General features: G+C 42.8%; 4 non-coding genes across 4 annotated transcripts; 2 read left to right on the plus strand and 2 right to left on the minus strand.

Moving 5' to 3' along the window:
• Window positions 1-16,868: 16,868 nt before the first annotated feature.
• trnal-caa (transfer RNA leucine (anticodon CAA)) lies at window positions 16,869-16,979 on the minus strand. Its single transcript has 2 exons — window positions 16,942-16,979; window positions 16,869-16,914 (listed from the first exon to the last, which is right to left on the minus strand). It is a non-coding gene; the product is annotated as a tRNA-Leu (tRNA).
• Window positions 16,980-19,452: 2,473 nt separating this feature from the next.
• Window positions 19,453-19,525, minus strand: trnak-cuu (transfer RNA lysine (anticodon CUU)). Its single transcript has one exon. It is a non-coding gene; the product is annotated as a tRNA-Lys (tRNA).
• A 15,704-nt stretch (window positions 19,526-35,229) lies between these two features.
• trnak-cuu (transfer RNA lysine (anticodon CUU)) lies at window positions 35,230-35,302 on the plus strand. The gene has a single exon. It is a non-coding gene; the product is annotated as a tRNA-Lys (tRNA).
• A 1,660-nt stretch (window positions 35,303-36,962) lies between these two features.
• trnal-caa (transfer RNA leucine (anticodon CAA)) lies at window positions 36,963-37,073 on the plus strand. Its single transcript has 2 exons — window positions 36,963-37,000; window positions 37,028-37,073. It is a non-coding gene; the product is annotated as a tRNA-Leu (tRNA).
• Window positions 37,074-72,089: the final 35,016 nt, after the last annotated feature.

The raw sequence follows: 72,089 nt of genomic DNA on the forward strand, positions 1-72,089 counted from the left end.
TTGTGCATGTGTTTGTCACAGTGGCCCTACTGAGCGTGTCACTCACAAACATCTCTGGGCCAGGCTTGTACACGACTGTGAGATTGTAGCCCTGTAGAGACAGCAGCATGCTCTGCAGGCGCTTCGGGGCATTCAGCAGTGGCTTGCTGAAAATGGCAACGAGGGGCTTATGATCAGTCTCTGCAGTGACACTATTGAGCCCATAGAGATACTGATGAAAGCATTGGCATGCAAATACAATGCTGAAGCATTCCTTTTCAATTTGGGCATAATTCTGCTCTGTTGGGGTGAGAGCCCTCGAGGCGAAAGCAACAGGTTGGCCTTCCTGCAACAGCACACAGCCCAGGCCATGCTGGCTAGCGTCGCTCTGAATTGTCACCGCCTTTGTCACATCGTAGTAGCGCAGCACTGGTGTTGTAGTCACCAGCTGCTTGACTTCCTTCACTGCTGCGTCGTGTTTCGGGAGCCAGTGCCACACTGTCTCTTTATCCGTGAGCCTCCTGAGTGGCTCACAGACCTCTGACAGGCGTGGTAGGAACTTGGCCAGGTACGTCACGAACCCAATGAACCGCTGCACAGCCTTCACATCTGTCGGGAGGGGCATGTCCATCACCGCCTTCACTTTCTCTGGGTCAGCTTTCAGACCCTGTGCAGAGAGGATATGCCCATGAAAGCGAACCTCTGGTACTTTAAACTGGAGCTTTCGTATGCTGAGTCGGAGTTTGACTTGCCGGCATCTGTCCATGAGAGCGAGCAGCTTTGCATCGTGGTCACGCCCTGCTTCCTCATCTGAATCCCCGCAGCCCACAATGAGGATGTCATCTGCTATAGGGTACACCCCATTGAGCCCCACCAGGAGCTCGTGCTGTTTCCGTTGGTACACCTCTGGGGCCACAGAGACGCCGAACAGGAGTTTCAGCCAGCGCTTGCGCCCCCAGGGTGTCCAAAAGGTGGTCATGTAGCTGCTCGGTTCATCCAGTCTGCACTGTAGAAAGGCGTCCCTCGCATCCACCAAGGTGAATGTCCTGGCTTTGGGGAGCTTGTAAAGTATGTCCTCCAGAGTGGGCATGATGTAGTGTGATCGCAGTAGAGCCTGGTTGAGGTGCTTTGGGTCAATGCATATTCGCAGCTTGTCTGGTTTCTTGATGATGACCATGTTGCTGATCCAGTCAGTCGGCTCTGTGACTGAGGTGATGTGGCCCTCTGCCTCGTATTTGTCCAGCTGAGCTTTTACTGCCGCCCTCATGGCGACTGGGACGTTACGGGGGCACCCTGGACTGGCTGAACTGCTGGATTTAGCTGAAAATGCACCACACCTGGTACGGATTCTACTGGCGCAGTGAAGACATTCAGGCCTGCTGGAATAGTAAACTGCATAAGTCCAAGGCGCTCACAAGTGGACCCCGAAAGTAGTGGCTGCTGGCTGGTGTTGACTATCTCAAATTCTAAGGTGTGTTTGCGGTCTTGCACAACACACTCTGTCACGAACAGGCCCATGGAGGTCATCAACTGACCGGAGTAGAGCTTGAGCTTGGTGCTGCTTGGCATGAGTTTTTCTTGAGGTGCAATTCGCAGCTTGTCTCTCAGGCTCATTACGTCACACGTGGCTCCCGAGTCTAACTGGCATTTTTGCTTAGTGCCATGCAGTATGAGGGCAGCGAACCACTTTTTTCCTTTAGGACCAACGGCCCCAATGCATTCGGTTGTGAAGAGATCATCTCCGCTGTCTGTTTCTTGGTTAAGTATTGGATTGTCCATGGAGTGAACCTGAGCAGGTGCTTCAGCCCCTTTGGTTTTCATGCAGACGCGAGCAAAGTGGTTGGGTGTGCCACAAGCTTTGCACACCTTTCCATAGGCAGGACATTGCTCTCGCCCTCTCCCATGATGGGCACCACAGTACCTGCATGCTGAGACACTGCCTGTGGCCGTGGCTGGGGTGTATTTTTTCTGCTGCTTCCAATTTGAACGGGGCGTCTTGTTTGATTGTCTAAACGCTGCGTTGACACTGTCTGTCTGTGGCTTATCTTGCTCCATGGATTTTAGGGATATGTCTGTCAGCTCTGCGGCTCTGCATAATTCCAAGGCTTTGGTCAGCGTTAGAGTTTGCTCTCTTAACAGCCGTCTCCGAGTGGCCTCATTGACAATGCCAAGTACCAATTTGTCTCTGATTAAATCGTCCCTTAGAGCCCCATTTTCACAGCTTGCTGCCTTTTCTCTCAAACGGGTAACAAAAGTGTCAATGGACTCACCCTCCTCCTGTTTGCAACAGCCAAAAACATAGCGCTCATAGATCACGTTTTTTGAGTGGTGGAAGTACTCTCCTAATTTATCCAAAACTTTCCTCACGTCGTTGCGTTCCGCTGCCGTCAACTCCAGGTTGTGCTTGTAAACATGGCGACACTCTGGGCCCATGACAGTCCTCAACGTTGCAGCCTGAACCGCTGAAGATGCCTGTGTCAGATCCACTACTAAACTGTAATCTTCGAATTCAGCTCTGAAGATGTCCCAGTTTGTGCTACAGTCTCCACTGAGCTTCATTGGCTGGGGAGGCGGGATCGGGTAGTATGCCATCTTGACCGCAACGTTAAGCAAGCTAGGCCGCCACGAAAGCTAATCTGCCCGGTAATGCTAGCGAGACTTTGCTAAGCTACTAAAACAAAAAAAACGGCACATGCATAGCTGACGAACTTACGGCTTATGTGCACTGTCGGTTAGCTGTCAATTTGTCGTAAGTATTAACAGCTAAGCCACTTCTGACACCATGTTTCATGAACGAGGACACAGTGGTGTTGGTATACTTGACTATTCGTGTTGTAAACAGCAGAGCGCAAATTACAGTGGGTAAACATACACCAGGAGAACCACAGATGCAGTACCACATAACAAAGACAGATGGCAGCAGCAACACATAAATAAAGGCATGTGGCAGCACACGTCCTGCAACACTTTCAGTCATTCATGTGTTCATGACACGAGTTCAACACTATCATATGACAAGCTGACGAGCTATTTCCACATTCAGTTAATAATACAACATCTTACTAAAACCCTTTCGTGACGTCTTTATTGGTTTTAGGCGATAACATTACGTGGTTGGGGTTGGGGAGAATGGTCATGGTTAGGGCTAAAATACGACCGTCACCTTCATTGATATCATTTTGCTGTTTGGCTTGAATTAACGTAAACACAGAATACTGTGATTGAAACTGTGCCCACTCCTGCTTGGGCTTTGAAAATATATTCACAAGCTTTGGGTTATAAATCCAAACTATTTGGTTTGGGATAGAAGGCAATAATGGTCAAACTAAATCACAATTACGAGTGCTACACTTGAGTTTGGGAGTATCCATCAAAAGTGGCATCTCACATATGTGGTCAACTAATGTTAAGAATTTAAGGATGCTTGATGGCTTGACTACTGTCCATTTCCGGACACATGACACGAAAAGCGCTCTCCTTAACTTAAGCAGACAAACTTCTTGCTCCTACAACCATGCACACACTGGGGCTGCACCTGATTGGACATGCGCGTTCTTTTGGTCACAATCCTGCAGGGTGACCCCAATTTACATCCGAGTACCGTCAACTTCACGTTCACAATGAGAGGCTAATGTGGCTTTTTTAGGTACAGCTTTGGCTTGTCTAAAACTAAAATGATTGAAATAAAATTAATATTGTGCTAAAGTTCCATCACGCAGTCACGCTTTTGCGTTGGGGATGGACAGAAAGCCACGGGTGGGAGGTTAACTTCAAACACATATACGACCAATAATTCTTTAAGAAAAGAAAAAAAAACATGGAAATAAATGTGGAGTTAACCATTCCAGTGGGCAGCCAGTTTTGTGAAGCATTTAGTTTAAACATGATGGAAAGTTCATGCTGGATTTGATTCTTTCAGTATATTTGAGTATTTTTCTATTATACACGTAGGCTTGTTAATAAGCTCGGAAACTGTAAACACTGTGAAGCGATTTTACAACCTGATGTAAAAATAAAAAAAAACATTTAAGACAAATACTGGACGAGAAATTGATAAGTAAAAAAAAAAAAACAAGAAGGGAGGAGTTTCGCATTCAGATTTGGGAGGTTTCCGTAGAAAATGAATGGACTACGTGACTCCCAAGTAGTCCATTTGCGGGACCCAACGCAAAGCAGTGCGGCGCGGGACACATTTTGAAACACCATTGCAGGCGCGGGCAGGAGGGGGAGTGCCCAGTGCGGGAGCAGTGATAAGCTGCAGTCCCGCTAACTAAAAACGTGTTTAATATAAAAGCTATAATTATCTCCTGCTGCTGAAAACAACTGAGAAAAATAAAGGCATATAACATATGTACAATGTATAATATTCACGGTAGATTTTGGTAGGTATGTTGGGTAGGCTTATTGCTGTAAAGCCTCAGCTGCTTGTGCCATCTAATCACCTCATCACCTCTCTGCCTCGGGGAAGAGAGTGCAGCCCGCAGCTGTGAGGATGGAGTCGGACCGAGAGCTGCCGGAGCCGGGTCCCTCGAGAAAGAAACGCTGTGTCAGCGAGGAAAAAAGGCGGTTTCAACATAAGTGGACAAACGCGTACTTTGTCGTTCCTCACGGGTCGGATAAAGTTATGTGCCTGATCTGCAGATTTATGCAATGCTAAAGGACTTCAACTTAAAACGCCATTATGATACAAATCATAAAACCTACGACAAATTCACCGGCGCGGAGCGCACCAGTAAACTCGAACACTGCACAGCAGTCAGTTTTCACAAATCTTGTCAAATCCGGTGACGCTGTGACACAGGCTAATTACGTGGTAGCTCACGAAATAGCCAGGCGGAGAAAGCCGTTCAGTGACGGGGAATTTGTGCGTGACTGTATAGGGCTCGGGCACGTGACGTCACTACGTGAGCGGCGGCCATACTGGAGGCTCAGAACTGCTTTGTTTACATTGTTTTCCACTGCGCGCAGACGTACTCCCGCCTGGTCTCGGAACTTTCTTCGTTGGTTCATCTATTTTACTTATTGTCTTTGCCACTATGGTCGCACGTTGCTGTGTCGTGGGTTGCAATAGCGAAAGCCGTGACAGGAATGGGGGGGAAATCGTAAATGGTTTATCTTTTTACCGGTTTCCTGCTTGGAGGCGCACCCACGGAGACCAAGTGTCCGAGATAACAAAGCGTCGTCGACTAGCATGGATCGCTGCTGTAAGACGACCAAGCATAACTTTCCACTCAATCCCGGTGTCGATGAGAGTGTGTTCTCTGCATTTTCATTCTGGTAAGTTACAGACTTTTGTGTGCTGAGGTAAAGATCCCCACCTTCACAAGAGGACACTGTCAGGTGGAAGCAAGGGATGTCTTAATGGGTTAAAAGCGGAGGACAAATTTCGTGTGTATGCACGTATACATGACAATAAATCTGATCTTAATCTTAATTTAATGTGGAAAATACAAGGAAAATTGCCCATCTCCAAATTCACATGGAAAGGGCGATTGGAACTGTCAGAAACGATACACCTTTTTGTCAGCAAAAGTACCTATCAACATAGTTTTGCCATGCGAAGGTGAAGACAAAACATTCTTTGACAAGATTGTGTCTGTATGTTGTACTCTGACCAGCATGAGCAGGAGTGTTGTGCAAAGTTGAAGTCGTCTGAAATAAATATGCTTTGAGATACAGCCAAGTGTGTGTGTGTTTCATTATTTATTTACAAGTAGAGTAACATGACAAAAGTGTAAAGTGTCATTTTAATTGAAACTGTTGCAAAGTATAAGCACTGACACCGCATACTATATACGCAATTATGTTGGAAAGGGTGAGCTTCGGCAGTAAATCTTCGTCGATTTTTAAATTAAAAATCCATTCCTTGCTCGGTTTCATAAGGGTCCAGTCCGTTTATAACGCCAATCTTCTGTATGTACCGATCTCTGGCTTCCTTATGTAATGTATCCCGGTATATCCCACATCCTTTCTTCGATTTTAACATGCTTTTCTCTCACTTTTCTCTCACTGTTTGGTCCTTGATCTCTGTCGTGCCTCAGGGTTTGTTTACGAAATTGTGCCTCCAATATGGCGACCGTATCCCAGAATGCAACTCGTGTGCCCGAGCCCTATTTTAAAAGTGGCCGACATTGTATGTCCGGAGCAGAAAGCAAAGCTCTGACATAAGTTTGTCAAATGACACAGTGGCACGACGGATCTAAGATCTGGCCAACGATCTCAAGGAGCAGCTGGGACAACGTGTGGAGAGCCTGGAAAATGGAGCCTTTTCTATCGGCTGGATGAAAGCACGGACATCTCCGATACAGCGCAATTGCTGATTTTCATCCGAACAGTCACGGAGAACTTTGAAATAGGCGAGGAGCTGAGCTCCAGGCTGACAGATGGCCATCTACATGCTGTCCTTCGTATCGCAACAACAGGGATGGAGCCGGACATCAGAGGAATCGTGGCCAACCGGAAACAGCACCACAAGTCCCATGCCGATAAAAAAAGGTATGTTGACCTAGCTTATTGATGACAGGCAATGATAGACATTATTGATGGTGATGATGACTTGTTTGGTAAGCTTTTTTTTTAAAGGTTTCTCTCTCTTTCGCCCCCTCTCTCTGTGTGTGTCTGTCTGTCTCAGAAATGCTCATGAATAAGGTCCATGATGGAAAAACAGGAAGCAAGGCATAGAGACTGACTTTTTGTTCTAAATAAGTTGTTACATACAGTATTCTGAAATGGACTGCACACAGCACTGTTATATCCCAAATTTGACTGAAGACGGCAGAAAATCCCTGGGATTTTGTGTGCATTATATTGTTTCTTATTGTTTTTTCAAGTTCTCAAGCCTGATTTATTAATTGAAATGTGTTAATTGCACATTAGTGAATTCAGACCAATAAATGTGAATTGTAGTGATACAACCTGGTCATTTTCTTTCCTTTTTTTTCCATTCGGCGGCCCTCAGTCCAGTGTTTGGTTCCTATATTGGCCCTCAGCTATCAAAACTTTGGGAACCCCTGGTCTAAAGGATCTAGGATTTATACCCTCACATCCCATTATAATAAAACCACTTCAGCAGGTGTCCCAGAGCAGTTTTTTTTCATTTTTTAAAATTCAAAACCACTGAAGTTGATAAGTCGTGTTCAGTTTTTGTAGAGTTCAAAGGGGATTTGTGTCATTGTGCATCTGGTGCAGCACAGTAGTAAACTGCACTGTGCTTTTGTTGGGCTGCTTTGTTTGTAAGAGAACTATTCTTCACTGTATCCCCGCTCATATCTCCATAGATGTTGAAGTCCTCTTTATATGGATCTTCCATTGTTTTATCTTTTAAATACAAATGTCCGATGAGTTTCATAGCTGTGTTTCCAGGTGACTGCTGGTACCAGAGCATTATCCAGTAGTCACTTTTATTGTGGCTGCAGAAAATCTGCACTGTATCACCAGGATTTGCGATGACATCAGAAGAAGACTGATGAACCTCAAGACCCAGACTAACAGCTGGAGCAAGAGCAAAAGAGAACTTTAGATCAGGATAATGCATCAGAAAAACATCCACATGATAAAGAAGGAATACTTTTTCAAATGATTACCTGGCATGCAGCAAAAAGTGAGAAGGCAGAAAATTTTCTCCTTTAACAGCACAGATGATTTGTTTAAAAGCCTTGAAAAAAACAACTTATAAAACTATGTTTCACAGAGCTTTGCAGATGTTGATACAGTCAGAAAAGTCTCAGCATCTATACTTGTGTTATACAAGTATAGTATAACACAAGTAAGAAACACCATCACTGTAACTGATGAAGTGGAAGGAGGGAGTGGCTTCACATATTCTTGCTGCTGTAGATTGCCTTCCTGGATGTATAAATCGTGCTAAAGTGAGACACCAAGTTAAAGTGTACAGAAACAGTGTTACTGAAGTGTGCTGCGAATGCATCAAACTGAAAGGCAACCACATAGCAGCTGCTTTGGGAGCCCCTTTACAAAAACACCTGCAGAAAAAAACTGGTGTGCAGTTTTTGTAGAGTTCAGAGGGGATTTGTGTCATTGTGCTTCTCGTGCTGCACAGTAGTAAACTGCACTGTAATTCACTCCTGCATCTGGGATGTGCAGAGATCCATTCTTTGCTGCGTCTCCACCCAAATCTCCAGCGAGATTGAAACCATCTTTATATTTGTCTTCCATTGTGACAGCTTTGTAGTTCAAATATCCAATGAGTTTCATTGCTGTGTCTCCAGGTGACTGTTGGTACCAGAGCATCACTCTGTAGTCAGTTTTATTGTGGCTGCAGAAAATCTGCATTTTGTCACCAGGATTTCTGATGAGATCAGAGGGAGACTGACGGACCTCAAGACCCAGACTAACAGCTGGAATCAGAAAGACAATAGAACATTTTAGATAATGATGAATGGTAAATGTCATGAATTTAGTGATTTCAGACAAATTATTGTAATGTACTTTAACCGGGCCGACAGTTGTCCATTACTGCAGTGATACATTTCTGTGGCTTATCTGTCATCAATGCCCACCCAAAAGAATTTTAAGACCCAAAGAGACAATTTACAGCATCGAGCAGTTGGTTGTACTCACATCATCGTCATCATCACTGAAGGGCATCATCTTCATTCAAAACTGAGAGATGCAATGGATGTCTGCAAGCTGTATATCAACAGTGTTGAAGTTAGTTAAAGGCTTTCACAAACTACTGAAACAGGTGTCACTCTGCACCGGTCTGGTAAGGATCCGACTGCCTCGGGTTCCGTATTCTGTACATTAAGGGGGGTTCTGTGTGATGTCACAGGGGGCTCAGCGAATAAATTAGAACATTCTGGGGTTCTAATTCTGCACTAAGAGAAAGGGTCATGGAGTAAAGAGGTTTTTAAATCAAAACAAACATTTCTGTCCAGGCTTCTCATGTGGGAAGCTGAAAATCTGCTATACTTGTACACACTCGTTCAGGTTCATAGTTCACACCAGTGAGCAGCTAACAACTACGTGAAAAAAGTGTTATATAGTGGCCATCTCCCTCTATATTCTCACCATTATCTGTTGGACAGCCCATAATAAAAGTGGTGGTTCTTTTGACTCCAGGGATTCATTTGATGTTGATCCAAAACCTTCTAAGTACATCAGTCGGGCAGAGAACTTGAAACTGTTGATGAACTTGCTTCGAGACAACAGCCGAAACATCCAGTTTGAAACGTTCTACGTCTTCAAGGTTTGCATCTAAATGTTTGATGTTCAACCACGGGGTCTCTTAAATGTTATTTCCTCTTGAGTTTGATGGCGTTAGCGCGGCTGAAAAACGTTTGGGAAAGGGCCACGTGTCGCACCGTGTAGCATCCCCTCTTCTTTTAACCTCAGTCTGTAAACACCTGGGAACTGATGAGAGCCGTTCTTGGACCCTTGACCCTAGTTTTTATTCCCATTTCACACACCGTACCAACACACCCACCTTCTGGAATTGGCATTGTAAAATGTCATTTTACAGGGTAATTATTTAAAGTGTTGGCTGCAGAGTCATCAAGCATAGTTGAAACCAGAGTGGTCTTTTTATAAGGCTCAGGTTGAAAGCATGTCCACAGCACAGGGAAATACTAATTCCTTTTTACACTGGGCCACTCGGTGGGCAACTTTATATGAGGCGAGTTGAGCATCTCCTGGATGCAGCTTGAGTAAAAAATGACTGTTGAGCACATTTTTATCTGAAAACTCAACTGGTTTGTCTTCTTTTTTTTTTTCCCTTGTCCTGTCCAGCATTATGGCAGCAGAATTGTAATCTGAATACCGTTAATGCCTGTGGCATGTATGTTGCCACCGTGGGTTCACCCAACACACACTCAGAGACCGTGTCTGATTTCCAACGTTTTATTTTCACAATAATGATGATCGAGGTTCCCAGCCAGAACGGCAGAAGACGATCGCCGGTTTCTCCGTCCTGCTCGTCTGCTACTTCTCCCGTTCTCTGGCTCTCGTTCTCGATCCTCTCCTCTCCTTCCTGCCTGGACCAGCACGCTACTGATAAGGGGAGAATGATTAGCCGACGATGTACAGTTGTGCCAATCATCTCCCCTCCCACTGTCCTCTGAGCCCTTCCCACCTCTCCTCTGCACCTGATGCACCACGCCCCCCTCCACAATGCCAAACACATTTGCTATGCCAAGGGAAGCTTTATGAATGTAAAGCTCCCCTTGATGCCCATCAACTGCTTATTCATTTATTTTTGTTACAATACTTAACATGTGATAGTGCCGAACCGGACCGGGGGACAGGGACAGAGGGAGAGCAAAGAAAAAGAAACGGAACAGAAATAGGAAGAAACAATCAGAGAAAACAATGAAAAACCAGACAACCAGCTGCTACACCTGTAAAAACAAAACTGAAGACAATCCACAGCCTTTGTGGGGAATCCAGCCTTAGAGCCACCAGGAGCACCTGGAAGCAGACAAGCAGAGAACAAACACACAAACAAACAAACAAAAGAAACAAAAAAAAAGCACAAGCAGCAGCAATCACATACAACACAACTGTGGATACAGATGACCTCAAACCACAGGACAACACAACAACTGCTTTGTGGTTTGTCTTTAGCGCTTTAACACATTGAATACCGGCGGTGTTTACGGAATTATGTCGTAGAATCCCAGCGTTCTAAATCATTTTTTGACGTTTTTTGTACAGTCACAGCATATTATGTGATAGGGCCACTGAAACATGTTCTGGCTCGTTTGAAAGCTGAGACTTTAAACTCTTTGTGGGTCAAAACTGCGTGTCTCTAGGTGCCGCCATTAGCGAGCTATCCTTAGCTAAACCAAGGCGGGTATCCACCAAAATCAACAACAAACTGAGATATCGGGGCATTTGTGAAACGTGCGCTCTTTCAGCCTGTCGGACTTTAGATACTTACATATCCGGGTCAGAGGATTTGCGTCGTGTCCTTGTGTCAAAGGAGTTTCCATGTTCATAAAACCACCAAGTAGGTGGAGGAATTCTAAGAATGTATAGATTCAGAATCCATAAAAAAAACGCAAAAACATATTTTTACCATTTGGGAGCCAACGCATGGGCAGTAAAAAAGTAGTTTTACGTGACTTGGGAGTCAATGTGTTAAGACAGAAAACACACTGCGGTGTCTCATCATCACCCACCGTTGTACAGCTGAAGCTAAAAGCAAGATACGTGTCGTTACATCTTCTTTTCTTTGCCATGGAAGGAAATTGCTTTGGAAGCACATTTGGCAATGCTTCATCCTCTGCTTTGCAATTACGTGGGAGCCCCATAAAAAACTTGTCCATGTTATGCTAGCAGTGTCATTTATTGATTGATTGATTTCTGCATTCCACCAGCGCAATTGCTCTGCGCCCCCCAGTTTGGGAACCACTACAGTAAGAACCTCCCATTTTAATCTCTGAGTATAATCAGAGGAGACCAACACTGGTTAGAATGCAGGTGCAAGGAGCTGAGAGCTATAAGAGAGATGAGAAAAGAGAAATGTGGGATCAGGAGGTTTTTGTATTGAGCAGCAGTGATATGTTACACTGTGGTAACTAGCAGCACAGAAGTAAACTGCACTGCTGTTCAGGCTGAGTCCTTCAATTGTTAATGTGCAGGTTTCTCCTTTATTTGCACCTCCTTCAATCTTCACATTCACTCCTTTCTCTATATTTCCAGTGCCTGCGAGCAAGTATCCAAGGAGCTGCAGGTGTGTGTTGGATTGCTTTTACCAGAGGATTCGGTCGTAGCTATCACTGTTGTGTGAACAGATAATTTGGGGTTTATCTTCAAGTGTTTTGTACATTTCTGCTGGATCCTGTTGGACTTTGTTACTGAGAGAGGAACCTGTTGAGAAATGATCAGCAAAAAGCATTATCAGCACTGATGAAACCAGAAAAGTGAAAGAGAGATTTATTTATTTTCTAAAATCCTGATGCAGCATTAACCTTAAACAGAAATGTCTGAATTATTTTGAGGTCGTTACCTGAAAGCAGCATGGTGATAAAAGCAATGCAAAGAAGAAAGATGAGCATTTTCTATTCACCAGATGTTTGGTTCTGTTGAAGAATTTAGTTTACTTCCCTGAATGCATCAGCAGTTATACTGATTATTTCCAGCTTCTTTCCGAGTCAACCCTCCAACAGCATCACCAAACATACATGAAATCATCAGATGGGTGGTGACACAGTTGTTCCTTCTCTCAGTTTGTAGATTAGAATGAAGGTCTGATGCTGCCACCTAATGGATATAAGTTACATATGTGGAGGCATCTGAGTTGTAATACACACATGGAAAATGCACATGAGGTTTTTGTATTGAGCAGCAGTGATATGTTACACTGTGGTAACTAGCAGCACAGAAGTAAACTGCACTGCTGTTCAGGCTGAGTCCTTCAATTGTTAATGTGCAGGTTTCTCCTTTATTTGCACCTCCTTCAATCTTCACATTCACTCCTTTCTCTACATTTACAGTGCCTGCGAGCAAGTATCCAAGGAGCTGCAGGTGTGTGTTGGATTGCTTGTACCAGAGGATTACGTTATAACTATCAACTTGGTGTGAGCAGCTCATTTCGACTGTTTGCTTCTCTTCTTTGTACAGATCAGGTGGAGTCTGGCTGACTGTCACTGAGAGAGGAACCTGTGGCTTTTAAGATTAAGATTAAGAGTCTCATGCTCTACCGACTGAGCTAGCCGGGCTATTCACATGTTATAAAACATGCCTTCAAAAAAAAGAAGAGATAAAATAAGCCTAAGTCAACTTTCTGAGATTTAGAATGACATCGGAACACATTCCTCCCTTTTCAAACTCTACCTACACCACTCGACTGGATCCCACTCAGCTGTTAGGGTTTTCCATGAGGTAATACCTCCTGGCACCAGGTGGTACATTTTTAGCACCTACTCGGTCGGGGTCGAGTTGAGTCGAGCCGAAAATGTGACATCTACAGACTGCAGGCCACTGATTCAAATTCAATTCAATTCAATTAAAAAATACTTTATTTATCCCAGAGGGAAATTAAATGTTGATGTAGCTCAATTAAATCAAGGAGTTATTATAGATGCTGATGGCTGTGGGCAGGAAAGATTTCCTGTAGTGGTCCGTTTTGCATCCAAACTGAAGAAGCCTTTGACTGAAGAGACTCTGTTTTCCGATAACAGTCTCATGGAGAGGATGTTCAGGGTTGTCCATAATTCTCTTCATTTTATGCAAAATCCTTCTTTGCATTATTGTCTCCGGAGGTTCAACAGTCGTCCCCAGAACAGAACCAGCCTTCCTTATCAGGTTGTTGAGTCTTTTTAGGTCCCTGGTTCTGATGCTGCTGCCCCAACAGATGACGCAAGAGGAAATGACGCTCTCGACAACAGACTTGTAGAAGATCTGCAACATCTTGTTGCAAACCTTGAATGACCTTACTTCCTCAAGAAGTACAATCTGCTCTGTCCTTTCTTGTAGATGGCTTCACTGTTGTGTCTCCAGTCCAGTCTGTTGTCCAGATGAACACCAAGGTATTTATATTTCTCAACCACCTCCACTTCTTCTCCCATGATGGAAACAGGGTTTGATCTGACCCTGTTTCTCCTGAAATCTACAATCATCTCCTTTGTTTTGTTAACATTCAAGATGAGATGATTGTTCCCACACCATGCCACAAAGCGGTCCACCAGCTCTCTGTACTCAGCTTCTTGTCCATCTCTGATACACCCGACAACTGCAAAGTCATCTGAATATTTCTGTAGATGACAGGAGTCTGACTTGTACTGGAAGTCTAAAGTGTACAGAGTGAAAAGGAATGGTGAGAGTACAGTCCCCTGTGGTGCTCCTGTGCTGCTGATCACCTGGTTAGACACACAATTCTTCAGTCTGACAAACTGTGGTCTGTTTGTCAGGTAGTCATTAATCCAGGTGATTGTTGAGGCCTCCACCTGAGTCTTCTGGAGTTTCAGACGAACCAGATCAGGCTGGATTATGTTAAATGCACTGGAGAAATCAAAGAACATGATCCTCACAGTGCTGCCTGCTTTGTCCAGATGACAGTGGGTTTGTTGAAGCAGGTGTATGATAGCGTCTTCAACTCCAACTCCATGGCGATAAGCAAACTGCAGGGGGTCCTGATATGTGCTGGTTTGCTTACACAGGTGGGTCAACAGGAGTCTCTCCAGGACCTTCATGATGTGGGATGTCAGGGCAACAGGTCTGTAGTCATTGATGTCTGAAGGATGAGTTTTCTTTGGTACCGGAACCAGACAGGATGTCTTCCACAACAGTGGTACCTTCTCTTGGGTCAAGCTAAGGTTGAAAAGGTGTTGCAGAATCCCACAGAGCTGCTCTGCACAGGCCTTCAGGACTCGGGGGCTGACACCATCTGGACCTGCAGCCTTGTTCCGGTTCAGTCTCCAACTGCCTCTTCACCTGACTTCTAGAAACAGAAAAGTGGGAGGGGGAGGCAAAGGGGACAGCAGCATCTCCTGATTGGGTTGAAGACAAACTAGTGGAAGCAGAAGAATCCATGACTGAGGTGGAGGTGGAGATGTTACAGGAAAGCTGTGGATCAGAGGAGGGTGGGATGTCTCTTTGGCTGGGAACAGGAGGGGAGGATGGTGAGCTTGTTCCTGAACTGAACCTGTTGAAGAATGTGTTCAGCTCATTTGCTCTGTCCAGACTTCCATCCATCCGATCCTCCCTCTGTTTGAGGCCTGTGATCTTCTTCATTCCTGACCACACATCTCTGATATTGTTCCTCTGCAGTTTACTCTCAAGCTTCTTTCTATACACCTCCTTGCTCTCTCTGATCTTGACTTTGAGCTGCTTCTGTATACTCCTCAGTAACTCCCTGTCTCGCTCCCTAAAGGCTCTTTTTTTCTTGTTCAATAGTTCCTTTAGCTCACTGGTGATCCAGGGTTTGTTTATAGGGAAGCATCTCACTGTTCTGGTGGGGATGGTGTTGTCCACACAGAAGTTTATATAGTCAGTCACACACTCAGTCATGGCATTAATGTCCTCTCCATGTGGCTTACAAAGAGAAATCCAATCGGTTGCATCAAAACAACCCTGTAAGGCTTCTTCAGCTTCCTGTGACCACTTTCTAACAGTCCTTTTTGTGACAGGTAGTCTCTGGACAAGGGGTTTATATGCTGAACAGAGAAAAACAAGGTTGTGATCTGATTTACCCAGGGGAGGTCTTGATTTGGAAATGTATGAATCCTTGACATTTGTGTAAAACAAATCCAATGTCTTGTTTTCTCTGGTAGAGCAGCTGACAAACTGTTGAAAAGTTGGCAGTGTAGCAGAGAGTGAGGCATGATTAAAATCACCAGATATTGCCACAAAAGAATTGGGGTGTTGTGTCTGTATCTGAGCAACAACGGAACTGATGACATCACATGCAGTGTCGGCAACAGCTGAGGGTGGAATGTAAACAGCCACCAAAACAACACTGGTGAACTCTCTTGGCAAATAATATGGACGAAAACTTACTGCCAATAGTTCAATGTCAGGACTGCAGAGACGACTCTTCACAGTAACATGTCCTGGGTGACACCATCTGTTGTTGACAAGCACTGCCAATCCACCCCCTTTCCTTTTCCTGCTACTCTTTAAATCTCGATCTGCTTGTACAGTCAGGAAGCCCGGCAGAGAGACGCAGGAGTCGGGGATATGATCCTGCAGCCATGTCTCAGTAAAACACATAATGCTACATTCCCGATATTCTTGCTGAGTCCTTGTCAAGGCTAGAAGTTCATCCAACTTGTTGGCTAACGATCTTACATTGCCCATGATGACGGATGGCAGAGATGGTTTGAACTTCTTCTTTCTTTCTCTCCTCTTTGCTCCTGCTCTGCATCCACGACGCCTCCTTTTCAATTCCAGTGGGATTTCTGGCTGCTCCCTGTTGTAAACCACCTTGTTGCTATGGTTATGCATCATAACAAAAGAGCAAAATATACAAAAGTATTGGGAAAAATCAATCCAGCTGCACAGCATCCAAGGCAGGAAGGAACAGTTGTCCAAAAAAATGCAATTTCTTGATTGGCCAAGGAGTGATGTCACTGGATGAGTCATGAAAGCCACTCCTTAACAAGAACCGGCAACAGCATCAGTTGGATTTTATGTATTCTGTGATCGTCGACTAGTTGGATTGCTAGACGCAAAGACATAGACAGAGCAGCAGGTATACCTTTGCCTCGATGTCCTAAATTGTTGTGTCATGTTTGTGTCACATAAAACTGACATCACAGGACTTTTGGAACTCCTTGCTATAACGACCCCACCCACATTGAGGTGGTTGTGAGTAAGTACTAGTGGAAAAGATGAGGAGAAAATATGATCCATATTGAAACGGATGAGGAGGAAGTTAGATTCTTTGATGGAGAACAATAAACATCCTCTCCACAGCATCCTGACAGGACAAAGGAGCAGCTGCAGTGAGAGGCTCATCTCTCTGCGCTGCAGGACTGAGAGGTTCAGAAGGTCCTTTGTTCCCACAGCCATAAGGCTTTATAACAGTGACTGCTGAGTTCTTATCAAATTGATTGATTGATTTTTATTTATTTCGTCATTTAGTCATTTATTATTATTTAGTTAGTAGTAGTATTATTATTGTTGTTTTATCGTTGTTAATTCAATCATTGTAAATATTTAAAAAAATTTAAAAAATAAATGTTGAGCTACTTGACGAATTTGAATTTCCCCCATTGGGGGATAAATAAAGTATTTTTCTATTCTATTTCTATTCTAAAAGAGCTTAATGTTGCAGGAGAACTGCCTCATCGCACATCAGAATTGTGTATGTTAATGGGAGGAACTGAAGGCCCGTCTTCAGAGATAAATGCCCTTTTTCACCATGGCCTGACATGGCTTTCTTCATGGCCTTCAAATATGCAAGTAAGATTTAAGCATGAAATTAATGTCAGGAGTGGGATTTGAACCCACATCTCCTTTGGGAGACCAGAAGTCCCTGTGCTAAGGAAGGAATAAAGCCTTGAGTCTGGCGCCTTAGACCGCTCGGCCATCCTGACACCATTACTTCCCTGACTGTGTAAAATACGACAAACGTGAACCAAAATGCAAAACGCTACTCCACTTGACTATATTCGACTCAGGTTTTAGGGTTTTCCATGAGGGAGTAACAGCTGGTAGCAGGTCCATTTTAGCACCTACACGGCAGGGATTCGAGTTGAGTCGAGCCGAAAATGTGACGTCTACAGACTGCAGGCCACTGATTGGCCAGGGAGTGATGTCACTGGATGAGTAATGAAAGCAAGAGAGGGCCAGAGGTCATGGGTCGTTATTCAGATTTTCCTTATTTTGTTTTAAAGTGGAAATGAAGCAGTGACATAACACAGATGGCAAAATAATCAGTGAACTAAAACGTCAAATTAACGAATTACAAAAACTCCGAAATAAAAGCCGTTATTCAGAATAAAGCACTAACAATTTTTAGTAATGTATGTGCTTTCAACCTGTGCGCCGCCATTGTTGCTATGACGTCACGAGAATGGTTGCGAAAACATTCTAATACTGTCAACATTAGATACACATAGGAAGGAACCATAATATACCGCCAAAATGAATGGAGAATGGGAGTGTGATGAATGCGACAGGCCAACAAATGGCGATAAACATCCTATAGCCTATGCTTTCGAGCCTGTGAGAGAAGAGGGAGCTGTGGTGGCAACCTACGCCGAGTCAGAGGAGTATGATGATGAGGAAGACGAACCGTGGGACCACCAAGATCGGGTTGGAAACATAGCGTGGTGTCGGCCTATGTGTGGGGCTTGCATACCAATGGACACGAATGTAGAAAGTGTCTGCTGCCAGGAGTTGAGGCTTAATCATTTAATCCAAGGCCAGTGCATCTCCCAAAACCAACACTTCAAGATGTTGTGTCTGGAGAGAGAGGTGTTGGATGTCTCGATCCTATTACTCAAAGACATCAGAGCTGACACGCTGGAGCGACCAATAAACAGCAGGTAGGCCTTATAATCCATTTTTCACAACTGATCAGCATACCGACACATCGTCTACACTACAGCTACAAAAACAACCTACACGAAGTCCCCCTCAACCAATAAGCCAGCTTAGCAGTCGGACATCTCAAAGCAGCTAGTTACTACCCTCTGCTAACACTTTGCGCATACCGGTAACTGCAATAATCGGCTAATCTTTTCGGGCAAACATACCTGTCAACAATGCATTTTAATAATGGAGTGTTATCTTGGTGCGTGCGTAACTATTCATCACCAGTGCGAGCCCAGCGGTTGTGATGAGCATCCACACTTGTTTGTTATCTCAATAACTAAGCCCCTACATGGCTAAATGAAGAGCTCTTCTCCATCTCTTTCTTCTGAATTCACTATGATGACGGGCCGATTCTAAGGTAAACATTTGCAACCCAAACAATCAACTCATGTATAGCCTTTATCCCTTATAGCTAACTGTATGACGTAAACAACACAATTCCCCGAATTCACCCATCTCCCAGAGGCGCGACAGTGAAACGCGTTTGGTCTGACTCGGAAACTTGGCCGAATAACAAATGTGTATTGTTTCATATCGTTTTTCAAGTCGGTAGAATAGCTTACCTCTCTTTCCTCTGCCTGGCCAGCGCGTTTCTGTGCTCGGTCTCTGCGCCCAAGGGCAGAGTCTCACAGCTCAGATGTTGTGGGTATGTCCGTCTCTCCAACACTGTATCCACTGAAGTCGAAAACTGATGGCACAGCATCTGGTTTTAGACGACTGGTGGGACGCCAAACAAACTGCCCATCATCCGTAAAGGATCCCTCTTTTATGTAATCACTTTCTAAGAAATGCTCACTGCAGACCCTCTGTACAGTTCCTTTAGGTGGGTGCAGGCGTTTCAGTGCTGCCAGCCATCTCTTCATCACCTCAGGTTTCTTAGGAATGACGTGAAAATGAATTTCATTCCCACTGGCTTTAGCCCTGTAATATTCATTGGAGCATCCGGGGGTGATACAAAATGACCCCCCCACCTTACGAGAAACACCTGTCATATTTATTTGTTGGTTGCCGCGATACACAATACAAGCTAACGGTAAGCTAATAGCAAGCTGTGAGCTAAACCATGCTCGTGACGTAAGCAAAGAACATTGCTGCGCCCTTGTGGCCAAAGTCGGTATTAAAATATCATTTTTCTAGCGAAACTATTTGAATTTGTGATTTACTGAATGGCCACTCATTTTTCAAAACAAATAAGCCTCTGAAAATGCTGCCATGTGCCACTGCTTCATTTCCCCTTTAAAGTGAATGATCATACTTGAGCAAAAAGGGAATACAGAAATGACATGAGCCCAAAGAAAGGTAAACATAATGCTCTTGCGCAAGTTTGAATGTTTTTGATTCATATTGTGCATTTCAGGAGGTTTGTGATCATTCAAAGAGGCACCAGTGAGGACGCTGTGATGGTGGTAACAGAGCTGAACTTTGACTTTAAGTGCTGGATGAAACATCTGTTGATTATTAAAACTGCTACACCCAACGTGGGGCTCAAACCCACGACCCTGAGATTAAGAGTCTCATGCTCTACCGACTGAGCTAGCCGGGCTATTCACATGTTATAAAACATGCCTACCGAAAAAAAAAGAAGAGATAAAACAAGCTCAGTACACTTTCTGAGATTTAGAATGACATCGGAACACATTCCTCCCTTTTCAACCTCTACCTTCTCCACTCGACTGGATCCCACTCAGCTGTTAGGGTTTTCCATGAGGTAATACCTTCTGGCACCAGGTGGTACATTTTTAGCACCTACTCGGTCGGGGTCGAGTTGAGTTGAGCCAAAAATGTGACATCTGCAGACTGCAGGCCACTGATTGGCCAGGGAGTGATGTCACTGGATGAGTCATGAAAGCCACTCCTTAACAAGAACTGGCAACAGCAACAGTTGGATTTTATGTATTCTGTGATCGTCAACGAGGTGGATTGCTAGACGCAAAGGCATAGACCAAGCAGCAGGTAAACCTTTGCCTCGATGTCCTAAATTGTTTTGTCATGTTGTGTCACATAAAACTGACATCACAGGACTTTTGGACCTCCTTGCTATAACGACCCCACCCACATTGAGGTGGTTGTGAGTAAGTACTAGTGGAAAAGAGCTTAATGTTGCAGGAGAACTGCCTCTTCGCACATCAGAATTAATAATAAAAATACATTTTATTTATAGGCACCTTTCATAGGCACTCAAGGGGGGTATTCCTAGAAAGTAGCTAAAGAAAGCCAGGCTGTAGCCGGAAAGCATCGCTTGAACTAACACCATCTCCCAATTAAGCCTCAAGTCGTTCCATGAAGCCAGCTCAGCTGCATCTCAGTGAGGCTAATCCAAGCGAGGCTTACATAGCCTGGCTAAGTGCGAGTGTACGAGGAACGTAAGAAGCCCTGACGAGTGGATGGTGGAAAAACGGAGATGGCAGAAAAGGAGAGCAAGACAAGCGCTTTTATGTTTTCGGCAGCTGAACAAATAATGCTTATAGAGCTGTATGAGGATTTTAAAAGTGTCATCATCAGAAATGGTAATACAGCTGTGATCAATAAAGCGAAGAAAACGGCATGGCAAACAACTGCCGACAGACTAAATGCGTAAGTTATGAAAGTTTCATACCATTGTCAATTGTTAGATATTTATTTTACTGTCCTCATGTATTTATGCTCTCCTCTTTGTGTTATAATTTGTTTACATAAAGCATGCTGAAGTCTCTGTATGAGATGTACAGCACAAATATACTGGCCCTGCTCACTTTATTAATAACCCAATAATCGACACGCATCATCATACTTTGTGACCATATTATCGTGAGTGTGTGACCCACATATTATTTTTTCACTGTTACATCTCAACAGGAGCAATCTTAACAGCCAAAAGCGAACCTGGCAGCAGGTGAAGGTAAAGTACAGGAAAATATTTCAGAGTGGTAAGTAGCCTTTGAAGAAATGTGTTTGTCCAATAAAGAGAGCACCAAACTAGATATGGAACACAAGAAACTGAAAATAAAAAAGATCAAGCTAGAGATTATGAAACTGGAGAGGGACATTAGTATCAGTGTTAATTTCGTCAGCTTTTTTAAATTTAGTCTTAGTCTTAGTCACAATGTCGAAAATCAATTTTACTCTAAGTCATATTTAGTCATTGCCTTCCCAATTTAGTCTTAGTCTTAGTCACAATGTCGAAAATCAATTTTAGTCTTAGTCAAATTTTAGTCATTTTAGTCAACACTGTACATAATAGAACTTCTCCACACACGGCGGCATGATCAATCATTATCATGCAGGTTGTTTTGTTGTCCTTCGCGTTGTAAACGAAATGGCTCCATACATCCAGGCGTTGTTTTCACCCAGCTCCAACAAACCGTATACCGGTATCCGAGCCCGACGCCATGACAGGACTGCAAAGTTGAACTAGCTACGGTTAAGTTATAGCTAGCTACCGGCTACGTTACTTGACATGGGAAGGGCCTAAACTCAACTGAACTCGACTCACTGAACTACTACTGATTGAGCCGCGCGAGGCACTGTGAGACAGGCGCCGTGCAGGGACAAACAGGGCAACAGCGCGTAATCTTCTATGAAGTTCAAGTGTAGTGAAGACACTGGGCTAAATTATATCAGGCGTTAGTTCAGGGGTTAACACAAAGTTCACACTGGGGTGCCGGCCAGAACACCAACTTAAAGCTGCCGTCGGCAACTTTTTTTTAGTCATATTAGCTTGAACTGTCATGGGATTCTGGAAAGGGTGCCAGGTTTTTTTTAAAAAAAGACTAGATTTTGACATCTAAATTTCAAAAGGCTGTGGCTTCTAAATGGTTAGAGATAGAGACAAAGTGTAAATGAGAAACATATTGGGAATGACCTGAATTTCATGTAGGTTGTAAATTTTCCTATCTAATTTGCATATTATGACGTCATATGGTGGCGGCCATTTTGGAATTCGATAATTCTCAGGAAATAAATGATATTGTTGATAGTGTTGAACTTTTTTCATCATATCCACCCCTCCATCCATCTGTTATGTTATCCACATATCAAATGGACAAGCAAACAGTGAATTGTAAACCAGATGTTGCAAATTATAACCATTATTATACCACAAAACCCATATAAACAGTAGGCGTTTTTCAGAAGCAGAGGCCTTATCTGTGCCCATCTATCCAGATTACAGTTTGTAGTTCTTTACAGTGTGGAACCTCTCATGGCAAGGCACAGCACACAGACAGTTGGCACAATATTGAGAATCACCCTAAGTGTATGTGGGGAATAATTTACTAATCTAATTTGCATACTTTGACACCAGATAGTGGCGGCCAACTTTCAAGATTGATATTTTGAATGGATGTTGAAATTGTTTAGACAGATTATTCCCTGTCCCTTTGTTATCCTAACCACATAACAAATGGACAGGAAAACAGTATAATAAAACTAAGAATTGTACATTTTGACTACTGCTGTGCCATATAGTAGCAAACACATGTAAACACCAAGTTGGTAGTGAACACAAAGCAGGTTACCTGAATTTCTCTATCACCACGATAGCCAATTGCCTCATCAAAGGGTTTTATCCATTCCTGTAAAACTTCCTCATCTCTCAAAAAGACCCAGTCACCATTACCGTCACCATCTCCAGCCCTGTTTAGCCTCCCCCTGCTGCCTCTACCACGTACACCTCTCCCACGGCCACTCCGGCCACGTTCATTCCTCTCATCCCCTCTCCCATTTAGCAACGCTTCATCTTCGCTACTTTCCGCCCTATTCAGACCACCCCTGCGGCCAATCCGACACCCACCAGCCCTTCTACGGACACTACGCCCCCGTTTACCCCTGCTTGTGTTGGGCAAAGAGTTGGAAAATGTAGTGTTTTGTGCTTTGGAGACATTGGTGCGTTGCACAGCCGCAGCACTGCCGCGCAGTAAAGCACCACCATGGCTAGCACGGTAGAAAGAATTGACACTCACGCTGGTCCCAGCGCTACGCTCACCTACACTGTGTCCACCATTCCCACCAGCCCCCCTACGAATACCAACACTCCTAGTAGCCTTCCCACTAACTTTGTTAGGCAAAGGGTCGTGTGCTAGTACATTAGCACCGCCATTGCCATGCAAAGACGCACCATGCTCAGCGAGCTCACTAGTTGACCGACCGTCATCTCCAAAAGAAAGATTTTCCCCTTCTGAATCAGAATCGGCGAACAGGAAACCCATCACATCACTATAAGTAAACTTTTTCCCAGTCATCTTTTATTTATTTTGTCTCTAACTCTTGTAATCCAGCAATACCGCTTCAGCAATCAAGATCCGTGGCACGCTTTCTCCGTTTTTTTCGCCTACAACGTAGAAGGGACTTCCTCGAACATTTTACATTACAGTGTGACGTATTCCGAGCCAAAGTATAAGTTCGGGATGTCTGCCAACTAGTGGACAGGAGTACAAGGCAAATTTGACACTCTGCTTGGCTCTATCGTCTGTTAAAGTCAACACTTCCCGAAATGTGTCTGCTGCAGCTGCCGCTACAGACCGTGGTGAAGTTGGTTTGATATTGGATATTCGACAGATATTCACAATAAGGAAATAAGGTGTCTTTTTTTTCAAACCAATATCAAACCAACTTCACCACGGTCTGTAGCGGCAGCTGCAGCAGACACATTTCGGGAAAGGTACTGGCTTGATTAATTCATTCTGGACTCTATATCCGACCACATGAAGACCTCGGGACACTTCGGTTTGGCTTTAGGGACCCTCTACTCACTACCACGTAAGTGTTATGTTGTTTGGAGCTGTAGAAGAGGTATAAAAATAGCGTTTTGTAGCGGTGACATGATTTGCCCCAAAAAACGGTCAAATCGACCGTGACGTCACATTTAGAATGTTCAATTCTTAAAGGCCCCGCGGCTGTGCAGCACCCCCGCGGAAAAAAACATGAGGAAAGAGAGGGCAGGGACACGAATAAACGTGTTGTTATTTACAATTTGTTATACAAGATATACATCACGTTACAAATGATGTAAAACTACATTAGGTACACCTGAGAAGAGCAGGAATAGCAGAGGCAGCTGTGAAAATAAACTAAATTCGAAATAAAATCCGAAATAAAACTTAATTGCAGTGAGAAAGGTATGCGTGGGGTTACTACACTATTGTATTGAAGCACTCGACACGGCAATTGCAACAGTCTCAAGATTAAACGAGTATTGTTTGGATAGGAACCAAAGTTTACACGTCTGTTTCCGCGAACCCCGCGAATTGTCGGACCCCTACAATCTGTGGATTGTCATTTGTTTTCACCGGAACGCGTCATAGCTCATTACCATAAAGTTAGCTTGAGTTTAATTGCTTGAATCCGCTCTGGTCGCTCAGGTAGCTTCGCCACTGGAGAATCCGCTCTGGTAGCCCAGGTAGCTCACCCTCCATAGAGAAATAATGATTTCCGGCGCTCAGGTAGCGTAGGTCGCTCTTGGTGTACACGCAGCAAAAGGAAGAGGCAGGTTAATGATGGTTCAGGTGATTTATTTCCCTTTTGTTGCAGGCAATAAGGTCATGTGTGTGGTTTCCTATCAAAAGAACAATAACAAATACCCAAATGAATAAAGAATAAGCTCTTTCTCTCTAATAAAGGAGTACTGAAATTACTACATCTCCATTTGCCTCTAATTCCCACTATCACAGTCCTAAACACTCTTCACCTGACTTATTATTATTAAACACATAAACAACATCACATGGTAACATGGTAACATTACGTAACACTCACTGTAAACATCACACTATTGAGTCCGAGCGGTAACAACAGACATAACACGTGACGTGACGTACACTCAATCAGAGGCAGGTGAGCTAAATGCTACAACTAGCATACACATGACGAGTTACACATCAAAGCAACAGAAGCTACGGCTGCAGCAACCTGAATACATTACATAAACAATATATACAGCCAGACGCACGTTTCATTTACGCACACACCACTTGCCGGGACATTAATCAACAGCTCGATCTTCCCTCTGTCGACTCATCAGAGCACACACCTGTTCTAACCGAGCACCGACAGTTACGCTACATGACCAGCAGGGGGCCGCTCTGCTCTGAACTGACCAACACAATACATCTAAAAACGTAACAAATCTCAACTTTGGAGCCTTTTCTACATCAAGAAACACTTATATTAACAATTACAAATTACAAATGAATTATAAACAATTACATTTTTTAATGTCCATTCGTCCATGGCTTGTAAATTTTGTCTCGTCTTAGTCTCATTAACGAAAATCATTTTTTATTCTCGTCATATTTTTATTTTCTGGAAGCAATTTTGTGCGTCATCGTCTCGTCATCGTCACGGGAAAAAGGGGCGTTAACGAAATATTTTCGTCATCGTCCTGGTTGACGAAATTAACACTGGTTAGTATAAATTCAGATAAAGGAGAATTTTGTGTTGTGGACTGTTTTTAATTCTGGTTTCTCTCCACAGCTTGAGAAACATGTAATAATAATTAAACAATTCAACACAACTTGAACTCAAACTTGTCATTATTGTACGGTTCATGCAAAGTGTTAGAAATGTGTTTTTTACATTTATATTCAAAGTGGGGTGCCATGACCTAAACGTGTGGAAAGTTATAAATCATCTCTGTCCATTTAGCCTTCTTTCACTTGCTCTGACTTAAACTGCTACTGTGTCAATGCTAAATTATGAAAAGAAGTTCTAACTCAAAGGTCACAACAATAAGGATCAATGGAAATATGTGTCCCTGTATAGGTCCCTCACTGTGTCAGGAGAAACTGAGTCCTTTCAGGCACTAGAACCTGCAGGGACTCAACGAAGAAAAGACTTGAGCCTGAAAAGTTGTCCACAAGACAAAATGTATAAAATATGAAGTATACTATTAATTTAAGATGGGTCTGTCAGAAGTCAGCCATGGTGCCTGAGAACTTTAAGCAATTAACCTGTATTTAATTTGGCCAAAGGTCATTTCTATCCGTGCCCTTGTTTTAGCATGTGCATGTGCATGTGCATGTGCATGTGCATGTGCATGTGCATATGTGCATATGTGCATGTGCATGTGCATGTGCATATGTGCATATGTGCATGTGCATGTGCATGTGCATGTGCATGTGCATGTGCATGTGCATGTGCATGCTTCTTTCTGAACACAACACCCAGTGTGGACACATCATGGCTGGGACAGCAGCAGCAGCCACAAACACATCCAAACTTTCTGTATTCAGCAGATGTGGAGAGAGGGCTCCTCAGGAATATAGCTGATGTATCACTTTTTAAAGAAAGTCCACCAAAACTTTGGACACATTCTGAGTTTCCACAAAAGAAGAAGAAATGTTGTTGAAAAGTCAGTTTGTCATTTTATCGAGGTCTCTCTGCTCTTTGTGTAACTTAAATATTCTACATCTGCAATGATTCTTTATAAAGTATTTTATTCAAATAAAACGATAACCTCTGATCTGAAGACAGCTGATTTAGTGCCGGTCACATGATCACATCATTTATAGGATTAAAAACATGTTAGATTTGTACAAAAGAGCCTCAGATTATCAACACTGATTATTTTAGATCTAAAGAAATGAATGATCACTTTTCTTTGTGGGACACGTTTCCATCAAAGTGTGGAGAATTAGTGTGAGACGATATGAATGAATGAATGAGTTCAGAGTTGGTTCAAACAGCTCTTCAACATGTTGAACTCATCAGTTACAGAGGAGACGGAGAGTTCATTTAAGGGCTGTAAATCATCTTTAATGGTGTCACATGTGTCCAGTTTGTCTTTATTACCATAACTGGACAAACACTGATAATCAGGACTGAATAAATGTTACTGATCCATGTTCAGTTCAGCTCTAATGTAACTAATATCTGCTGGAACTGGGACGGAAGGGGACTTTTTTGCCCTCTTGTGGTGTAAAGATAAACTGCATGATGTCAGTTTCATGATGCAGAAACTCCGTGAAGAAAATAAATGTGGAAATATATAGACTTTTCTCATCTTCTTTTTGAAGCTCCAACCTGCATCATATCATAAAGATCTCATCCATCCTTTCCCTGTTCCTGCTGCACACACCTGTTGTAGGATAAGCAGCAGGATATCAGAGTCTCCTGAGGTGACACCACAGTCTGTAATGCAGATGTTGGTCAATTGTTCAGAACAACATACTCACACTCACACACGCACCAAATGAAGCACAAGCTGTGTTTGTAGAACCAACAGGAGGCCGTTGATGTCTGCAGTGATTTTAGTGGCATTAAGACTCATTAGAGCGGAGTTATTGAATATTTCTGTAGCAGGTGTTGCACTTTGTAGACGGTCCCTTGGCCCTCGCCTCTGCGCCGGCTGCACATGGAGACTAATGTTATTTTCCTGCTCCAGCCTCCAAGGACAGCTTATTTGGATTCAAATGTTTATCTCGCCACAGATGGAGAGAGGTGTGATTTGATCTGGAACAACGCTTTATTTTGGAGGTATTTATTCAGCAAGTGCGAATCTGTCAATATGTGTCAAACTTTACCGAACCCTGTTGCTGTTGTTCTACCGCTGCCTCCATCTTTTAGTGTCCGCGTTAATGTGTGGCTTTGATGTTTTAACAAACATGTTGTCATGTAGAGTAAATGTTTAAGTGCATAATATGGCATACTGCGCATGTGTGACGCGGCCCTGAGTTCTATGCACACAGCTGGGCAAGTTATATCAATCAGTCAGTCTATCAGCTGTGAATGTCATGTCAGCGTGTTGGTCGTGTCCATGTTAAATAAACAAATGCATTAGAAATATAATGTCGTCCGCCTCGCGTTACTTGGAGATGTAAACGCCACATGGTGTCAGGAGTCAACTGGATTTGAGCTGAGAAACGTCGGATGTGAGTGGGAAGAACTGGAGTGTGCATCACCATGGCGAAGTTTACCCCACCGGAGCAGTTTGACTTCTCAAAGCCCGAAGCATGGCCTGACTGGAAGCTAGTGATGTGGCGTTTGAAGCGAGGCCTCGGAGCATGTGTCGAGCAAAAAGGGGCGAGCCAGATGAAGCGTTGGTTCGAGGCTTGTATCGTTTCCATAAAAATCACGTGACTGATGACAAACGAGGCCTCGGATTCAGTGTACACGTCAATGATTCATTTTGAGCGTCACTATCGCATAAAAAGGGTTTGAACCTTGCGGCACTTCGAGGGTTTTGAGTTGGCGTTTGGTATTGGTGAGAGGTAGAGTGTGCGTTGGTTGTATCAGAGTTAGTGGTTAAGTTCAGTTATTATATCAGTCATATCATCTATTATTATTATTGTACTGCATTAGAATATATCGTAATTAGGTTAGAATAGTGTTAGAATAGTTTTATAGGATATGAACCCTCGTTTTTCGCGGGGGTTACGTTCCAAAAAGAACCCATGATAGGCGAAATCCGTGAAGTAGTAACCTTTATTTTTTTTTACAAATAACTACTGTAGGCCTACTGTAAAATAATAATTTGAATCAATACGAACTGAAGGCTTCAAATTGCGGAGATCAGCACCGCGACCCGAGTCATTGGATTAGAACGGGAGAAAATGAAAAATGATTATGAAAAAAAAATACAAAGTAGGCTACAGTAGGACAAATAGTGACTCGCGTGTATTTCATTGCTCTTCTGACTGAGCCGCTGCATCCTGACTCAGCGTTTTTTTTCTTCTAAAGCCCGCGGTGCAGTGTGTGTTTTTTCGAGAGAAGAACAGTTATCGGTAGTTGCTGTCGCTCTTTTTTCTTCTGGGCATATTAAACCGCAACGTTATTGACACACATTTTTTAAAATAAAAACCAATAACTTATATTTGTCTTGTTGCCCATACTGCTCTGTTACAGTTTATTCCTGACTCCCGGTCCCATAAGCACTTTCATACTCCCAGTTCCATAAGCACTGTAGTCAGTGTACATCATTGATATATTTCATTTGAGTGATCAACACCATAGCACTCAATAATACTTCCATATATGCAGTTTTCACACATTTATTTTCATTGAGACACAGTGACAACAATTGTTTATTTTATATTGCAGGATGCTCTAACTCAGGGTTAATTTAGTCTGTCATATATTCCTTTTGCACAGCAGGTGTCACTAGAGAGACCGTTTCAATGAGGCTTCAGGTAATGAACCTTTTGGCGAACCTTTGGGCTGGAAAGCCTCATTGGTTCACAAAGCCTCATTTTGCCATCACTACTGGAAGCTAAGATTCGGCAGGTATCGTATAGCTTCACTGCTTACGGAGGAGGAGGAAAAAGTGCAGGTAAATGCATTGATTTATTCCATGTGTGACAGGGGTAGTGGGTAATTAAGGCCAGGTGTGGCCAATTCCCAAGACAAAAATCCAGTAGGAGCTGTGCTGCACAGACTGCAAGGTGTGTTGGTGCCCTGCAGACAGCAAGGTGTGTGGTTGTCCTTTATTCTCTGGTGAGCAGAAAAGCCACGAGCCAGGGTGACGGTGGCGTAGTGTACCGTCAGACAGAGGTGACAGCAGGAGTTGGCCACCAAACATTTGGGAGACGGGTGCATGGTGCCGTTGTCAGCCGTTGTCAGCCGTTGTTTTAGTAGTATTTTCTTTTGGTTTTATTGATTTTATTTAGCAACTGTAACCCTGAGCCAAAGCACCTCGTAGCCGTGGTGGTAGTATCGGGAGACAGAGGCTGGGCACGTGGACTTTTATTTGCATGGTTTTACTGACAGTGTTTTAATTGCATGTGTGTCATCTAGTGTGTCATCTGGTGTTTTTTATTGTCCTACTGCTCAGTTGTCTGATTTAGGTTCTGCCAACCACCTACAGAATTTTAACACTGTTGTAAGTAAAACAAAAACATTTTACTCTCTAACTGTCGGCTTCATGGTTATGGGCCTTACCAGGGGGTTTAGCTAGGCCTGGTTAATCACAAGCCGCAGGTGCTACATTTTGGCGTTGTCGGCAGGACAACTAGTGTTATGGTAAATTCGGTGTCTGCTAACCACTTGTCTTTTAAATGACACCTTGTTGTAGACCCAATGTCTGCAGACCATGTGTCTGTTGATTAACACAGAGACAATAATCATTTGAATGACCATTGTTACCAGATTCTGCATCTCCCCAAAGTGCGAGACCGTCCCCGGGGGGGTGTGGTAAGGTGACGGTTGAAGAATACGCATCTGAAAAGACAGAACTCCCTCTTCCTGTATAAATGCAACTGATTTCCTTTATCCTGAGTCTTTCTCCACCATGAACGCTGACTGGTGTTGACTGACCCTTCTGCAGAAGAGAATAAACACGTGGCCAGCCGGCAAAAACGACAGAGATCTCGATATTTAATTTCTCATCAGAGGTATTACGAAGCAAGGGAAGATTTTTCCATGACATTTGACGTTGTTTCGGCAGGACTCACGCGCAATCGTTCGGGACGAGTGTTGAGTTGTAAATGCATGTTATGTTAGTTATCCCATCATTTGTGTTAAGGTCGTAAATTCCATTGTTAGGAATGCGGCCTGAAACTGGATCCCCCTTTCCTCTCTGTTGAGAGCTGTTGTACACACCCACTTCTGAATAAAATTGAGGAGGCCTGAGGAGCAGCTTTAGAGTGTGATCAGGAAGAAACTGTGGAAAGCTGTCTCCTCATCAGCTCTCCTCATGAGTTAAAAATCCTAAACGTCTCTCTCTCTCTTCTTTATAAATTTGTAGGTATTTGAACCTGACAAACATTGTTCTGCCTCAGTAGAGGGAGCACATGAGAGCTCAAAGAACAAGCCATAGAGACGCTGTCAAGCATTGCTCGAAGTTTTACAGTATCCTGGATCAGCACGTCAGTGTGAAAAAGGTCATCAGTTGCAGACAGTCTTTGTGTATTTTGAATAATCACAGTGGAGTTATCGCCTGCTAAGGAGCAGAACTGTGAGTATACTGACTCAAGATCAACATCATCAGGCTCTTGTGGGGACATGTCACTGGGCCCTACACTACTCCCCTGCTCATGTGGGCCAACTAGTTTTCCTGCTGGTTGGAACCACCAGGCTGAGCAGCAGGTAAGTCAGAAGAGGGAGCACTCTGACAGGTCACAGCCTGATGTCCATTAGCATAGCAGCGAAAACAAAGCCGCTCTCTCCTGCAGTGAGACATGGTGTCATGGTCATCACCCCCACAAATGGAACATGGACCCCGAGACCTGCCGCGGCCGCCACCACCCGACCTCGGCGGCCTGGAATACCGGGAGGCCTCTCGCTGCAGCAACCGCTCGAGGAGAGTGATGACATGGTCAAGTGACTGCCCCTCAGACTGCGACGTTCTGCTGGCTGCAGCCGGTTAAGGGGCCGGGTCCCCCCTGCAGACTGGGCATGGCACTGCAAAACGTTCACAGCCTGGCTGGTTTGCAGACTTCCCGCTGGGTGGGAACATTGACACTGCTGGAGGCGCTTCTTCCGGTGGTGTTCATCCAACTTCACCTGAACATCAGCGGCAGTCCACTCCTCCAGCGGCTTGCAGCCGAAGACTAGAGACAGCTCAGTATCCGGACAGTGAGTGATAAACATGACTGTCACCCCACGAGAAGGATTGTCAAGAGTCTTTCCCTGTTTCTCTAATGCATCCACAGCAGTGTCAATGGCTTTGTTAAGCCGAATCCAATAGTCAACAGCTGTCTCAGTGGGTTTTGTGTGTAGCGTGCTCTCAGGAAAGACAGAGCACAGAGATGTTTACATAAAGATCCAACCTTTCTTGACATCAAGAAACGTACCCTCTTTACGACCCTCTCAACGGATCAGCTCAAAGGAGATAACGGAGCCAGATGTGAGACCAACCAAATGGGGTTCTTTGTTTCCGAGTCTTCTCTCCCCCAGACCAGCTACGAATAATAAATTATGTAGGACACCTCCTGATAAGGGAAGCAGATGTAAGCTCAACTCTCCTGCTGGACCAACCACAGGAATGCCACACTTCCCTATTTTCAGAGAGTGAAAATTCCACTATAAACCTCACTTTCCGTAGACTGAAAGTGTGAAAATCATTACTGGACAAATCTACAGATCATTTTGAAACATTCGCCATTCTTGTACCTTCAGTAATTACCAAGCTATGAATATTGGATTTAAAAGGAATCCCTCTCGTGGAGCCACAGTGCCCCCCAAAGGACATGGATAACGGACACTTTTCACTATGTCAGCCTAAACAACCATGGACAATTTCAACTACGGATGTTTAATGTTCTCATTATGTGCAATGCATAACCTAATAGTGTTTAATTCCACAGGTATTACCCAAACAGCTGCAGATCATTCTAAATTAACAGCAACCAAAAGTTGTCATACCATTTCTATCATGATAAATATGAAGTATTGTATGCTGATAACTGTCAATGCTCATATGGATGTTTATGCCTGCTTGTATGCAACATTATTGTCTGTTAAGAACATTATATTGTCTAAAATCACTGTCATATGGGTTAAATACGGTATAAGAAAGGAGCAGAAATCCCCCCTTTTTGTCTCATGAATTCAGCGTGGTCAACCCCCCTTTTTCCCTTGGGTCAAAAGCCAGCTGAACTCTGATTGGACGAAAGCTGACATGTGATCTCCAGCTTAAAAGAGAGGCGCGCAGGAAATCCCTTCTCTTGCCTTGCTCTTATCTCTTGCCTTGCTCTTATCTCTTGCCTTGCTTATCTCTTCTCTTGCTCTCAGCCCTCTTATCTCAGCCCTTGTCTTTTTCTCCGTAACTATTAATTCCCAATTTTTTTAGACTTCCCCTTCTCTTTTATATAAAAGTCTGGTCCAACACACGCGAGTGTGTGCCAACTCATACAGCCCAGCCAAGCCGCCACTCTTCATCCAAGGACGAAGAATCAAGAAGAAGTCGATTCTACATCATCCCGCTGGTTACCACGGGAACACCGCTTCGACACCAACTCATCAGAAGGAAAGAACCACGGAATCCCTTACGCTGCTACGACAAAGTAAGGTGCTGGTTTGAGATCTTTTGAAACCGTGGATAAAGTGAAAACTTTCTCTGAAAGCGACGAATGAGCAGACCTCCGCGGGCAGAAGACCGTTGGCACAATATCCGTGTTATGAACCAGATTTAGTCACATTTTTGATAGGTAACCCTGTTAGTGGCCTGCTCCTTTCTTCCCTATTATCCCCTTTGAGTGTCCCCAATAATTCTAATTTCTGTCTCTTTATCAATTGTTTATACACCTATATACCTGTGCAATGTTGAATAAATGTTTGTATTAACCCATTTAAGAGCGTCACAGACAGTTACTAAGCCGATTACCACTCCAAACAGGACGCACGACTCAGAATGAGATTGATTATTAATTAATTAATAATTTAATATACCAGGATCTAAGATTGTAACAGTTTCCTACCTGACTGTAACGTAAATCAAGATTGTAGGTAGGTGGTGCCCCTGCTATTTTCGAGGTAAATATTAATTAATAACGTGTCAACGCTACATGTGTCATAAAAGTCCGCAAGAGGCATAAAAGAGGTCACAGAGTCACTGAAGTGCTGCCTAAGTATGTCAAACACAGGTTGAGGGCCTGACTTTAAGTCTAAGGAGGGTCGACTGCGAAGCCCAATGGTCACCACATCACGTGCCCTCCCCCTTAGCTTGCCCAAGACTTCATTCCCCTGGAAACAAAGCTCAAAGCCCTTCCTACACAGGTAAAGCCTCATAGCTTCCTCCCACTCAGAGACTGAAATCCTATCAGTGTTGTCTCCCCTGAAAGGATGCGGTTCATAACTATCATGGTTAATTGTCAAGTTAACCTTAGAAAAATCAGCTGTGGTTGACTGAGTCATGTTAGCATCATTAGCTGGAATGGACTTAAGACATGAAACAATGTTCTCACCTATACTGGTCCCTATCTGTTTCACCAGGTCACTGAGAACATGGACATCCCGACCAGAAAGTGCAGACTCACCATCCACCCCAGCATCAGCAGTGGCACATGCACTATCCCTCCCCAGACGACTGTGAGGAGTAGATGTAACGTGTCTGTCTTCACTAAGCCCACCCAGAGTAGGGAACTGACTGAACCACAGTTTAGCACCCCTACCAACACTTGACACGTTATGTTCATCCATTTTCAAAGAGAAAAAAAAAATAAATCCCCCCCAGAAAATATCAAAATCTACAGCACAGTCTGTTATCCTATAGCTCTAAAATATATATAAATATGTTTTTTTCTTTTTGTTATCCCAAATGGAGAAAAATAATAATAATTAAAAAAAATGTTTTACCTTAGTAGATTCACACACTAAAACAAATCAATATATCAATGGCATGTTCAATATTACAATCCACAACTAAACTTTTTTTTTTTTTTTTCTGAGACCCAGACAGGCCATCATATAACACATAAAAAAACAAAAAAACAAACATTTCAAAACCGGGCTCTATGTTACAACCGGACTCACGATACCAAGAAAGTACCGGTGAAGTCACGTGAAGAGTCGAGTTTGCGGGGTCACCATCGCAACGAACAGCTCACGCACCCCCGTAGATGCAATCCGGGTCACGGCAGCGGCTTTCTACTCTCTCTTGCGTTGTGTTTATTACAGGAGAAGACGGTCACGGTTGGCAACTTGCCGTTTATTTCTGGTGGGGAATTACGACAATCAGTCCGGGTTTCCTCACACACACACACACACACACACACACACACACACACAGTACACACATCTGAAAAATGTGAAACGAAAGTCCAGGTTAGCTAACGACATGCAGCACTAGCCATTTTATAAACCAAAAAAGACAAAAATACCGTCAACATTTATGAAAAAGAACGTGCTCAACCGTTTGGGAGCTATAGCTTTATAAAATCCAACTTACAAATTACAAATTATAGAGACATAACTCCGTTGCTCTTCTATAATAAGGTAAAAGATTACGGCCAAATGTTTAAAAAAGACATAAATGACAATGTACCTTTTGACTTTCTTCTCTTTCATTAATATGGTAGATCTCCCATAGTCGATCCCCTATCCCACAGGTCGAGACCGCCTAGTGGCCTGGCGAACTTCCATTGTGTTTTGAAGTTTGCAGCGCTTATCTCTCTTGTATGTGTTTTGATGTTTGCATGCTAAAAATGTACCACCTGGTGCCAGGTGGTATTACCTCATGGAAAACCCTAACAGCTGAGTGGGATCCAGTCGAGTGGAGTAGGTAGAGGTTGAAAAGGGAGGAATGTGTTCCGATGTCATTCTAAATCTCTGAAAGTTGACTTCGGCTTGTTTTATCTCTTCTTTTTTTTTCGGAAGGCATGTTTTCTAACGTGAGTAGCCCGGCAAGCTCAGTCAGTAGAGCATGAGACTCTTAATCTCAGGGTCGGGGGTTCGAGCCCCACGTTGGGCGTAGCAGTTTTAATAATCAACAGATGTTTGATCCAGCACTAAAAGGAGAAGTTCACTATTTAAAGGATAAGACCGGTTTTTTGACATTGGGCCCTTGATTTCACATTATAACATGATGTTCTACTCACCCCTGCTTGTTGTTGGTCATTTGGAGCTGTTCCGAAGATATTCGCGAGGCGTCTGGCTGCTCTCTTGAGATATTCGGCCATGAAACGGTTTCCTATGGGCAAGCTTATACAGGCACAAACTATGCTGTTTATAATTTATTAATTACTCTACACTAGCACTGATAACGTGGAGGTGCGTCGCTTACTTAAAAAAATCCGGGTTACTAATTTTGAATTTTAGCCGAATGAATAAATAGGCAGCAGGTCTGTGGGCTGTCTGTGGCAGTAGCACGACGAGGACGTCAGTAACACCCACTTTACGACAAAAAAAACAAAATTACAATAACTCGGATTTTTTTAAGTAAGCGACGCACCTCCACGTTATCAGTGCTAATGTACAGTAATTAATGAATTATAAACAGCATAGTTTGTACCTGTATAAGCTTGCCCATAGGAAACCGTTTCATGGCCGAATATCTCAAGAGAGCAGCCAGACGCCTCTCGAATATCTTCGGAACAGCTCCAAATGACCAACAACAAGCAGGGGTGAGTAGAACATCATGCTATAATGTGAAATCAAGGGCCCAATGTAAAAAAACCGGTCTTATCCTTTAAGACCTTGAGTCCCAGTTCCAGCTTGTTTATCAAGAATAAGAAATGAGGAGACCATTTTCACAACAATAGCTCATTTCTATCCATTTTGGCTGTTTTCGCTGGTCCATCCTGCTGCTACAGACAGGGTTCCATTGGGCATTCTGTTCAATGTCCTTAAAACAATACTAATGTTAATTTTAAAGAAAAGGTCAACTCACCGGGTGGTTAGTGGTATTAAAAAAAAAAAATGTTGGCGCATTTTATGGTTTTCCATCCGTGTAATCCGTGTTCTATGCTGTTCAGGAACTATTTTTCATGCTAAATCACGACGCACGTAAACATCCGCTCTATATTTGAGTCTGAGGCTCTAGCCTCCGAGGAGGGTGCTGGGGAGCGGATTGGATGAGCGAGTGACCGCTGGAAGCTCCAGGATGGTTCTCTGGAAGATGTGAGGCCGACGTTGGCAGAGTATGAGTCCGAGGAGGGTGCTGGAGAGCGGATTGGATGAGCGAGTGACCGCTGGAAGCTCCAGGGTGGTTCTCTGGAAGATGTGAGGCCGAATTTGGCAGAGCATGAGTCCGAGGAGGGTGCTGGACAGCGGATTGGATGAGCGAGTGGCCGCTGGAAGCTCCAGAACGCACCCTGGCGCAGAAATCTGACAGTGAAAAGTCTTCCAAACGGAATACAATTGGATTACAAAATGCTAAATAAAGCAAGAAATAACTTTTATTTCGCAACGCAATTTTATTTGGGACACACAGGAACATCCATGAACCACCCAGTGAGTTGACCTTTTCTTTAAAATTAACATTAGTATTGTTTTAAGGACATTGAACAGAATGCCCAATGGAACTCCCTCATGGAAAACCCTAAAACCTGAGTCGAATATAGTCAAGTGGAGTAGCGTTTTGCATTTTGGTTCACGTTTGTCGTATTTTACACAGTCAGGGAAGTAATGGTGTCAGGATGGCCGAGCGGTCTAAGGCGCCAGACTCAAGGCTTCATTCCTTCCTTAGCACAGGGACTTCTGGTCTCCCGAAGGAGACGTGGGTTCAAATCCCACTCCTGACATTAATTTCATGCTTAAATCTTACTTGCATATTAGAAGACCATGAAGAAAGCCATGTCAGGCCATGGTGAAAAAGGGCATTTATCTCTGAAGACGGGATTTCAGTTCCCCTCATTAACATACACAATTCTGATGTGCGATGAGGCATTTTTCCTGCAACATTAAGCTCCTTTCCACTAGTACTTACTCACAACCACCTCAATGTGGGTGGGGTCGTTATAGCAAGGAGGTCCAAAAGTCCTGTGATGTCAGTTTTATGTGACACAAACATGACACAACAATTTAGGACATCGAGGCAAAGGTATACCTGCTGCTTGGTCTATGTCTTTGCGTCTAGCAATCCAACTCGTTGACGATCACAGAATACATAAAATCCAACTGTTGCTGTTGCCGGTTCTTGTTAAGGAGTGGCTTTCATGACTCATCCAGTGACATCACTCCCTGGCCAATCAGTGGCCTGCAGTCTGCAGATGTCACATTTTCGGCTCAACTCAACTCGACCCCGGCCGAGGAGGTGCTAAAAATGTACCACCTGGTGCCAGTAGGTATTACCTCATGGAAAATCCTAACAGCTGAGTGGGATCCAGTCAAGTGGAGTAGGTAGAGGTTGAAAAGGGAGGAATGTGTTCCGATGTCATTCTAAATCTCAGAAAGTTTACTTAGGCTTGTTTTATCTCTTCTTTTTTTTTGAAGGCATGTTTTATAACATGTGAATAGCCCGGCTAGCTCAGTCGGTAGAGCATGAGACTCTTAATCTTAATCTTAAAAGCCACAGGTTCCTCTCTCAGTGACAGAGTCAGCCAGACTCCACCTGATCTGTACAAAGAAGAGAAGTAAACAGTCGAAATGAGCTGCTCACACCAAGTTGATAGTTATAACGTAATCCTCTGGTACAAGCAATCCAACACACACCTGCAGCTCCTTGGATACTTGCTCGCAGGCACTGGAAATGTAGAGAAAGGAGTGAATGTGCAGATTGCAGGAGGTGCAAATAAAGAAGAAACCTGCACATTAACAATTGAAGGACTCAGCCTGAACAGCAGTGCAGTTTACTTCTGTGCTGCCAGTAACCACAGTTCACATATCACTGCTGCTCAATACAAAAACCTCCTGTGCATTTTCCATGTGTGTATTACAACTCAGATGCCTCCACATATGTAACTTATATCCATTAGGTGGCAGCATCAGACCTTCATGCTAATCTACAAACTGAGAGGAGGAAAAACTGAATTCTTCAATAGAACCAAACATCTGGAGAACAGAAAATGCTCATCTTTCTTCTTTGCATTGCTTTTATCACCATGCTGCTTTCAGGTAACGACCTCAAAATAATTCAGACATTTCTGTTTAAGGTTAATGCTGCATCAGGATTTTAGAAAATAAATAAATCTCTCTTTCACTTTTCTGGTTTCATCAGTGCTGATAATGCTTTTTGCTGATCATTTCCCAACAGGTTCCTCTCTCAGAAACAAAGTCCAACAGGATCCAGCAGAAAGGTACAAAACACTTGAAGAAAAACCCCAAATTATCTGTTCACACAACAGTGATAGCTACGACCGAATCCTCTGGTACAAGCAATCCAACACACACCTCCAGCTCCTTGGATACTTGCTCGCAGGCACTGGAAATGTAGAGAAAGGAGTGAATGTGAAGATTGAAGGAGGTGCAAATAAAGGAGAAACCTTCAATTGTTAAAGGGGAACTCCGGGGCATTTGAAGCGCAATCCCATTGCTAGAGGTTGTCAAATACTGACAGTAGGACACAGACTGGTGCAAATCGGCGCTCCCTGTGCGGCGATTGCGCTGTTTGCGCAGCCTGTCATGCAAGCCAAATACGTGGTGGCCAATGGGCAATAATAAACCTTCCACGTAAAACAACAACTTGCACACTGCAGAAACGTCACACCACTTTATAAACCATCCGACAATAAAGTCACAAGCCTTACCATCAAAACCATATGCCTGGTTCTCACATTACTGGCATGGGGACGTTACAAAACAACTTTATAAACAGCATGTCACTTACCTCTTGTCGGTAGGCGCGCGCATGTGAAAGCCCAAAAGAGTCAATGGACGATACTCCCATATACAAAACAATTATCTTCTCTAGAAAAATTGCGTTCAAGTATTTAAAACATTACAACAATATATTACAACAATATTGTTGTTGTTCAAACTGGGGGGCGCAGAGCAATTGCGCTGGTGGAATGCATGAATGAATCAATCAATAAATAACACTGCTAGCATAACATGGACAAGTTTTTGATGGGGCTCCCACGTAATCGTAAAGCAGAGGATGAAGCATTGCCAAATGTGCTTCCAAAGCAATTTCCTTCCGTGGCAAAGAAAAGAAGATGTGACGACACGTATCTTGCTTTTAGCTTCAGCTGTACAACGGTGGGTGATGAGGAGACACCGCAGTGTGTTGTCTGTCTTAAAGCGCTAAAGACAAACCACAAAGCAGTTGTTGTGTTGTCCTGTGGTTTGAGGTCATCTGTATCCACAGTTGTATTGTATGTGATTGCTGCTGCTTGTGCTTTTTTTGTTTGTTTGTTTGTGTGTTTGTTCTCTGCTTGTCTGCTTCCAGGTGCTCCCGGTGGCTCTAATGCTGGATTCCCCACAAAGGCCGTGGATTGTCTTCAGTTTTGTTTTTACAGGTGTAGCAGCTGGTTGTCTGGTTTTTCATTGTTTTCTCTGATTGTTTCTTCCTATTTCTGTTCCGTTTCTTTTTCTTTGCTCTCCCTCTGTCACTGTCCCCCGGTCCGGTTCGGCACTATCACATGTTAAAGGTAGGGTAGGAGATCCTGGATTTTGAGTCCAGCGAAGCTGCATTTTGAAAATACACAGGTAAAAAGTCCCAACCCTTTTCTTCACTTTCCCCCCGAAGGCACGCCTCTAGAGTACATGAACGCGCACGAGCACGAAGGTGCACGAGCGCTGTTCTGACAGAAAAGCATCGATCGTTGCCGTATTTAGTATTTAGTATTTAGTATATGATAACTATACGTTTAATAATGCTAGGTGCTAGCCAAGCTGGCTCTAGTTTAGCTTCCTGCCAAGCTTCTGGACGCGTAATTTGTTCACGGAGCAGGGTACGCGCACAGGGGGAAGGAGGGGTAGGGAGGAGCAGATTGCAGTTTGATAGACGGCATCAGTATCCAATCATTGTGAACGGTCCGTTCACAATGATTGGTTGCAATGGGGGTGTGAAGAGTATTTCAAGCAATATGTAAAGAAATGTTCCAGAAAAAGATCCCCTACCCAACCTTTAAGTATTGTAACAAAAATAAATGAGTAAGCAGTTGATGGGCATCAAGGGCAGCTTTACATTCATAAAGCTTCCCTTGGCAAAGCAAATGTGATTGGCATTAACGGTATTCAGATTACAATTCTGCTGCCATAATGCTGGACAGGACAAGGGAAAAAAAAAAGAAGACAAACCAGTTGAGTTTTCAGATAAAAACGTGCTCAACAGTCATTTTTTACTCGAGCTGCATCCAGGAGATGCTCAACTCATATAAAGTTGCCTACCGAATGGCCCAGTGTAAAAAGGGATTAATATTTCCCTGTGCTGTGGACATGCTTTCAACCTGAGCCTTATAAAAAGACCACTCTGGTTTCAACTATGCTTGATGACTCTGCAGCCAACACTTCAAATAATTACACTGTAAAATGACATTTTACAATGCCAATTCCAGAAAGTGGGTGTGTTGGTACGGTGTGTGAAATGGGAATAAAAACTAGGGTCAAGGGTCCAAGAACGGCTCTCATCAGTTCCCAGGTGTTTACAGACTGAGGTTAAAAGAAGAGGGGATGCTACACGGTGCGACACGTGGCCCTTTCCCAAACGTTTTTCAGCCGTGCTAACGCCATCAAACTCAAGAGGAGCTAACATTTAAGAGATCAGTATTTAACAACTTTGTTGCACAAAGGCTGGGTGGCCTCTCGCGGCCCAGTTTCCCTTTTTAAATAAACATTCCAGTCATACATATTGAATGTTGACCCCGTGGTTGAACATCAAACATTTAGATGCAAACCTTGAAGACGTAGAACGTTTCAAACTGGATGTTTCGGCTGTTGTCTCGAAGCAAGTTCATCAACAGTTTCAAGTTCTCTGCCCGACTGATGTACTTAGAAGGTTTTGGATCAACATCAAATGAATCCCTGGAGTCAAAAGGACCACCACTTTTATTATGGGTTGTCCAACAGATAATGGTGAGAATATAGAGGGGGATGGCCACTATATAACGCTGTTTTCACGTAGTTGTTAGCTGCTCACTGGTGTGAACTGTGAACCTGAACGAGTGTGTACACGTATAGCAGATTTTCAGCTTCCCACATGAGAAGCCTGGACAGAAATGTTTGTTTTGATTTAAAAACCTCTTTACTCCATGACCCTTTCTCTAAGTGCAGAATTAGAACCCCAGAATGTTCTAATTTATTCGCTGAGCCCCCTGTGACATCACACAGAACCCCCCTTAATGTACAGAATACGGAACCCGTGGCAGTTGGATCCTTACCAGACCGGTACAGAGTAACACCTGTTTCAGTAGTTTGTGAAAGCTTTTAACTAACTTCAACACTGTTGATATACAGCTTGCAGACATCCATTGCATCTCTCAGTTTTGAATGAAGATGATGCCCTTCAGTGATGATGACGATGATGTGAGTACAACCAACTGCTCGATGCTGTAAATTGTCTCTTTGGGTCTTAAAATTCTTTTGGGTGGGCATTGATGACAGATAAGCCACAGAAATGTATCACTGCAGTAATGGACAACTGTCGGCCCAGTTAAAGTACATTACAATAATTTGTCTGAAATCACTAAATTCATGACATTTACCATTTATCATTATCTAAAATGTTCTATTGTCTTTCTGTTTCCAGCTGTTAGTCTGGGTCTTGAGGTCCGTCAGTCTCCCTCTGATCTCATCAGAAATCCTGGTGACAAAATGCCGATTTTCTGCAGCCACAATAAAACTGACTACAGAGTGATGTTCTGGTACCAGCAGTCACCTGGAGACACAGCTATGAAACTCATTGGATATTTGAACTACAAAGCTGTGACAATGGAAGGCAAACATAAAGATGGTTTCAGTCTCGCTGGAGATTTGGGTGGAGACGCAGCAAAGAATGGATCTCTGCACATCCCAGATGCAGGAGTGAATTACAGTGAAGTTTACTACTGTGCAGCACGAGAAGCACAATGACAGAAATCCGCTCTGAATTCTACAAAAACTGCACACGACTTATTAACTTCAGATGTTTTGAATTTTAAAATATTAGAAAAAACTGCTCTGGGACACCTGCTTAAGTGGTTTTATTATAATGGGGTGTGAGGGTATAAATGCTAGATCCTTTAGAGAAACAGAATTTCTAATGTAATGAAGTTTGCCAAGAAAAAAAAAAAAGGGAATTAAATCTTAGGTTTCATGTCATTTCCTTCATGGAAATAGTGATTAAACAGAAGTCTCCTTGTTGGTACCCTATGGCATCCAGAATCTGCAGATGAGCTGCCCCTCACCTCTGGAACGCTCCCACCAGACACACATCACATGTCTCGCACTGTTGATTGTTGATGTTGATTTACTGTTTGTTGGCCGCTCCGTTTGGAAATGTGATGTCACGTGTTTTTGACACGTTGCCACGTTACTTTTTTCTTCTTGTCTTTCTTCTTCCTCTCCTCATCTTCCAGTTTGGAAGATCTCACTACACAAGTCAGCACTTTGGGTTTTAAAAAACTGTAATGAGCCTTTTTCATGTTTTCTGAAAAAGCAAAAGTTTAAGAATGCAGGTAAATGATGGATAACTGCAGCAACAATGGGAGCCATCAGTCTGGTTTACAGCCACAGGAAGCCACTCCTCTCTTGACATCACATCGGTTGGCTCATAAAATCACTCTCAGTTCAGTTAAAAGGAGAAACCCTGTCATGATTTCACTCCTGTGTTTCATTGCTGACGTCAGAGTGACTGCACTCATGTCAGACTTCTACAGGATCATCATATTTCTTATTTATCATTTTCTCACAGGTAGCGATTGTTTCATTGTGAATTCAGATGTCTTCTACACCAACGGGGAGTCATTCACAAACTTAACTTTACAGTGAAGAAAACTGGTGAATATGCAGACAGTGAAAGAAACAAAATAGACAAAAAGCTCAGAAGTTCTGTGACGAACCCCAAATAGTATATCTATATCTGTAGTATATCAGATAGTATATCTGCCTCTGTCTTTAAAGCACCATCAGCTCCGTCAACATGTCCAAAGACACTGACGAACTCCTGTACCGACCACACACAAACCCGCCTCCGTTTAACTTGTTTGAATATTTGTTAAGGACAGAAAAATGTTCATTCCAATATTTCAAAGTGTTATAAGTGTGCACGTCAATATCAGAACAGATCACATGGTGGAACTTCTCCATCAGCTGATTCATACTTCACACAGTCTAATCTTCCTGGTTTCACAGCTGTGTTCACTTCAGTTAAGCTTATCCCACATAACAAACGTGGCCTCCTGTTGGTTCACAGGATCAGAGAAGGTCACACCTTGAAGTGACACACCTCCCTGCATCTCTTCATATCTGTGACTACACAGTGAGATACTGTAACTGAGACCCTGAGTTTTACAGCATGACCTCTATCAGACATCGGCTCCTCAGCTTATTGGTGCTTGTTCACTGGATCAAAGGTAAAGTAGTATGTTATTAGCAGATTCATTTCAGCAGTTAGATGGTGTCTTCACCGGTGAAACCGTTAACTGGTAAAATACTCATTTGTGGTAACTTTCTCTGTTGTACTCACAGGTCATGTTGATGGAAGTGATGTCTACCAGACTCCCATACTGTGGGAGCAGCAGGGTGAAAATGCAACAAAACACTGTAACCACACAAAGGGTGGAGGCTATTACCAGATGTACTGGTACAGACAGCTGCCTGGAGAAACTATGAAACTTATCGTGTTCACAACTACAGTTAACATAGATCACGACTTTGGAGAATTCAGCAAAGACAAATTCTCAGCCACCAAGACTGAAGCTGAGAGAGGAACATTCACAGTAAAGAATCTGCAGCCAGAAGATAAAGGCTGGTATTTCTGTGCTGTGAGTCAACACAGTGATCCAAACACATGTGCACACTGTTCCCATCTGTATTTATCTGCTCTCCTGTAGGGGGAGCTCAAATACAAGCTCACAATGTCTCACAGTCATGTGACACTCCCATATGCAAGTCTTCATATCTGTGCTGTGATGTCAGAGCTGCCATCACACACACTGATGCTGCGTGTACACCAAGAGCGACCTACGCTACCTGAGCGCCGGAAATCATTATTTGTGAGGTGAGCTACCTGGGCTACCAGAGCGGATTCTCCAGTGGCGAAGAGAACTGCGCTACCAGAGCGGATTCAAGCGATTAAACTCAAGCTAACATTATGGTAATGAGCTATGATGCGTTTCGGCGAAAACCAATGACAATCCACAGATTATAAGGGTCCGACAATCCGCGGGGTTCGCGGAAACAGACGTGTAAACTTTAGTTCCTATCCAAACAATAGTCGTTTAATCCTGAGACTGTTGCAATTGCCGTGTCAATACAATAGTGTAGTAACCCCACGCATACCTTTCTCACTGCAAGGTATGCGGCTGCACAAAAACCCAGCTGTTGGTCACATGGCAAACTGAGGAAATCACTGTCTTTATCTATCTGTAGGGGGAGCTCTAGACCTCTTTGTGCTCAAGGCATGCATTCAGAGCTTCAATAATTGACTTGTGACGCTTTGCTTTGCGGTAAGACGTATTGCATCACTTCCTGTTACCTTGCTTGTGTACTGTGGAATTTCTTGCTCCTCTTGGACGACTGATAATAACTTTATTTCAATCTATAACTTACACAATTTTGCATAGTTAACTCTATAGCTTACCGTTCTGTTCTAACACACTCCTACAGATCTTTAATCTTTATTCTCACTTTTTAGCGGTGTGTCTGGTTCTCTAGCTTAGCATGGCTACCAGTTCTCTCCCTCCATCTCCTGCTTTCACCTGCTCCGTGTGTCAGATGTTTAGTTACTCCTCTGCCTCCTTAAGCGATAATGGTACATGTAACAAATGTAGTCTTTTTGTAGTTTTGGAGGCGAGGTTATCTGAATTGGAAGCTTGGCTCTGCACTGTTGAAAATCAACCGATAGCGAGCCAGGTCCCTTTAGCCAGTGTGGAGCCACCTAGCGTAGCTCGCTCAATTAGCCTCCCCCTAGCAGAACCTGAGCAGCCAGGATTACAGGGTGGCTGGGTGACTGTCAGGAAGAGGCATAGCTCTAAAGTCAAGCCCGTTGTTCACCATCGACCTGTCCACGTTTCAAACAGATTTTCCCCACTCAGCGACACACTCGCTGAGGACAAAACCCTGGTAACTGGCACCTCTATAGTCAGAAACGTGGCATTAGAGACACCAGCGGCCATAGTCAAATGCATTCCAGGGGCCAGAGCGGGCGACGTAGAATCCTATTTAAAACTGCTGGCTAAGGATAAACGTAAATACGGTAAAATAGTTATTCACGTCGGTGTTAATGACACCCGGTTACGCCAATCGGAGGTCACTAAAATTAATGTTGCATCGGTGTGTAATTTTGCCAAAACAATGTCGGACTCCGTAGTTTTCTCTGGACCCCTGCCAAATCTGACCAGTGATTACATGTTTAGCCGCATGTCGTCCTACAATCGCTGGTTGTCTAGATGCTGCCCAGCAAACAACGTGGGCTACATAGATAATTGGCAATCTTTCTGGAGAAAACCTGGTCTGATGAGGAGAGACGGCATCCATCTCACTTTGGAAGGAGCGGCTCTCATTTCTAGAAATATGGACAAATTTATTTTTCACCCTAAAACATGGCAACCCAGGGCTGAGACCAGGATGCAGAGTTGTAATCTTACACACTTCTCTGCAGCTTCCCACCTGCTGCTACCCACCCAATCAATTAACACAAAAGGAGCAAATCCTCTTGTGCAAAAAAAAAATTAAACAAAAACTTTAACTGAACAAAAACATCAAACTATTAAATGTGGTTTGCTGAATATCAGATCTCTCCTTTCGAAGTCTCTGTTAGTGAATGAGTTGATTTGTGATCATCATATTGATATATTTTGTCTTACAGAAACCTGGCTGCAGCAGGAGGATCATGTTAGCATTAATGAAGCAACTCCCTCTGACTGTTTAAATGTTCACGTTCCTCGAACCACAGGCAGAGGAGGAGGAGTGGCAGCTATTTTCAGATCAGGGTTACTAATCAGTCCCAGACCCAAGATTAGTTTCAGCTCTTTTGAATCTCTGACTCTCAGTATTTTCCCACGCAAAGTGGAAATCACAGAAACCTCTTGTGTTTGTTGTTGTGTATCATCCACCTGGCCCTTATTCTGAGTTTCTGTCTGAATTCTCAGAGTTTTTATCCCAGTTAGTGCTGAGTACAGATAAAGTCATTGTAGTGGGTGACTTAATATTCATGTAGATGTTGAAAATGATAGCCTGAATATGAACTTTAATTCTATATTAGACTCTATTGGATTTTCTCAGAGTGTTCACAGACCGACTCACTGCCTTAATCACACCCTTGATCTTGTGCTGACTTATGGCATTGAGAGTGAACAGTTAACAGTGTTCCCTCATAACCCTGTCTTATCTGACCATTTTTTGATAACCTTTGAGTTTACATTACTTGACTTTACAGTTTCTGAAAATAAATTTACTTATAGAAGGTGTCTATCAGAGGATGCTGTAACCACATTTAAAGAATTAATTCCATCATCCTTTTCTTCACTGCCATGTGCAGATATGACAGAGGACGACTACCTAAACTTTACTCCAGCAACACTTGACTCTCTTGTTGACAGCACTATAGTTTCAATGCGTACAGCACTGGACAATGTTGCCCCTCTGAAAAGGAAGGTAATCCGTCAGAAGAGGTTGGCTCCTTGGTATAATTCACAGCTGCGTGCTTTAAAGCAGACTGCAAGAAAGCTGGAGAGACAGTGGCGTTCCTCTAATTTAGAAGAGTCTCAGTTAGTCTGGAAAGATAGTTTAATAACGTATAAGAAAGCCCTTCATAAAGCTAGAACTGCTTATTATTCATCATTGATAGAAGAGAATAAGAACAATCCCAGGTTTCTTTTCAGCACTGTAGCCAGTCTGACTAAGAGTCCGAGCTCTGCTGAGCCAGGTATTCCTTTAACTCTCAGCAGTGATGATTTCATGAGCTTCTTTATCAATAAAATTGTTTCTATTAGAGAGAAGATTAATGGAATCCTTCCCACTATTATCAGTGATGTATCATCAAGTACAGCAGCTTTAGAAGTATCTTTAGAACCTGATTTGTATTTAGACGGCTTCTGTCCAGTTGATCTCTCTGAACTATCGACAGCAATAGTCTCTTCTAAACCATCAAATTGTGTTTTAGACCCAATCCCAACCAGACTGTTCAAGGAGGTTTTCCCATTAATTGACACTTCCATATTGGATTTGATCAATCTGTCTTTGTTGACAGGATATGTACCTCAGCCTTTTAAGGTTGCTGTAATTAAACCTTTACTTAAAAAAACCTACTCTTGACTCAGAAGTGTTAGCTCATTATAGACCTATATCCAATCTCCCTTTTATGTCTAAAGTTCTTGAAAAAATAGTTGCAGCTCAGCTTTGTGATCATTTACACAGAAATAATCTGTTTGAAGAGTTTCAGTCAGGATTCAGAGTGCATCATAGCACAGAAACTGCACTGCTGAAAGTTACCAATGATCTCCTCTTAGCCTCTGATAGCGGACTTGTGTCTGTGCTTGTCCTGTTGGATCTCAGTGCTGCATTTGATACGGTCGATCACAGTATCTTATTACAGAGACTTGAACATGTTATTGGGATTAAAGGAACTGCATTAGGCTGGTTTAAATCATATTTATCTGATAGATTTCAGTTTGTTCTTGTAAATGAAGAATCTTCCTCACACACCAGAGTAAGTCATGGAGTTCCTCAGGGTTCTATGCTTGGACCGATTCTTTTCACTTTATACATGCTTCCATTAGGTAACATTATTAGACAGCATGGCATAAATTTCCATTGCTATGCTGATGATAACCAGTTGGACTTATCTATAAAACCAGATGAACCCAATAGGTTGGTTAGACTACAAGTATGTCTTAAAGACATAAAGACCTGGATGACTCAGAACTGTCTGCTTCTAAATTCAGACAAAACTGAAGTCGTTATCTTTGGACCTGAGCGCTTCAGGGAGAAATTGTCTAGCTATATAGTTGCTCTAGATGGTATTTCATTGGCTTCTAGTTCTACAGTGAGGAACCTTGGAGTTATTTTTGACCAGAATTTATCATTTGACTCGCATATAAAACAGGTTTCCAGGACTGCCTTCTTTCATCTTCGTAATATTGTTGAAATCAGGAACATCTTGTCTCAGAGTGATGCAGAAAAACTAGTCCATGCATTTGTTACTTCAAGATTGGACTACTGTAATTCTTTATTATTGGGCTGTCCCATATATTCTCTGAAAAGCCTCCAGCTGATCCAAAATGCTGCAGTCAGGGTTCTGATGAGAACTAACAGGAGAGATCATATTTCTCCAGTTTTAGCTTCTCTTCATTGGCTCCCTGTTAAATTCAGAATAGAATTTAAGATTCTTCTCCTTACATATAAAGCTCTTAATGACCGAGCTCCATCATATCTTAAAGATCTCATTGTAAGATATTTTCCTAACAGAGCACTTCGTTCCCAAACTGCAGGTTTACTTGAGGTTCCCAGAGTTTCTAAAAGTAGAATGGGAGGCAGAGCCTTCAGTTATCAGGCCCCTCTCTTGTGGAATAAGCTGCCAGTAAATGTCCGGGAAGCAGACACCCTTTCCACTTTTAAGACCAGGCTTAAAACTTTCCTTTTTGATAAAGCTTATAGTTAGGGATGGCTCAGGTGATCCTGAAACATCCCATAGTTAAGCAGCTATAGGCCTAGACTGCTGGGGGAGCTCATCTGTCACACCTTTCCTCACTTTACTCTCTTTATGTATATGTGACATTATTGTGGTCATTAACTCGTGTTTCCCTGTTCCAACAGATATCCTTTGAATGGTGTTAAAGTGCCGCCAACACCCCCCCCCCCCCCCCCCCTCTCTCTCTCTTTCTGTCTTCTCAAACCCCAGCTGGTGGAGGCGGATGGCCACCCTTCCTGAGTCTGGTTTTGCCAGAGGTTTCTTCCTGTTAAAAGGGAGTCGTTTCTCTCCACAGTCGCCTCAAGCACGCTCAGGACGGGAGATTGGACCAAAAAAGAAAAAGTTTCAGTGCAATCTGTTGGTTTCCTTAGCTAGGAAATTGTTTTTGAATTGGCTCTATATGAACGAATTGGATTATTTTATGAATAATTATGATTACAATTAATTGAATTCCAATTGGCTTGAATTGGACTTTATTATCTAAGTGCCTTGAGATGACATTTGTTGTATTTGGCGCTATATAAATTTTCATTTATAATTTATGAATTGAATTGAACAAAAGTGAAAGATTTCAGTCTTTTGACACAATAATTCTTTTTTCTTACTTATATCAGAAAAGTGTACTTTGGAGGACACTCGTGAGCACACCAAACTTGTTTGAATTAAGAATGTGTAGAAAGGGTTTCAGAGTTGATCAAGTGTCAATTGTGATGTTGCTTATTGTTACATCATTTTTCCTGTTTTTTTTAGTGAGAGATGTTGAGTTTGATTTGAAAATTTATACATAGCAGAGGATGGTTTCGGTCCAATCGACCTCTGGGTTATGGGCCCAGCACGCTTCTGCTGCGCCACTCTGCTACACACCTCTGATGGGACTCGAACCCACAATCCCTGGCTTAGGAGGCCAGTGCCTTATCCATGTGACTATTCAAAATAACAAACATAATAAAAAGAAATCGGGTACGATCCTCTAATCCATTGAACAAAAGTGAAAGATTTCAGTCTTTTGACACAATAATTACTTTTTCTTATATCAGAAAAGTGGACTTTGGAGAACACTTGTGAGCACACCAAACAAGTTTGAATTAAGAGATGTAGAAAGGGTTTCAGAGTTGGTCAAGTGTCAATTGTGATGCTACATCATCTTTTCCAGGATTTTTTAGTGAGAGATGTTGAGTTTGATTTGAATATTTATACATAGCAGAGGATGGTTTCAGTCCATCGACCTCTGGGTTATGGGCCCAGCACACTTCCACTGCGCCACTCTGCTACACACCTCTGATGGGACTAAAACCCACAATCCCTGGCTTAGGAGGCCAGTGCCTTATCCATGTGACTATTCAAAATAACAAACATAATAAAAAGAAATCGGGTAAACGATCCTCTGATCTATTTAACAAAAGTGAAAGATTTCAGAGACTTCTGTTTAATCACTATTTCCATGAAGGAAATGACATGAAACCTAAGATTTAATTCCTTTTTTTTTTCTTGGCAAACTTCAGTACATTAGAAATTCTGTTTGTCTAAAGGATCTAGCATTTATACCCTCACATCCCATTGTAATAAAACCACTTCAGCAGGTGTCCCAGAGCAGTTTTTTTTCATTTTTTAAAATTCAAAACCACTGAAGTTGATAAGTCGTGTGTAGTTTTCGTAGAGTTCAGAGGGGATTTGTATCATTGTGCATCTCGTGCAGCACAGTAGTAAACTGCACTGTGCTTTTGTTGGGCTGCTTTGTTTGTAAGAGAACTATTCTTCACTGTATCCCCGCTCAAATCTCCATAGATGTTGAAGTCCTCTTTATATGGATCTTCCATTGTTTTATCTTTTAAATACAAATGTCCGATGAGTTTCATAGCTGTGTTTCCAGGTGACTGCTGGTACCAGAGCATTATCCAGTAGTCACTTTTATTGTGGCTGCAGAAAATCTGCACTGTATCACCAGGATTTGCGATGACATCAGAAGAAGACTGACGGACCTCAAGACCCAGACTAACAGCTGGAGCAAGAGCAAAAGAGAACTTTAGATCAGGATAATGCATCAGAAAAACATCCACATGATAAAGAAGGAATACTTTTTCAAATGATTACCTGGCATGCAGCAAAAAATGAGAAGGCAGAACATGTTCTCCTTTAACAGCACAGATGATTTGTTTAAAAGCCTTTAAAAAAAAACAACTTATAAAACTATGTTTCACAGAGTTTTGCAGATGTTGATACAGTCAGAAAAGTCTCAGCATCAATACTTGTGTTAAGGCTCAAATCATGGCTCAAATGAGATGAGTGAGGTTTAAAGAGGAATGAAGAGGATGAAGAAACACCATCACTGTAACTGATGAAGTGGAAGGAGGGAGTGGCTTCACATATTCTTGCTGCTGTAGATTGCCTTCCTGGATGTATAAATCGTGCTAAAGTGAGACACCAAGTTAAATTGTACAGAAACAGTGTTACAGAAGTGTGCTGCGAATGCATCAAACTGAAAGGCAACCACATAGCAGCTGCTTTGGGAGCCCCTCTAAAAAATACACCTGCACTAAAAAACTTGTGTGCAGTTTTTGTAGAGTTCAGAGGGGATTTCTGTAGTTGTGCTTCTCGTGCTGCACAGTAGTAAACTGCACTGTAATTCACTCCTGCATCTGGGATGTGCAGAGATCCATTCTTTGCTGCGTCTCCACCCAAATCTCCAGCGAGACTGAAACCATCTTTATATTTGTCTTCCATTGTGACAGTTTTGTAGTTCAAATATCCAATGAGTTTCATTGCTGTGTCTCCAGGTGACTGCTGGTACCAGACCATCACTCTGTAGTCAGTTTTATTGTGGCTGCAGAAAATCTGCATTTTGTCACCAGGATTTCTGATGAGATCAGAGGGAGACTGACGGACCTCAAGACCCAGACTAACAGCTGGAAACAGAAAGACAATAGAACATTTTAGATAATGATAAATGGTAAATGTCATGAATTTAGTGATTTCAGACAAATTATTGTAATGTACTTTAACCGGGCCGACAGTTGTCCATTACTGCAGTGATACATTTCTGTGGCTTATCTGTCATCAATGCCGACCCAAAAGAATTTTAAGACCCAAAGAGACAATTTACAGCATCGAGCAGTTGGTTGTACTCACATCATCGTCATCATCACTGAAGGGCATCATCTTCATTCAAAACTGAGAGATGCAATGGATGTCTGCAATCTGTATATCAACAGTGTTGAAGTTAGTTAAAGGCTTTCACAAACTACTGAAACAGGTGTTACTCTGCACCGGTCTGGTAAGGATCCGGCTGCCACGGGTTCCGTATTCTGTACATTAAGGGGGGTTCTGTGTGATGTCACAGGGGGCTCAGCGAATAAATTAGAACATTCTGGGGTTCTAATTCTGCACTTAGAGAAAGGGTCAAATTAAAAAAAAATTCAAAAATACTTTATTTATCCCAGAGGGAAATTAAATGTTGATGTAGCTCAATTAAATCAAGGCGTTATTATAGATGCTGATGGCTGTGGGCAGGAAAGATTTCCTGTAGCGGTCAGTTTTGCATCCAAACTGAAGAAGCCTTTGACTGAAGAGACTCTGTTTTCCGATAACAGTCTCATTGAGAGGATGTTCAGGGTTGTCCATAATTCTCTTGATTTTATGCAAAATCCTTCATTGCATTATTGTCTCCAGAGGTTCCACAGCCGTCCCCAGAACAGAACCAGCCTTCTTTATCAGGTTGTTGAGTCTTTTTAGGTCCCTGGTTCTGATGCTGCTGCCCCAACAGATGACGCAAGAGGAAATGACGCTCTCAACAACAGACTTGTAGAAGATCTGCAACATCTTGTTGCAAACCTTGAAGGACCTTAGCTTCCTCAAGAAGTACAGTCTGCTCTGTCCTTTCTTGTAGGTTGCTTCACTGTTGTGTCTCCAGTCCAGTCTGTTGTCCAGATGAACACCAAGGTATTTATATTCCTCAACCACCTCCACTTCTTCTCCCATGATGGAAACAGGGTTTGATCTGACCCTGTTTCTCCTGAAATCTACAATCATCTCCTTTGTTTTGTTAACATTCAAGATGAGATGATTGTTCCCACACCATGCCACAAAGCGGTCCACCAGCTCTCTGTACTCAGCTTCTTATCCATCTCTGATACACCCGACCACTGTAGAGTCATCTGAATATTTCTGTAGATGACAGGAGTCTGACTTGTACTGGAAGTCTGAAGTGTACAGAGTGAAAAGGAATGGTGAGAGTACAGTCCCCTGTGGTGCTCCTGTGCTGCTGATCACCTGGTTAGACACACAATTCTTCAGTCTGACAAACTGTGGTCTGTTTGTCAGGTAGTCATTAATCCAGGTGATTGTTGAGGCCTCCACCTGAGTCTTCTGGAGTTTCAGACGAAGCAGATCAGGCTGAATTGTGTTAAATGCACTGGAGAAATCAAAGAACATGATCCTCACAGTGCTGCCTGCTTTGTCCAGATGACAGTGGGTTTGTTGAAGCAGGTGTATGATAGCGTCTTAGCGATAGGGTCATGGAGTAAAGAGGTTTTTAAATCAAAACGAACATTTCTGTCCAGGCTTCTCATGTGGGAAGCTGAAAATCTGCTATACTTGTACACACTCGTTCAGGTTCATAGTTCACACCAGTGAGCAGCTAACAACTACGTGAAAACAGCGTCATATAGTGGCTGTAGTGGCTATCTTACGTTCTTTTCTTCTTTCTTTGTTTCTTACTCTTTTAACCACTCTTGAGAAATGACATGAGACCATGTTACTCGTTGAGCTGGCTGTGTGCCGACACAGACGGTAAAACGACTGTGTTGCTCCGCCATATTCTCATTTATTTTTTACACATGGTTAACAACAAAACTTCACTTCCTGGGTTCTCTACGTAAACTGCATTCAACGTCAACGGAAACACAGATGGCTCTAAATTCAAAGCATACATGAACTTATTCCTCCAACAACATCAGCACAAATAAGTGCAACTAACTAAACAATAATAAATGGCGCTTACAACTGTGTAGACCTATGCATTTTTGGACCCGGGAAGCACAGGCACATTCTGTACAGACAGTTTGGCCAGAAAGCTGCACCTGAAAGGCAAAAGAACAAGCATTCAGCTGCGAACAATGGGCATAAAGACAATGGGCCTCATGCATGAACCGTTCGTACGCACAGATTTGTTCTTAAATCGTCCGTACGAGTGATTTAAATTTGCGCATTCACCAATCTTTTCGTATTTTATGTTTTCTTTCAGGTACGAACAGAATTTATGAGTGATCCAGACCTGTCGTAGAAGTTTCGTAAAATAGTCCGCTGTTATTCAAATCAAGTTTGCTTGACTAATGGATTGTATATTTAATTACTTTGAAGAAAACATAAATAAATATATACATTATACCCCATAATTATGCTGACATTATTCTGTTTGACTTAAATTATGCACTAATTGAAGTTTCATTTGAATCTGTATATAACGGGAAGCGTAACCAGCGGCTGTCTTGCTACTTTTGGATACCTTAGTGCGTCAGGCTCTTGGAAGAGACCGTGTAGAGACAGACGAATTGCTGACATCGCGATTAAGATTCCCAAGGACTGTGCTGCTACAAATATGCAGCTTGCTAGAGCCACAACTCCAGAGAAAAACACGCCGATCAAACCCAATTCCACCACACGTCCAGGTCCTCACCACCCTTGGATTTTTGGCCACTGGAACCATTCAGAGCGAGATTGGAGACAGATCGGGGGTGTCCCAGTCCTCTGTGAGTCGTGCGTTCCCCTTGGTCATCAAAACTCTCATCAGTTTATCACCCATAGTACATCAGATTCCCATACGCCGCTGTCCAACAAGTACAAATTAAGAGTGACTTTCATCCCGTGGCTGGACTGCCAATCATAATTGGAGCACGAGACACATATACGAATATATACACATATACACATATACCGAAGTGTCCCGAGGTCTTCATGTGGTCGGATAGAGAGTCCAGAATGAATTTAATCAAGCCAGTACCTGCTCTCAATCAGAGCCTCTTCCGTCAACAGGAGGCTATCTCACGCAAGACATCACGTCACGTGACATTTCAAAATTCCAACCTGTTAGTAAGCTAGGCGTTGCTGTTGCATACAAGTTCATTTCACTTTCGAAAGAAATACTGGACTATGTTTGTAAAAAAAAACGGCAACGAAATTGTGACTTTCCAGAGCGTGTTACTCCACACTCGGCAATCAACTCCTACGGACTCATGTGACATGATGTCTCGCGTGAGGTAGCCTCCTGTTGACGGAAGAGGCTCTGATTGAGCAGCAGAGAAGAGCAGGTACTGGCTTGATTAAATTCATTCTGGACTCTATATCCGACCACATGAAGACCTCGGGACACTTCCGTTTGGCTTTAGGGACCCTCTACTCACTACCACGTAAGTGTTATGTTGTTTGGAGCTGTAGAAAAGGTATAAAAATAGCGTTTTGTAGCGGCGATACGATATGCCCCTCTGAGTTCCAGGCTAACGACTTTTGGCTAAAAACGGTCAAATCGAAATTCTCAAAACACATCCGAATGACATGATTTTGATGTCAACTCAACGTATGTACTCCCAACATCCCGTAAATTGACCTAAAGTGCATTTTACTCCGGATTATCCCTTTAAGAGCGCTTGTTGAATCTGACGTGGCGTGTTCGTACGAGACCTTCTTACGAAAAAAGTGAGAGAAATTTAGAATAAAAATACGAAAATGTTCTTGCATGAGGCCCAATGTGAGTACAAACCTCATCTCTGGACTGCAAGTAGCAGCACTAAATGAAAATGATTTCATTGAAATTCCAGATGTTATGACACAAAAACTAATGCCTGTTTCAAAGCAAAATGTTCCACAACAGGAGGACATTGACAAGTGGCCATACCTGCAAAGTATCAAGCTCCACAATATAGATGCCGATGTAGATTTGCTCATTGGCACAGATGCACCTAAAGTAATGGAGCCGTGGAAGCTGATAAACAGTCAGGATGAAGGCCCATATGCAGTTTGGACCAGAGTTGGATGGGTCATCAATGGTCCCCTTCGGAGTGAAAGGAACAGAACAGGCTGCTATGCTTTCACTACAAACAGGATTTCTGTTGAACATCTGGAAAAAATGTTGATTGAATCATGATTTCAATGAAAAAACATCCCAAGAGCAGATTGAAATGTCCAGAGAAGATCAAGATCAAGTTTATGAATATCATGAACAATACAACACAATTAATCAATGGACATTATTGTATTGACTTGCCCTTTAAAGATGAAAATTCCATTTTGCCAGTCAATTGCTGTATTGCAGAGCAATGTCTTACAAGTTTGAAAAGAAAGTTTGACAAGAGAACCACCTTCATGAAAGATTACATTGCATTTATGGATGACATGATATATAATGGATATGCTGAAATTGTACCTGATGATCACTTAGTGGGCAGTGAGGGAAAAGTGTGGCATCTACCCCACCATGGTGTTTATCATCCCAGAAAAGGCAAACTGAGAGTTGTGTTTGACTGTGCTGTAACATTCAAGGGGACCTCACTGAACTCCCAGCTGTTCCAAGGACCTGACCTAACCAACTCAGTTATGGGAGTTCTTGTGCGCTTCAGACAAGAGCCAATTGCAGTTATGGCAGATATTCAGGCTGTTTCACCAGGTCTATGTTCCAGAGAAACATGGAGACTTTCTTCATTTCCTCTGGTGGCCAAATGGTGACACATCACAAGTTCCACAAGAATATGGGATGACAGTACATCTGTTTGGAGCAGTCTCCTCGCCGAGCTGTGCATATTATGCATTAAGAAGAACAGCGGAAGACAATGCTCAGCAGTTCCCAGATGAAGTGGTCAGTACAATCAAGCATCATTTGTATGTGGATGACTGCTTAAAATCTTTGCCTACAGAAGAGGAAGCAATAAAATTTGCCCAGGATTTGTCAGCTCTTTGCAATAAAGGAGGATTTAAGCTCTCCAAGTGGCTCAGTAATAGTCATGCAGTGCTGCAAACACTTTCAGATAACATCAAAGTAAAGGAAATGCTGGAAATGGATTTGGAGTTTCCAATGGAGCGGGCACTTGACTTACAGTGGTGCATTCAAAGTGATGCCTTTAAATTCAAAGCTTCACTTCCAGAGCGGTCTCACACAAGAAGGGGAATACTGTCAGTAGTGAGCTCACTGTATGATCCCTTGGGATTTCTCACTCCCTTCATCAACACTGCCAAACTTCTTCTACAAGAGCTTTGCAGGAGAAAACTAGGCTGGGATGATGTTGTTCACCATCATTTCTCTAAACAATGGACTGACTGGCTGGATGATCTGAAGAGGATATCTGAGTTTGAAGTGGATCGCTGCATTAAATCTAAAGAATTTTGTCCTGTTACAGCACAGCTTCACCACTTCTCTGATGCCAGCCAAGTCGGATACGGCACAGTATCATATTTAAGATTACAAAGTGAGCATCATGTGCATCTAGTATTCCTCCTTGGAAAGGCCAGAGTCACTCCCCTCAAGCAGACCACCATCCCTCGTCTGGAGCTCACTGCAGCTGTCCTTGCTGTTCCAATGGACCAACTGCTTCACAGAGAGTTGCATCTTGAATTTGAGACATCTGTATTTTGGACTGACAGCACCACCGTCCTAAAATACATCTGCAGTGAAGCAAAGAGGTTTCATACCTTTGTTGCAAACAGAGTATCCATCATCAGAGAAGCTACACAAGTTGACCAGTGGAGATATGTGAGTTCTAAAGATAATCCGGCAGATGAAGCCTCAAGAGGGATGAAAGCAGATGACTTCTTAGAGCACAGCAGGTGGATTAATGGTCCTGAGTTCCTGTTTGAGTCTGAAGATAAATGGCCTAGGCTGGAGGTAAATTATGACTCACTTGCTGATGATTCTGAAATAAAAAAGGATGTGACTGTCAGTGTTGTTGTTAAGGAGGCGAAAAGCCCTACCAGTTTTTTCTTCTCCTACTTCTCATCCTGGATGAAGCTAAAAACATGTGTAGCTTGGATTTTAAAGCTCAAAGAACTCCTAATTCTGCTGTCTCAGAAAAGAAAATAGTTTTCTGACATGTTACATCAGTCTACAGAAGATGCAAACATAAAAGAGCAAAAGGTAATGTAGTAAATTTGAGAGAAGGTCGCCGAGCCGATGTCGAAAATGAGTGATGAAGAAGGCTGATGACACGGACGTAGTCGAACAAAGAAATCTTTATTTCTGTCGTCAGGTCCGTTTCAATTACAGAAAAGATGCATCTTCTGGGAGAGTCTGTGTCAATTCGCCAAAATGGAAAACCCTCTGCCTTGGAGAGAAAGTCCCTCACTTCTTAAAGGCTATTCAAGGCCACTTGTCCAGGCGTAAAGCCAAGAGATATGGTCTGATTTTAAGGATGTCTCCTATCAAATCTACCTTATTTGGTCATGTTAAGTGTTTATTTTCCAGTGTATCTCAGTGCCTTGCACGGAGGCGCGCGCAACAATTATGCACTTGAAACTATCCAGCTGTGTACTCAAATGAACTCAGTAAGGCCTGTTCCTCCATTTTGTATGATTCCATACACTTCATTCCCCCCTTCGGGACTACTTAGAGTCCCGAAACACAAAATGGTCGTGATAGATGGTCAACTCCATGAACCTGCAGCAACAAAGACTTCCCTTGTTCGACATCATTGATTGCCAAATCTCTTAATATATCATAAGCCCTCAATTTCTGGGTCAACTGATTAGTTAAACTCCTATTTACGTGTCTATGCGCACATTATTTTAACTATTTTAGACTAGGTAAGCTAAATCTATCATATAATTGGTCCAAATTCGGCTACAGTAAACCAGCCTACCGGTCTCCCTCCAGTCACACAGCTCATCAGTCTCCTGACATGACTAAACATTCATGTCCTGCTCTCCCATGCAATCTGTGTGTCCCTGTGGGGAACCCGCAGGTCAGTTGTCATCCAGTCGATAAAAAACCACCCTTCCTAAAAGGTGGGAAAAAAGATTGGATGACCTAAGGGAATCTCACTCTGGTGCCAATCTAAGCAAGCAATCCCTGTTTCATATTAACAATTACCTTTACCATTAACGTCTAATTTCAGGACCTTTATGGTCAATTTGGTCCAATTTCGTCCTATTATGTCCACAAAGCGTGGCTCCTACTGTATTACAGAGAATAGGCTATATCAAAAGCATAATGACAACAATATCACAAGTAACATATAAGTTCACACTCCATTATGGCATACAATGCAGATTGAAATGGTTCATAACAGCAACCAAGATTATAACATCAACGATTACATTTTTCATGATTATAACTCAATCCACACAATTCTAGAGTTTTAGCAAACTAGTACTACTGAAAAATATCAATGCATTTGCAGTGGAGTAGCCGTGCAGCTTAGTTTCCATCTTTTGTTATCCAACGTCCATTTTCCTTTATCGTATTCTCCTGTCCAGGGTCCCACAGGCCATTTGCATCACCCCGCCTCAAGTCTCTGAGTCCATTCCGTGGGGGTCCCTGGACAGCCAGTGTCTCTCAGTTCGTTTCCCATTTCCCAGAATGTCATCCTGGGAAGAAAGAAAAGAAAACACCCACCAGTATCTTGCCGGAAAATTAACTTATGCTACAGTATATTGCATGATTACATAATTGTCGCACGATGTGTCCAAACTCCGCTTCCAGAGTCCTACTTACTATACCTGTATATGTTGTTTACTAATTCCCCTAATTTCTATATTAGTGTGTATGTGACATGTGTATCTACTTGTGTCCACCCATCTTATCCTGTTAGCCTCAGCATAGTCATTCCCCCCTTACACCTGTCCAAACTCCCGTACAGAGTTGGAACACCTCGGCGTCTGGCCACACCACTGCAATAGCAGATTGTTAAGTAAAACACTGTATCATAAATGTAGACAAGGTTAATAAGACTGCACACTGTCAGAAATAAGTGATAAACCATGTAAAAACGTTACACTCAGTATAAAACTATAAAATAGGTTTGTGGTAATAACCGCTAAGCCTTCCATCCCAGGAGTGGAGTGCATGGTGCTAGAAACAGAACCTCTTTTCTAGTCTGGTTACAACCTTTCCTCACTCAACTGGCAACTCCGCAATGAGCACATTTCTTAGGAACACGAGTTGGAGTGGACCCTGGCCAAAATAACAAACAAAACAGGTCTATCTTGAATATAGTTGACTTTCCTGACAAAATTAATGCAAACCAAAAATACAGTCATCTTACCTCCTTAGAGTAATATAAACAGGAGAAAACTGGGTTAACAAAATGGCTGTCCACTCCTACTGCATGATTGTCTTAGATGTATCTTTAAAGTGGATACATATCCATGATATCATCCTCTGCTTGCACCTCTTCCGTGTCTTTATTCCACCTTCCCCTTTCCAATAATGGCATTTGTGCTTGGTTCTCCTCTTTTTCCTGTTCGCCAAACTGTCAATGGGGTGAATCTCCTCAGCTGGTGGTTCTTGTTGGATTGTAACGACCTCGTATGGCAGTTTTAGACTAGCCATAAAACAACAATTTGGTAGTGCGTTGATGGTGACGTTTGAGTAGGTTATCAGCTTTCCGTAGTTGTCTTTCCACTGTGGTCGATGGGGTCCTCCCACGTCCACCACTTTGCACTCGCATGGAAGCTGGGCCGACTGACCCACGGCCACTATTACCTTAATCGCCGTATCTCTCGGGTTTGGTCTTTCTGCGGCCGGACTTTGGCCTCCTTGGTACGGCTGACTCTGTGCCACTTCTCGAAGCGTCATTGTTGTTCTCTTTGATCTTTGTTGGATTGCTTTCTGGAGAGGAGGCCCCCGTTGTCTCTGGAACGTGTTGCAAATTGATGACCCCAAATCTTTGTATTGGTGGGCCCCGGTCGGTGTCATCAGGAACAGGTACAGGTACAGCAGGATAGCTGTTTGCAACATTATCAGTTTCCTCTCTCTGACCTTGATATTGAGCATTCTCGGGTGTTTCGAATCTGTCCGTGCTCCCTCCGTGGGACCCTTTGTCTTGCAGTCCTTTAGTTTGAGTCTCTTCGTCTTTTGCTGCCTTGACACAGTGTGACAGGTGGTACCACGTGGGAGACCCTTTTACTTGGACCGCTGTCCCTGTGCTGCGCACAACTTCAAATGGTCCTTCCCGGCGTGCGTTAAACCACTTTCTCCTAAAGACCTTCACGAACACTTTGTCCCCTGGCTGCAAAATGTCTCTCTTTTGCTCCGCAAGCTTCTCCTGCTCGTGGTCCTGTTTTTGCCTGTCAATGACATACGTGGATATGTTCCTATGTAAAGTAACCATATACTTAACGTATGTCTTCATTTCATCTTCCAACAGAGATAAACTTGGACCTTTCCCGTTTGTTCGCAAAAAGGGCGTGGGCATTCGTCTGCCCGTCACCAACTCATGTGGTGTCATTTGCAAATCGCGGAGTGCGCCTGAACGGCATGCCATTAGAGCAAGTGGAAGCGCTGCCACCCAATTCAGTCCCGTATGTTGACAGATTTTTAGAAGACGGTTTTTCAACACGCCGTTCATTTTCTCACACATGCCTTGGCTCTGTGGATGATAAACCGCTCCAAGACGTTGCTTGATTCCTAGTTTCTGTAGGATCAGTTTTACAGTTCTATCAACAAATTCTCGCCCGTTATCTGATGATATTCTATCTGGAAGCCCCCATCTGGGTATGACTTCACGACACAGGAACTTAGCGACAGATTGAGCGTCTTTTCGTCTCGTTGGGCAGGCCTCTGGCCATCGTGAGAACCTGTCCACTACCACCAACATGTACCTTTTACCTTCCACTGGTTTTATCATGTCAACAAAATCCATGACCAACTCCCGCATAGGGCCTTTTGGAGTCGGAATGTGCCCTGGAGGAATTGTCATACCTCTCCTAACATTATTTTTCAAACAAATGGCACATCTTCCGATGGCGTGATCAGCCTGTTCGAGCAAGTACGGTGCCCAAAAACCATACTCTTGTGCAGGGGTGGACAATTATTTTTTCCATGGGGCCACATGAGAAACAGAAAATATTGTGGAGGGCCGACAAAAGGCTGAACTCAATTCTGCAAAATATTAACTGTATTTCTTTATAAAAGGCAGTAAATAGCATTGTTTTGACAAGCTGGTAAGAGTATATGTTATAATTAAGCAATGAAAAAGTGAGGTTGCCTTGCAAAAAATTTAATTTATTCAAGCAAATTTCCTAAAACAATGGGAATGGCAATAAATCACTAAAACAACATCATAAAAACACACTAAACATGCAAATAAAAATAACCACAATACAATTAAAACCATGCACAACTCAACCATAAAAACACGATTTAAAACTTCTTACATTTTTAAGTTCTTTTTTCTTGTTCAGTGAGAAAAATCTAGTCTTTGCTGGGCTTTAACGAGTGCATCGAAGTCAGGTTGAATGTCTGAGGTGGAGATGCGAAGCACAGCTGACAGATGATCGTCAGTGAGAGATGATCTATACCTGGACTTCGTAAACTTCATCATTGAAAATGTTTGTTCACATATGTAGGTAGAGCCAAAGAGAACCAACATCTTCTGAGCATGTCTCTTCATGTTTGGAAAGTTCTCCTCCTTGAGAGAAGAGTAGAAATCCAGCAGACATCCTGATTTAAAGTGCTCTGCCAGTACTGCATCAGACTGCAGGTCAATGAGTTCCAGCTGAACATCACTGGGTGCATTATCCACACTGCAGGTAAAGGGAGAGGAAATCATGTGCATTTCATCCTCGATGGTTCTGAGATCTTCAAATCTCCTTAAAAACTCACAATGCAATGCTCCTAACATGGCTGAATACCTGTGGAGGTGATCAGCTGATGGTGTGACTTCTTTCAGGGTTTGCATGTGAGTGAGATTGTTGCTCTCCAGTTGGCTTGAAAGAAACCACATCTTTCTCATGAAAGCCTTCACCAGGCTGTGCATTTCATGAACAAAAAGGCCCCTGCCTTGCAGTTTGGTGTTCAGTTCATTCATCAGTGCAGTCACATCGACAGCAAATGCAAAATCTGCCATCCAGTCCTCATCTGAGAGCTCTGGAATGTCTTTGCCTTTCATCTGACAAAACTCTCGAATCTCTGTTTTCAGGTCCCAAACTCTTTTTAGCACTTTGCCCAGACTGAGCCATCTGACAGCTGTGTGGTAGCCGATGTCACTATGCTCAGACTCATGGTCCTCCAAAAGTGCGACAAAGTGTCTGTGATTCAATGCCCGTGCCCTGATGAAGTTTACTATTTTAGTAACAACATCAATAACATGGTTCACTTTTAGCACTGACTTGCACAACACATGTTGGTGTATAATACAATGCAAAAATACCAATTTCTGATCTGTGTCGATTTCAGTCACTTTATCTTGCATACGTTTTAAAAGTCCCACATTTTTCCCTGTAAGATTTGGACAACCGTCCGTTGTGACACCTGCCAATTTGTCCCATTTCAATCCCAGTGTGTCCATGCACGCATTTACCTCCGTGAAGAGATCGCTCCCTGTAGTCGTCCCTTTCATCGACCGCATTGCTGCCAGCTCCTCCGTAATCTTGAAGTCCGGCGTTATCCCGCGGACAAATACGAGTAACTGGGCTGTGTCACGGACATCACAGCTTTCGTCCAAAGCCAAGGAGAAAAAGTCAAAACTTGCCACTTCACGTTGCAGCTGAAGCTCCAGATTCCCCGATATGTCCTCGACCCTTCTCGTCACGGTTCGCCTGGAGAGCGGGACTTTCTCAAATGCTTCTTTTTGTTCAGGGCATATTAGTGCTGCAGAGTCCACCAAGCACTCTTTGATAAACTCCCCCTCCGAGAATGGCTTACTGTTTTTAGCGATTTTGTGGGATATCACAAAGCTGGTCTTGGTTGCTGCATCCCTGGATGTGTGAAGCTTGGTAAAAAAGCCTTGCTGCTTTTGCAGTTTAGCTAGCAAAGCTTCCGATGTCCGCGCCCTTTCAGCATCAGTCAGGTTCTTGAATTTCTCCGGGTGTCTCGTAATGCCGACCTGCTCCCCGCAAACTAAACACACGGCTTTACCTCTGACTTCAGTAAATAAATACTTAGCAGTCCAATTTTTGTTGAAAACCCTGCATTCGGCATCTACCTTTCTTTTTTTAGCATGAGCAGACATTTCTGAGGGCTAAAGTCGTCTTGTGACTTGCTAGTGACAACGATCCAATTATGTGCATGTCTCGATATACGTTTTGCATCATCATGTACGTGAATAAAAAAACTACTTCAAAATAAAAGCAATGCAGCTTCAGTCCATGCATCAGGTAAAATAAGAAAATATGTTTATTTTGTAATTTCCAAATTAACCTTACACGGGCCGGTCAGAGTCAACCAAAGGGCCGTATGCGGCCCGGGGGCCGTACAATGCCCAGGTCTGCTCTTGTGTGATCTTCCTCCTGACTTCCCCCCTTGCAACATGGGCTTGCCCGTGTGCTTCCTGAATGAGCAGACCTAACAAGTCTGGGGGCGCCACCATCAAACCCTCATGGTTTCTCCAAAGACCCGTAGGGTCTTGACTGGCACCCCTCTCAGCCCAACGCTGCTTGTCCATCGTACAAGCTGCTTCCTGCATTAACTTCACATCGTTAAGTGTGCTTTTGTCATCGAGGTCTAGCTTTTTCAACAACAAAATCCGTTCCGTGTGCTTTACTATCGCGTAGCCGGCTACCAACTCACTGCCTACCTGATAGCAGGATCCATTTAAAAGCCTGCTGATGGTTTACAAATCCCAGAACGGTTTAGGGTCAAAATACATCTGTGATATGTTCAGAGAATATAACCTATCAGAGTTCTCAGATCCAAGGACTCAGGTTAGCTGGTCTAGTCCAGAGTCCAGACTAAACATGGAGAAGCAGCATTTAGCTGTTATGCTGCAAACAAGTGGAACAAACTGCCAGTGGAGATTAAACGTTCACCAAATGGAGACATTTTAAATCCAGGTTAAAAACATTTCTTTTCTCATGTGTCAATGCCTGAACTCTGCACGCTATCTTTGAACGTATCTGGACTGTTGCTTGTTTCTAAATTTATTTAAATGATTTTATTTGTTTCTCTTTATATTCTTTTATGTATTTTAAATGCTTCTTCCACTCCCTGCTGCAATGCTTTTATTCTGTGTAAAGCACCTTGAATTGTTTGTACATGAAATGTGCTATACAAATAAATTCGATTTGATTTGATTTAATTATATAACTGGACCGTACAGTGATCTACCCTGTACTTGGTCACAAAGCTACTTATCTGTGGTAAACCGTACTTCAGAAAGGCATTCTTCAATTGCTTTCAATAATTTTGTGTCTCCTTCCGCACTGAGATTTCCTTAAAAACCAAACTTCTTTTCCCATCTCGTCTGCGTGGCCTATTTAATATTATCTGTGTCCCGTTAAAACATGTATTTGACATTCACATCTCTATTCCTATTTTCTTCTAAACAAGCCTTCCCCGTTTTATGTCCCTTTAATAGCCAACCAGTTTGAATGGAGTACACTTGAGCAACTGATCAGATCAGCGGAACACTGTTTTTTGCTGACTTCGTTATGTTTCCCCTGTCTGTTGTTTCACTGAGACACTACTGGATAATTACAACCCAAAACAGTTTATGCACAGATCACATTCCTATACATACATACAAACAAACGAGCAAACAATTATTTTTCTCAATTTCTCATCTCTGTTTTCACGTACATACAGTCATTTATCTCTGTAGTTTTTTTTCACACTGACTATGGACTCCTTAATATTTTAACTCACGGTTTTGCAGATCTCAGTTGAATAGTACATATTAATATTGAACTTTACTGGGTGAGCAGGTCTTTGCTGCCTTCAGCAGCCTATATGTGAACATCTATGTCTATGTATGAATGTCTTTCTTATATTTTTCTTGGTATTGTTCTGTGTGTATAAGGCCTAAACCCAATTTCTATGTGGCACCCGCGGTGTCACGGGAGCAGTGGTGGTACTCTGTTCCGCATCATCTTCATTTTTGTTAATCCATGCTTCATACCATAAAATTGGAAATACTATAATAAAAGGTAATGATAAACAATACACAGGTAGTTCCTCTTAACCCACAAAATCCTGGTAATCTGAATGGATGCCACGGCCCATGTCTGTCCATTTTCCTGTCTTATTTTAGCCGCGGTTACATGCTGCCATTCCGACATTCCGACATTGACGTTCAATTGTCGGAATGGTGACATTTTTTTAAGAAATGAAACGTCCCGTCATTCCGAATTTCATTTTTTCTTTTGTCGGAATGGCGGTATGATTTTTTCTTTTCAACATACCACCATTCCGACACGCGATTTCAGCACCACACGCGTGGACAGCTCGCCATGCAATAATAGGGCTGCACCAGCTACAAATGCCCGAGAGAGAGACATTCCAACACGCAAGTCAAGCAAGACTGATCGCACCCACTCAGAAATTTACTGATGATGAGGGCTGACGAGGGGCTCATTGTGTAGCCAATATTTCATTTGGCAGTGTAAAACGGATGCTATTTGTTTTTGTGACAATTGCCTCAATTTATTTTACCTTAAACCACTGAGAATGCTGTCAAAGTGAAGCCTCACAACAGCTGGTAGGCTAGATCTTTATCAGGACAATGGACACTTGGGTTCACCGGCAGATAAAATGTCTTAAATTTCGCCGATTTTCAAAGAGTGGCATTAAATTTCATCTGGGCGGCATTAAATTTCATCTGGGCGGAATGAAAGAAAGATATGTCTGGAGAGAGCTTTTGTGTGTGCGCGAGTACTTCCGGTGAAAACTTCCGGTGATTTGACAGCTAGGGCTAAAGGTTAGGGCCAGTGGCCGTAAACAAAGGTTATAGCCGAGAAGAAAGATGATAATATAACGTAGCTAAAAAGACTAGCTTTCTTCAGTAGCCTAATGCTTACCGATTTAGCAAGCCTAGCAGCCTCGTTGCTAATGCTAGCCGCCGTAACGTTACCAACCATACCCGACGTCAAGGAGTTGGCTGAGCAGGTTATGGAGGGGCTGGCAGAGTTAACTTCATAATGGGTGAGTGCAGGTTTCATTCACTTGTTTTCATTCTTTCACAGGATTGATTCACTTCATTGGTTTATCCGATTGCTAGCCGCCGAGCCATTATGTGTCTGGGTTTGTGTAGGTTACTGATCATGGTTGTTAGCAGTCGATAGTCAGGTTGTGTGATGTGTGTGTATTTTTTCTATGGGTACATGCCATTAGGTTACTGATCATGGTTGTTAGCAGTCAATAGTCAGGTTGTGTGATGTGTGTGTATTTTTTCTATGGGTACATGCCATTGACTGAGCGGTCTGTGCTCGTTTTTTATTTTTATTTAATTAGATTGGAGATACTAATTAATACTGAGGGGGTGGCTGGTCCCGGGGAAAATTGCCAGGGCCGATTTTTTTTCCCAGTCCGACCCTGACAGCTCCCAACAAGTGTCGGAATGGTGGTATCAAAAAAGTGTCGGAATGGTGGGATCAAAAAAGTGTCGGAATGGTGGTATCAAAGTGTCGGAATGGTGGTACCAAACTGTCGGTATGGCGGGATGTCGCAGTGGCGTCATGTCTGAGTGACGGGATGTCGGAATGCCGGTTGCATACCTTTAGCCCCACCCTATGTTCTCGTTTTAGCCGTTGTTTTCTTCACTGAGGTTGAGATGAACCTTTCCTGTTGAGAGAGCTCCCCTTTGTAGTCAGACTTATGCTTCAGAGAACGGTGGTGGGTAACTAATCTTTCCCTTTTTCTGAAGGTCGTGGTCTTACTAGTTTACAGTGTGATAAGTGAATTCAGGAAGTCCTTTCTACTTTTTCAGCTGCTGAAAAACATCATAAAAACATTTTGTGTGTGTTGTACGTAGTACCTGATATGGACGTCCCCCCCTTTGGACTGGGCCAGTTCTTTTTCCCTTTTTCTTTATCGGTTTGATGAGGATCCAGTCTCTGGGTTTTACTGTCTTCAGAGATTCCTCCACAGGTTCACCTGGAACAAAATTGGCAGAAGATTTTTCTCTCCTTGTTAACATTTTGACCATGTATTCTGCAACGGTTTCTTCTCTCTCTTCATCGTGTTTGGTGAATGGTTTCCACTGTGGGAGTACAAATGGTCATACATTATCTCAAATGGCATTAATCTTGCGATAATTGGAATGATATGCATGTTTAGTGTTGTGTCTGTGGAGTTTTGGCACGTTTTTAGTTTTCTGTTTAGTTCTTAGTTTTTCCCATTTCTTAGTTTTGTTAAGGTTTAGGTTCAGGTTTCGTATTTAGTTTTGTCATGTCATGCCACCTTTCCTTAGTCCTTCCCCTGTCCTGCCATCAACTGCACTCAATCACTAATCACCCTCCACAGTATTTAGTATTCATGTTCACTGCCAAATCCTCACTAGTCACTAGTCACTGAAATTAAGTACTCTTCTTGTGTTCAGTCATAGTCATAGTCCTGTTTTGTTTAACCTTAGTTATGTTTTGTTTTTGTTACTGTTTGGTTTTTGATATCCGGCCCAGCTGCGCTTTTTCCTCGAAACCTTTTTGATAATAAACCAAGTTTAGTTTTTGCATCCGCCCTATCTGACATTTAGGACTACTAGTGGTAAACAGTGAAACCATTTTCCTGTTTCTTCTATGATTTTTCTTCAGTCTTGACATAACTATTCCATTGTGTCTTTCCAGTCATCCTGCTGACTGATATGGTGATATGTCTAGTGGTTTCTAAGGTATATTTTTAAGTTCTTTGGCATCAGGGAGACGACATTGTTTACTAATCGTGTTCCATTATTTTTTTTTTTTAGTTTTTCCATAATCCCCAATCTAGGAAATATTTATTTTCCCTGTGCCTTTGCTACTGAGAGTGCATCTGCTTCTGCGCATGGAAATACTTCAACCCATTTGGTAAAAACATTTATTATCACTTGGCAGAATCGTTTCTCTTCCCATTTAGTTAATTCAATGGAACTCATACAAACGTGATGAAAAGGGTTCTCTAGCTTTAAGGAATTATCCTCATATTGTCACTTGAGTGCCCTGTGGCTTCTGTTTTGCATATATTTGACCTGTTAGACACAAATTTATTTACTTATTTATTATTTATTAAGTAATTAGTAAACCCATATGTTGTAAAAACCTTGTTTCTTATTGTTACTATCCCCCCTGTTGAGACATGACCTAGTCCATGACTCAATACTGCACCATGATTTAAACAAGCTTTTTATGTGTCCAGCACATTTATAAATTGCTACTTTAGCTAACCGCTGAATAGCATCTAATAATGCTAAAATCAATTCTTTATGACGTATAGATTCACCTGTGGATGTCCTCATATTTTTCCCTTGCTGTGTTAACCCGCATACTTTTGAGGGAACATACTGATTGCTAATGTAATTGTTAACAACTTTTTTGTTCTCTAATTTACAAGCTTTAGTTACAACTACCAATTTGGCTATTTGATTAGAACAATTGTTTGGTTGTGGTCGTTTTAAGAGAACTTCAGCTGCTGTTACGACAGCAACTTTTGTAATATTTGTGTCATCAGGGTTTTTCCTATGTGACCTGTCGACAAGCATATTTATTTCTGCATTTTCATAAGGTATAGCATTCAAGTCTGGCCTGGATAAGACACTAATAGTCATTTCTGATATGCAATCCTGATGCTCTCCATCTCGTTGAGCAGGCAGCTGTGAGGATGGAACAAGTGAAGTCCATCTCTCTACCACGAGGTGTGGCTGTGAAAGAACAACAGTTATGCAGGAGAGATGTCTGGAAGGAGACAAATAAAATGTTTTGTTGAGTAACAATATCACAGTCACTGCATGAGGTACCTTAATCATTAATGCGTGAAGTAACCTTATAGTTTATGATGCCATAGATGCTACTACTTAAACACACAGCAGCAGTGTTCTGGCCACTGATTAAAAAAATATGATCTCGTCACTTTTCCCCCCTCCAGTGGAAGCTGGCCTTTGACAGCAATTCAGCTGGAGGTCTTTTATTTGGAGTCTTTCACTCCCCCGTGCACGGTTTCAGCACCGACCCTGGGGGGCGGAAAGAGTGCCGAGATATGTTTAGGAGGACCTAGTTGTTAAAAAAGTTGTTCTCTCAATGAGACTCAGAGACTGTTAACACAACAAAGCAGCAAGCCCAAAAATGTGTGTGTGCATGTATGTGGGCGTAGGAGTGTAAGTGCTCGTGTGTGTATGTGTGTGTGTATGTGTATGTATGTTGATGTCTTTAAAGACCCTGTGGATAAATCACACTGGCCTTATATGGCTCGGGCGCAGCCTCTCTGTCTGCTTGGACCCTCCCACACACTCGAGGAATCACAGAAACATCCCAAATCCATGAAACAGAGTACAAGATAAGATTCACCTCATGGAAAATAAGATTAAATCCCACCATTCCTATCCATTCTGTGTATTCTAAGAATCTAAATCTTTTTTTTTCGTTATCCTCTCAAGCACTTGCTGCTCTGGTATGAGACTCAGCCGATCCTAGATCAGATTATGTGTTGTGCATCTCTTAATTTTCTCAGTTGGTATTGATTAAACAGCCGATTAACTAAAAATGAATGTCTTTCAATATATTTTGGGATCTAAACTCCAGCGCTTCTTTTCCAAACTCAAATATGCGCGTAACCAGCTCTCTCACACCAACGCCTTTTTTCCTTCTCCCTTGTTTTGCCGTGAGCGCGCACACACAGGAACTGCTGCAGCGCACACACATTCTGTCTTGGTCCTCTATCAACTTATATGGAGGGTCCTGAGTTTTGGGTGTTGGCCCTCCTTTGGCTCTCTTTTCTTTTCTCTCTTTCGCCGTGAACGCGCACACAGAGGCTTCCGTTTCCCCACACTTTTTTTTTTTTTTCCACACGCTGCTAATACTTTGAACAGAAATGTGTTTATCAGAAAATGTCTGGATTATGCTTTGAGACGTGCATGGGTTTATCAGTCACATCTGAATCCGTACACACTGATCGTCTCATTGGATGGACAGATCTTAGCAGACACACTGTTTCTTGTGGCGCGTCTCACAGCGAAAAGGGCACTGGCCGAAATTCGCCACAAGAACTTATAACTGGACAGTTATTGTCCTGTTTTCAGCAATCACACACCCATGCCATCCCCACAAACCACCATCCATCATCAATAGGAACACTCCACCAAAGCACGCCAGTACAGTATGAAAGTTAGTGGGTAGCTACCGACAGACAACTTATACACAGACAACATATACACATATCCACTTCCAGAACAACCCGCTTCAAAAACAGTTTCATTCCCATAGCAATAACTCTTCTGAACTCCAAACACTGAGGACTGTCTATTTTATGCTGTCGCTGAGGACTGTTGTTGATATGAATTATGTATGACCCTTATGTATTTATGTATTTATGTGTGACGTATGTATGTGTCTGTTTGTATGTATGTCATACTATATGTTCAATGTTATGTTGGAACCTGTACAAAGAGCTGTACTGTAAACAAATTCCACCAGCTTGGCTGTGTGGTCATTAAATTAATTACAATTACAATATAACATTTAAACCAAAGACTTCACAACACATTTGAACCGAACAGCCAGACAACAGAAAACATTTACCCCAAGCCGGCATATTTTCTCTCTCTATTTTCTCTGTGCGCGCACCCGCGTATCTCCACACTCCTGTTATGTCGACAGCTGTTTAATTTGTTATATGTGCTAATATGTGACAAGCAAGCGCCACGCTTTCACACTGCATAGTTCTGATGCATTATTGAAGAAACCAACAAAAAACTGTAACTCAGAAGGCCTGCCGTGGGGAGCGCGCGTCCGCGATTCCCCACCACTGACCAACTACAACTCTGTATCACTTAAAACTCGTTTACCGAAGCAGTTTAATACATAAACAAACTCCACTGACCGAATACAACGACTATTGAGCAGAATTTCCCACTGGGCGTCTACCGGCTTATCACAATATTGCGGCGACGCGGAGTAGGCCTATTTAAGCAGCCCAAAATCCTTGTCACATCACTGCGTATCACGCACA

Source organism: Odontesthes bonariensis, chromosome 17 (genome assembly GCF_027942865.1).
Source record: "Odontesthes bonariensis isolate fOdoBon6 chromosome 17, fOdoBon6.hap1, whole genome shotgun sequence".
Classification (NCBI taxonomy): domain Eukaryota; kingdom Metazoa; phylum Chordata; class Actinopteri; order Atheriniformes; family Atherinopsidae; genus Odontesthes; species Odontesthes bonariensis.